At 49.0% G+C, this 72,089-nt stretch overlaps 1 protein-coding gene across 1 annotated transcript; it reads left to right on the top strand.

Annotated features, from left to right (window-relative positions):
* The first annotated feature begins 11,882 nt into the window (after positions 1-11,882).
* On the top strand, positions 11,883-70,011 carry LOC140122991 (vomeronasal type-2 receptor 26-like). Its single transcript, XM_072144241.1, has 8 exons — positions 11,883-11,892; positions 12,022-12,155; positions 19,230-19,465; positions 52,419-52,710; positions 55,759-56,559; positions 59,317-59,535; positions 68,035-68,158; positions 69,095-70,011. The coding sequence occupies exons 1-8, from the start codon at positions 11,883-11,885 to the stop codon at positions 70,009-70,011; spliced, it is 2,733 nt and encodes a 910-aa protein (XP_072000342.1).
* Positions 70,012-72,089: the final 2,078 nt, after the last annotated feature.

The raw sequence follows: 72,089 nt of genomic DNA, 5'->3' as shown, positions 1-72,089 counted from the left end.
ATTCTCTGTCTGGATGCCGCTAGGGAGAGAGCTGCTGCTGGTCAGGGACAGCGTTAGGGTGCTAGTAGATTACTGTTAGGCAGGAGTGATTCAACAAGAACCCAACAGCCCTTCTTAGGGCTACAATAACGTTATACTTTTTTTTTTTTGTTTGCTTGTGGCTGGGCTTGCTGGCACTAGTAGTGCAGCTAGTACCATATTGTGAGGAATTTGCAGGGGGGCTTGCTACCGTTGTGTTTAGCTCTTAGTGACACACATATCCACCCCAAAGGAGAATCCAAACGGCTTACTTACGCCTACAATAGCGTTATATATATTTTATTTCTGGTTGATCTGCTGGTGGCTGTCCTTGCTGCAGTGCATATACTAGCCAATTGTGAGGAATTTGGAGTGAGACTTGCGACCGCTGTGTTTAGCGCTTAGTGACGCACATATCCATCGCAAAGACCGAAGTGGGAAAATTTATTAGGGGTTGGATTTCAATTAGGCACAGTCTGCCATTTCCTTTTTATTTTCCTTTTATTTTTTCATAACTCAGCGTCATCTCATCAATGTGCTTTCATACTTGGCTAGAAAATAGCCAAAGGAGAATCCAAACGGCTTACTTACGCCTACAATAGCGTTATATATATTTTATTTCTGGTTGATCTGCTGGTGGCTGTCCTTGCGGCAGTGCATATACTAGCCAATTGTGAGGAATTTGGAGTGAGACTTGCGACCGCTGTGTTCTGCGCTTAGTGACGCACATATCCATCGCAAAGACCGAAGTGGGAAAATTTATTAGGGGTTGGATTTCAATTAGGCACAGTCTGCCATTTCCTTTTTATTTTCCTTTTATTTTTTCATAACTCAGCGTCATCTCATCAGTGTGCTTTCATACTTGGCTAGAAAATAGCCAAAGGAGAATCCAAACGGCTTACTTACGCCTACAATAGCGTTATATATATTTTATTTCTGGTTGATCTGCTGGTGGCTGTCCTTGCTGCAGTGCATATACTAGCCAATTGTGAGGAATTTGGAGTGAGACTTGCGACCGCTGTGTTTAGCGCTTAGTGACGCACATATCCATCACAAAGACCGAAGTGGGAAAATTTATTAAGGGTTGGATTTCAATTAGGCACAGTCTGCCATTTCCTTTTTATTTTCCTTTTATTTTTTCATAACTCAGCGTCATCTCATCAGTGTGCTTTCATACTTGGCTAGAAAATAGCCATAGCAATAGGATAGCATTGTTTGGTTTTAAAAACTAAAAAACACAAAAAAAAACTAAAAAACACAAAAAAACACAAAAAAAAGTATAAAAAAAAAATCAAAGTTATATAACTTTCATTTTCAAAATGTTTAACCCGAGGGCTAGGGGTAGAGGACGAGGACGAGGGCGGGGACGTGGGCGTCCATCTCCTGCAGGGGTCAGAGGCCGTGGTCCTGGGTGGGGTGAGACACCACCTGCTGATGAGGGAGCAGGGGAACGCCGCAGAGCTACACTCCCAAGGTTCATCATGTCTGAAGTTACTGGGACTCGTGGTAGAGCACTGTTGAGGCCAGAACAGTGCGAACAGGTGATGTCGTGGATTGCCGACAATGCTTCGAGCAATTTGTCCACCAGTCAGTCTTCCACGCAGTCCACCCATGTCACCGAAATCGGCACTCCTCCAGCTCCTGCACCTCAGCCTCCTCCCCCCCAGTCTGCCCCCTCCCAGGAAAATTTGGCATTTGAACCGCCATACTCTGAGGAACTGTTTTCTGGACCCTTCCCACAGTCACAAACCACTTGTCCGGTTGCTGCTGAGCAATTTTCCGATGCCCAGGTTTTCCACCAGTCGCAGTCTGTGGGTGATGATGACCTTCTTGACGTAGTGGAAGAAGTGTGTAAAGAGGTGTCGGACGATGAGGAGACACGGTTGTCAGACAGTGGTGAAGTTGTTGTCAGGGCAGGAAGTCTGAGGGGGGAGCAGACTGAGGGATCGGAGGATGATGAGGTGACAGACCCAAGCTGGGTTGAGAGGCCAGGTGAACACAGTGCTTCTGAGACGGAGGAGAGTCCTATAGTAGAACAGGTTGGAAGAGGCAGTGGTGGGGCCAGACGGAGAGGCAGGGCCAGAGCAGGTGCATCAGCGCCAAATGTGTCACGTAGTGAAGCTTCCGTGGCGAGGGCTCCCGCGGTGAGGGCTAGATTTTCAGAAGTCTGGAGGTTCTTTAAGGAAACACCGGATGACCGACGGACTGTGGTGTGCAACCTTTGCCAAACCAGGATCAGCATGGGTTCCACCACTACTAGCTTAACTACCACCAGTATGCGCAGGCATATGAATGCTAAACACCCGAATCAGTGGCACCAAGCCCGTTCACCTCCGGCCGTGCACACCACTGCTCCTTCCCCTGTGTCAGCTGATAGTCAGCCCCCTGTCCAGGACCCTGGCACAAAAACCCCATCGTCGCCTCCACGATCCTCCACAGCATCCACCAGCGTTCAGCTCTCCATACCCCAGATGCTGGAGCGGAAAAGAAAATATAGTGCAACCCACCCGCACGCCCAAGCCCTTAATGTCCACATCTCCAGATTGCTTAGCCTGGAGATGCTGCCCTATAGGCTAGTAGAGACCGAGGCCTTTCGCAACCTCATGGCGGCGGCCGCCCCTCGGTATTCGGTCCCCAGCCGCCACTACTTTTCCCGATGTGCCGCCCCAGTCCTGCACCAGCATGTGTCAGACAACATCATCCATGCCCTGACCAACGCCGTTTCTGACAAGGTCCACCTGACCACGGACACGTGGACGAGTGCTGCCGGGCAGGGCCACTATATATCGCTGACGGCACATTGGGTTAACTTGGTGGAGGCTGGGACCGAGTCTGACCCTGGGGCTGGTCATATACTGCCGACGCCGAGGATTGCGGGGCCTACCTCGGTCCAGGTCTCAAAGGCCTACTATGCCTCCTCCTCCTCCCACCCCTCCTCCACCTCCTCCTCCGAACTACCATCCGTGGGCATGGCGCCATCAGTCGCTAGCTCTAGGCACAGCAGCAGTGCCGTCGCTAAGCGACAGCAGTCGGTGCTCAAACTGCTGAGCCTAGGCGATAAAAGGCACACCGCCCAAGAACTATTACAGGGCATCACGGCGCAGACTGATCTGTGGCTGGCACCGCTGAACCTGAAGCCAGGCATGGTTGTGTGTGACAACGGCCGTAACCTGGTGGCGGCTCTGCAACTCGGCAGACTGACACATGTGCCATGCCTGGCCCATGTGTTAAATCTGATAGTTCAGCGTTTCCTCAAGACATACCCCAATCTGTCAGATTTGCTCACGAAGGTGCGCCGCATCTGTGCGCATTTCAGGAAGTCCAGCACAGATGCTGCCACTCTCAGGGCAGCGCAGCGCCGCCTCCAACTGCCCGCTCACCGACTGTTGTGCGACGTGCCCACGAGGTGGAATTCAACATTAACCATGTTATCCAGAGTTTACCAGCAGCGCAGAGCGATTGTAGACTGCCAGATGTCAACTTCCACCAGAACTGGTAGTCAGGTCAGTCAGCTTCCTCAAGTCTACAATGAGGAGTGGACGTGGATGTCTGATATCTGTCAGGTGCTGAGTAACTTTGAGGAGTCAACACAGATGGTCAGTGGCGATGCCGCCATCATCAGCCTCACCATCCCGCTGCTTGGCCTGTTGAAAAACTCTCTGATCAGCATGAAGTCGGAAGCTTTGCGCTCGTCACAAGAGACGGGGGAAGAAGATTCCCTTGTTGATAGCCAAAGCACCCTCAGGTCTGTTTCTCAGCGCATATCGGAGGAGGTGGAGGAGGATGAGGAGGAAGAGGAGGAGAATGTTGGCGAGACACAAGAGGGAAGCATTGCTCAGACCTTCACTGTTCAGCGTGTATGGGCAGAAGAAGAGGAGTTGGAGGAGTTGGAGGAGGAGGAAATGGGCAGTCAGGCCAGTGAGGGGAGTGAATTCTTGCGCGTTGGGACTCTGGCGCATATGGCAGATTTCATGCTAGGCTGCCTATCCCGTGACCCTCGCGTTCAAAGAATTTATTCCAGCTCCGATTACTGGGTATTCACTCTCCTGGACCCACGGTACAAGCAAAATCTTTCCACTCTCATCCCTGGAGAGGAAAGGAGTGTGAGAATGCATGAATACCAGCAGGCCCTGGTGCACAAGCTGAAACAGTATTTCCCTTCTGACAGCGCTAGCGGCAGAGTGCGTAGTTCTGCGGGACAAGTAGCGAGGGAGAGTAGGCGAGCAGGCAGCTTGTCCAGCACTGGCAAGGGTACGCTTTACAAGGCTTTTGCCAGCTTTATGTCACCCCAGCAAGACACTGTCACCTGTCCCCAGTCTCGGCAGAGTAGGGCTGATCTTTACAGAAAGATGGTGAGGGAGTACGTAGCTGACCATACCATCGTCTTAAATGATCACACAGCTCCCTACAACTACTGGGTTTCAAAGCTGGACATGTGGCACGAACTGGCGCTGTACGCCTTGGAGGTTCTTGCCTGCCCTGCCGCTAGCGTCTTGTCCGAGCGGGTTTTCAGTGCAGCTGGTGGCATCATCACCGATAAGCGTACACGCCTGTCGACTGACAGCACTGACAGGCTGACGCTTATTAAGATGAATAAAGCCTGGATTTCTCATAATTTCCAATCTCCACCAGGTGAAGGAAGCTCAACCTGAATAATTTATGCACTCCTCCTCCTCCTCATTTTCCTCCTTCTCCTCCTCTTTGTACACTAAAGCAGAGGAAACTGGCGATTTTTTGACAGGGCCCACTGGCTCTAGCTATAGTACTTTATGCATTTAATTTTTCTGGAGGGCCACCTACCTGCTCCTCTGTTTTAAACAATTTTTGGGAGTGCCACATACAGGCACTCAATCTATTCCATTTTTCTGGAGGGCCACCTACCTGCTCCTCTGGTTTGAAAACTTTTTTGGACTGCCACATACAGGCACTCAATCTATTCCATTTTTCTGGAGGGCCACCTACCTGCTCCTCTGGTTTGAAAACTTTTTTGGACTGCCACATACAGGCACTCAATCTATTCCATTTTTCTGGAGGGCCACCTACCTGCTCCTCTGGTTTGAAAACTTTTTTGGACTGCCACATACAGGCACTCAATCTATTCCATTTTTCTGGAGGGCCACCTACCTGCTCCTCTGGTTTGAAAACTTTTTTGGACTGCCACATACAGGCACTCAATCTATTCCATTTTTCTGGAGGGCCACCTACCTGCTCCTCTGGTTTGAAAACTTTTTTGGACTGCCACATACAGGCACTATCCAAATTAAATTGTCTCCATAGCAGACTCCACACGTTGTCTCCATTGCTACCTCCAAAACTCGTCCATATAGCTGCCTCCATACATCGTCCCCTTATCAAACGAGGTGTGTCAGGCAGAAATTTGGGTTGTTTTCATGGATTCCACATCAAAGTTGTTAACTTTGTCGCCACCCTGCTGTGTTATCCACAAAATATACTGGCAAACTTTTATGATTAACCGATATTATTTCAGCGCTTCTTGCGCATCTGTTTACATTCCCCTCACCCGCCATATCCTAAACTTATAAGAACGCTACTACACTTGATCTTATACAAAAGGTTCTTAGAAGTGCTGTTTGGGGAGTAGCCTAGAGACAGGGGCTTGGATTGGCGAAAGCTCGCCTGGCAGCGGAGCGCCAGCTCCATGCCAAGATCCAACTAACATAGTTTTAACTGCAGCACCTTTAATCTACTACTAGTTCACTGCCTCCATACATGGTCCCCTTATTAAACGAGCTGTGTCAGGCAGAATTTTGGGTTGTTTTCATGGCTTCCATGTTAACTTTGTCGCCACCCTGCTGTGTAATCCACAAAATATACTGGCAAACTTTTATCATGTACCGATATTATTTGAGCGCTTCTTGCTCACCTCCTTTGGTTCCTCTCTGCCACCCATTGGTTTGAAGCCTGAGTCCATTTAGGGTATGTCGCCATGCCACTCTCTAGCCTGCTGCCGCTGCCTCTGCATGCCGTCCCCTATAGTGTCAGGGTCAATTATTGGATGTTTTAGATGCTATCTAGCTTCATTCTGTCACTCTGTCATGGCCATGCTGTTGCCCATAATTTTGGCATAATGGTGCGATTATGCAGCCTCAGAGGCATCCATGCATGCTGCCCCTGCTGTTTCCTGTCCATTTCCGTGGTGTTTCCATCCTTTTCTGAGGTTCCCAGGTGTTTGGCCAAGCTTCCCTGTGCAGAGCCTTGGTCCCCTTGAAAAATGCTCGAGTCTCCCATTGACTTCAATGGGGCTCGTTATTCGAGACGAGCACTCGAGCATCGGGAAAAATTCGTCTCGAATAACGAGTACCCGAGCATTTTAGTGCTCGCTCATCTCTAGTTACTACACTTGATCTTATACAAAAGGTTCTTAGAAGTGCTGTTTGGGGAGTAGCCTAGAGACAGGGGCTTGGATTGGTAAAAGCTCGCCTGGCAGCGGAGCGCCAGCTCCATCCCAAGATCCAACTAACATAGTTTTAACTGCAGCACCTATAATCTACTAATAGTTCACTGCCTCCATACATGGTCCCCTTATCAAACGAGCTGTGTCAGGCAGAATTTTGGGTTGTTTTCATGGCTTCCACATCAAACTTGTTAACTTTGTCGCCACCCTGCTGTGTAATCCACAAAATATACTGGCAAACTTTTATCATTTACCGATATTATTTCAGCGCTTCTTGCGCATCTGTTTACATTCCCCTCACCCGCTATAACCCAAACTTATAAGAACGCTACTACACTTGATCTTATACAAAAGGTTCTTAGAAGTGCTGTTTGGGGAGTAGCCTAGAGACAGGGGCTTGGATTGGCGAAAGCTCGTCTGGCAGCGGAGCGCCAGCTCCATCCCAAGATCCAACTAACATAGTTTTAACTGCAGCACCTTTAATCTACAACTAGTTCACTGCCTCCATACATCGTCCCCTTATCAAACGAGCTGTGTCAGGCAGAATTTTCAGGTGTTTCACCAGATACATAGTGGAACTCGGCCCATCTGTCGCCGCCATGCTGGAGACCTGAAGTTGCAATCATAGCAGCGCAATATGGATGCCCCATACTGTCGCTCTTAATCATGGAACCATTTCCGAAAAACAATTAAAAATAGAACCACTATGCTATTCCATTATTCCTAGGTGAAATATTCAAACGACCCCGCCTGCTTTGAAAATTATAATTTTTTCAAAGTAAACGCTTCTGGCCCCCAGGCCCATTTTGCGTGGGGAGGAGCCGAGAGACAGGGGCTTGGACAGGCGAAAGCTCGCCTGGCAGCGGACCGCCAGCTCCATCCCAAGATTAGGCAGTCTCAGAGGCATCCATGCATGCTGCCCCTGCTGTTTCCTGTCCATTTCGCCTCCACGACCCTCCACAGCGTCCACCAATGTCTCCATGTGCGACTTTCAACTGTCTATACCCCAGACGCTGGAGCACGAGAGGATATGCAGCACATCATCCCCTTATCAAACGAGCTGTGGCAGGCAGAATTTTCAGGTGTTTCACCAGATACATAGTGGAAACCGGCCCATCTGTCGCCACCATGCTGGCGACCTGAAGTTGCAATCATAGCAGCGCAATATGGATGCCCCATACTGTAGCTCTTAATCATGGAAGTCGTCTCCATGGCTGCCCCACATGTCGTCCCCTTATCAAACGAGCTGTGTCAGGCGCATTTTTCGGGTGTTTCACCATATATGTTATGGAACTTGGTCACTATGTCGCCACCATGCTGTGTTATCGACTAAATATACCATCAACCTTTTGTTCACAGAGGAAATCATTTCAGCGCTTCTTGCTCACCTCCTTTGGTTCCTCTCTGCCACCCATTGGTTTGAAGCCTGAGTCCATTTGGGGTATGTCGCCATGCCACTCTCTAGCCTGCCGCTGCTGCCGCTGCCTCTGCATGCCGTCTTCTATAGTGTCAGGGTCAATTATTGGATGTTTTAGATGCTATCTAGCCTCATTCGGTCACTCTGTCATGGCCATGCTGTTGCCCATAATTTTGGCATAATGGTGCGATTAAGCAGCCTCAGAGGCATCCATGCATGCTGCCCCTGCTGTTTCCTGTTCATTTCCGTGGTGTTTCCATCATTTTCTGAGGTTTCCAGGTGTTTGGCCAAGCTTCCCTGTGCAGAGCCTTGGTCCCCTTGAAAAATGCTCGAGTCTCCCATTGACTTCAATGGGGCTCGTTATTCGAGACGAGCACTCGAGCATCGGGAAAAGTTCATCTCTAATAACGAGCACCCGAGCATTTTAGTGCTCGCTCATCTCTAGTCCTTAGGTGTCAATTCAGCTTCTCCATGCCTGACTGTTCTAGTGCGGTTCGGTACTGTTCGGTACTGGTCCTCCCATGCAAGTCTCAGCATTCCTGGACTGGACTTTGTGGATGCCGCTCTGATCTCCCGCCATCACATTCCGGTGGTTCCCCCCAAGTCACCCCTGGTCATTTCTTCCGTGAGCGGACAACTTCTTTCCGATCCGGTCCCATCCGCCTTCAAGTTGGAGTCCTACATCATGAAAGACTGGTCTTCTATTTCCTGCCTCACTCCACATCTCCTCTTCTGGCTCTTCTTTGGCTTCAACTCCATGCTCCACTCCTCAATTGGAAGACTGGTGAGAGCCTGCATTGGGTCCTCAAATGCCAATCTTGATGCATGGGGGCACCACTTCCGGTCCTGACCTCTTCTGTGTCTTCCAAGTCTCTGGAGGGTCTGCCAGCTTGTTACCTGGACTTTACGGATGTTTTCTCTAAGAAACAAGTGGAGACTTTGCCACCGCGTCGTCCCTATGATTAGCCTGTGGATCTCCTTCCGGGTGCCACTCTTCCCAGAGGTCGTGTCTATCCACTTTCTGTTCCCAAGACAGCTGCCATGTCCGAATACATCATGGAAAACTTACAGAGGGGTTTCATATGCAAGTCCTCCTCTCCAGCTGGCGCAGTTTTCTTCTTTGTCACCAAGAAGGACGGCTCCTTACGTCCCAGTATAGACTATCGTGGGCTGAACAAGATCACGGTTAAAAACCGCTACCCCCTGCCATTGATTATGGAACTCTTTGATCGCCTAAGTGGTTCCAGGGTGCTCTCCAAGCTGGATTTCCCTGGTGCTTACAATCTCATCTGGATCCACAAAGGTGACGAGTGGAGGAATATTTAGTAATGCCCTTTGGACTGCTTAATGCCCCTGCTGTCTTTCAGGAATTTGTTAATGACATTTACCGGGACCTTCTCTACTGTATACTTGTGTCATGGTCTACCTGGATGACATCTTGGTGTACTCTCCAGACCTTGAATCCCACCAGACACACGTAGGTCAAGTTCTTGGTCGACTTTGTTCCAATCGTCTCTACACCAAGCTGGAAAAATGCCAGTTTAACCAGCACAGCCTTCCATTCCTGGGTTATATAATTTCCGACAGAGGCCTCCAGATGGACCCCCCGAAACTGTCTGCATTTCTTCAGTGGCCACGCCAAGAAGGCCTCCGAGCCATACAGAGGTTCCTGGGTTTTGTCGGTAAACTATTACCGACAGTTTATTCTGCTTTTTTCCACTCTGGTGTCTCCCATCGTGGCACTCACCAAGAAGGGTGCCAATCCACGTGCTTGTTCTCCTACAGTTGAAGAGGCCTTCTCCAAGTTGAATTCCACTTTTGCCTCGGCTCTAATAGATAGATAGATAGATAGATAGAATACTTTATTATCCCCACAGGGGAGATTAATTGTGTTCCAACAACACAAGCATCCACATAACAATAAAATATACAAATTACACATATACAAACAATTCAGACAATGACATTCATAGTACTCACCAGGCCTGATACGAAGAAACCTTTTCATCTTGAGGTGGATGTGTCCTCCGTAGGAGCTGGAGTGGTGCTCACCCAGAAAGGGCCCAAGGGCCAAACTTCCACATGCAGCTTCTTTTCCAAGACCCTTTCTACAGCTGAAAGGAGATTGGAGACAGAGAGCTGTTGGCCATCAAACTTGCACTGGAAGAATGGCGGTATCTTCTGGAGGGAGCTCTCCATCCCGTTAGTGTGTACACTGACCACAAGAACTTACAGTTCCTCCAGACAGCTCAGCGCCTTAATCCAAGGGAAGCCTAGTGGTCATTGTTTTTCTTTCGCTTCGACCTGCTGATCCATTTTCGTCCGGCTGACCAACTTGTTGTTGCAGCTCCGGTGGTTATTCGGCAGCTTCCTCCCGGCAAAACATATGTTAGACATGCTCTCCGGAAGAGGATTTTGTCTTGAGGATATTCTTCTTGTGTGGCTGGGCATCCTGGGGTGCAATGCGCCGTGCCCCTCATCTCCCGCTACTACTGGTGGCCAGACCTGGTCAAAGATGTTCGGGAGTTTGTGGGATCCTGCTCCTCCTGCGCCCGCAACAAAGCCTCTCGTTTCAAACCGGCTGGACTGTTACTTCCATTGCCCATACCCAGTCGCCCGTGGTCCCACGTGGTAATGGATTTTGTAACCACCTGTCTCCTCGGGCAGTACTGTCATCTGGGTGGTGATGGACCAGTTTTCAAAGATGTCCCATTTTGTTCCCCTTCCAGGTCTTCCATCTTCCCCACAACTTGCCAGTTTGTTCTTGAAGCAGATCTTATGGCTCCATGGTCTTCCGCTACACATCGTGTCCGATCGAGGAGTCCAGTTTGTGTCCAAATTCTGGCGTTCCTTGTGTCACCAGCTGCATGTCAACCTAGACTTTTCTTCTGTCTACTACCCTCAGTCGAATGGTCAAATAGAGAGGGTGAACCAGACTCTGGGCTGCTACCTCTGCCACTTCGTCTCAGCCCGTCAAGACAACTGGGCTGACCTACTACCTTGGGCTGAGTTCTCCTACAATTCCCTGGACTCGGGGTCTACTGGCTCTGCACCATTCTTTGTGGTCTATGGTCGGATTCCTAGCCCTCCTCTTCCGCTGTCCACTTCCTTTGATGTCCCTGCGGTAGAGGTTCTGGTGCAGGACCTCAAGTCTATTTGGGACCAGACCCGCCAGTCCCTTCTGCAAGCTACAGAGCGTACCAAGACCCAGGCTGATAAGAAACGTCGAGCTCCTCCTGTCTTCTCTCCTGGTGCCAAAGTATGGTTATCCTTCCAGATACATCCAGCTTAAGATACCCAGCTACAAACTTTCCTTTATCTATGCGCATCCTGAACTCCTACCATTTCTCCCTCCTGAAGCCAGTCATCTTGAAACGCTTCTCCCAGCAATCCCACACTCCTACTCCGGAGGCAGATTCCCCAGATGTCTATGAGGTTAAGGAGGTTCTGGACATGAAGATCGTGAGGGGTAAGCAGTTCTTTCTTGAAGACTGGAAGGGGTTCGGGCCTGAGGAGAGATCCTGGGAGCCCGAAGAGAGCATTTTGGATCGGATTCTCCTCCAGAGGTTTCTTGGGACCAAGAAGAAGAGGGGAAGGCTGAAGGGAGGGTAGTGTCATGGGCATGGGAACCTGCTCCCTAGGGCGCACACACGGCGGTGCTTCAAGATTTAAAGGGAATGCATTTAATCTGGCGGCTCCCATCATTCCCCGATGGATCTTCAAGCCATTCCCTGAAGAGAAAGCCCTTCTGTGTATCCTGCGTTCCTGTGTATCCTGTATATCCTGCTGTCCCGTGTGCCAGTCCTGATCTGTGTGCCAGTCCTGATCCGTGTGCCAGTCCGTTGCTGTGTTCCTGATCCTGTGTTTCCTGATGTGAGTCCTACTGTGCCTTCCTGTGCTGTTCTCCCGCTGTCTCCTGCATTACTACCTTAGCTACCACCGCGGGCTAGTCGCACCTGTGGAATGACCTGGTGGCACCCCGCCGAACCAAGACCATCCCGCTTTGCGTGGGCTCTGGTGAAGACTTAGACTATGGTACCAGGTGAGCTTTGCCAATTATTTTAGGAAATTCATCACATTTTTGGAGGGTGCTAGACATCCAGGTCAGATCCTTACAGATCATAAAAACTTTTAAATGTTTTTAAATTCTTCGCCCGTTTCAATTTTTCAGTGACCTATGTTCCCGGCACCAGGGCTTTGTCTACAAGTGTAACTCCCAATCATGAATCAGATAAACCTGAATTTGTGCTGAAAAAGGGAGTTGTGCTGGCAGCCCTGGATACTCAGTGTGAGGAGAAAAGAAAGGTATCCCAGCTCACCTCCGAGGTCACGTTTTAGAGTCGGCACGGAACCCGCCTTGTTTGCATTTTTCGATACTCCGTGTGAGTCTGATTCTGAAGGCTCGGGATGGAGCCCTAGGGGAACACTGTGGGGTAAATTGATTGTTCCCGAAATCCCTGCGGGGTCAGCTGTTACAAGAATATCATGACTCCAGATTGGCAGCCATTGGCAGAGGCTAAGAGGTTGGTATGTACGTAGATAAATGTGTGCTCTGTGCCAGATCTAAGGCCTCTCACGCTCAGACGTCAGAGTTACTGCACCCATTGCCTAGTCTGGGTAGTCCTTGGACACATTTGTCCATGGACTTCATTAGGGATCTGCCACGCTTGGAAGGTGACACAGTCATTTGAACGATTGTGAATCGATTTAGCAAAATGTGTCACCTGATTCCTTTTCCTAAATTGCCCACGGCAAAAATCTTGGCTCAGGAATTTGTTAAAAATGAGGTTCATCTGCATGATGTTCCGGAGGACATTGTCTCCGACAGAGGTTCGCAGTGTGAAGAAGCCACCGATTGCTGTCTGTCTGTCTCAGATGTCACTTGAGAGGGTGCAGAAGACTGAACCAACCACTTCACAACTGTGGCATTGGTCTGACTTTGACTAAACTACATCTTATAGAGCAGTGGTGGCGAACCTATGGCACGCGTGCCAGAGAGGGCACCCTTAGCCCTCAGTGCTGGCACACGCAACTTTGCCCCATCTATTGCCAGGTGCGGACAGGCAACATATCAGTGTCGACTGATCCCGGGTCGCCAAGCCATATGTTCTGTCTGCCCTTATGGTACCTGCTCTCTACCGAATTTACTGCAGGCTGCCCGGCGCTGCTGTGGGCTCACAGCTTGACACAGAGGTACAAGAGTTTATGCAGCAGCTCAGAGACGGTCACAGGTCAGAGGTTGTTTGAGAGGAGTCACTGACGCTGGATACTCACCTAGCGCCTGCTCTGGCTGTGAGAAGGTGAGAGGTCGAGCTTTCACATCTGCTCAATCTCCTGCTTGGCCACCGGACCCAACAATCAGCCCTGGTCCCAAATACCAGTGCTAGGGTACGGGGGAAGGCTTTGGCCCGATTGTGTATGCGTTTCTATGGAAACGCATGCAATCAGTAGCCAGGACATGGTGTCTTGCATTAAAACAATGCATTACACCGGGTTCTGGTTGCCGATCACTTGCGGATCCATAGAAACACATACGCAACCGTACCCTAGCGCTGCGCTAGTAAATACTTGTGACCGCACCCTAAAGCTACGAGCACATGAACATATGAACATGTAGCAGGACCGCAGCCTCGTCCTCAATGTACAGGAGTCACACGTACAGTATGGAACAAGTATGGAAGTTCTGAAATGCAAACAAAATTCAACGGGAGGGAATCCACCGGGTCGGAACGTATCATCTTATTGTATCATCTTATTGTATCATTTTATTGTATCATCTTATTGATTCTAAACTAAACCGTAAGTTTTCTGGATAAATTGTCGCACTGACGCTTTGCGATAAGGAAGGAGGTTCTGGGCTGCAGTTTGGGCTCTCGGTCTCCATCAATGTTATAGAGGGAGCTGAAAGGACCAGTGACTATTGACACTGAGTAAGGATCAATCCCTACAGACGTTTGCCCAATTCTTCTATTCTCCAGCATCTGTCATTGGGGGTCTCTGGAGGTCGCATTATCCCTGGGACTTCTCAGCTTCATTCTCGTCTTCTACAAAGACTATTCATTTTCTTCCATTTTCTCTTTCCTCTCTCTGATGTAATCGGGTTATTTGCAGACTCCGAGCTGATGGTAACAATTACTGACAATATTGGGAAGAGAAGTCTCCTCAGTGATATTCCCCTGCCGATACCACAAGGGGCACAGAGGCCGGAGCCGCCTATATAAGGGGGTGCTGCTCCCCCCCCCAGGAGTCTCCGGGCTCTCGCTGGATCCGAGCACAGGTAAGTGACGCTGTATCCACATCACCTGCAGCACCTAATCACATTACTGATACATTGTCATTCATACACACAACATAATACATCTCCTGGTATAGGAAATATTCTACACATTTCCTGCAGTCCTATGTAACACCACAGATAACACAGTGATATCTCTGAGTACAGATCATGTAGTAGATGTATCCTGCAGTCCTATGTAACACCACAGATAACACAGTGATATCTCTGAGTACAGATCATGTAGTAGATGTGTCCTGCAGTCCCATGTAACACCACAGATAACACAGTGATATCTCTGAGTACAGATCATGTAGTAGATGTGTCCTGCAGTCCTATGTAACAGCACAGATAACACAGTGATATCTCTGAGTACAGATCATGTAGTAGATGAGTCCTGCAGTCCTATGTAACACCACAGATAACACAGTGATATCTCTGAGTACAGATCATGTAGTAGATGTGTCCTGCAGTCCTATGTAACAGCACAGATAACACAGTGATATCTCTGAGTACAGATCATGTAGTAGATGTGTCCTGCAGTCCTATGTAACACCACAGATAACACAGTGATATCTCTGAGTACAGATCATGTAGTAGATGTGTCCTGCAGTCCTATGTAACACCACAGATAACACAGTGATATCTCTGAGTACAGATCATGTAGTAGATGTGTCCTGCAGTCCTATGTAACACCACAGATAACACAGTGATATCTCTGAGTACAGATCATGTAGTAGATGTGCCCTGCAGTCCTATGTAACACCACAGATAACACAGTGATATCTCCGAGTACAGATCATGTAGTAGATGTGTCCTGCAGTCCTATGTAACACCATTGATAACACAGTGATATCTCTGAGTACAGATCATGTAGTAGATGTGTCCTGCAGTCCTATGTAACACTACAGATAACACAGTGATATCTCTGAGTACAGATCATGTAGTAGCTGTGTCCTGCAGTCCTATGTAACACCACAGATAACACAGTGATATCTCTGAGTACAGATCATGTAGTAGATGTGTCCTGCAGTCCTATGTAACAGCACAGATAACACAGTGATATCTCTGAGTACAGATCATGTAGTAGATGTGATCTGCAGTCCTATGTAACACCACAGATAACAGTGATATCTCTGAGTACAGATCATGTAGTAGATGTGTTCTGCAGTCCTATGTAACACCACAGATAACACAGTGATATCTCTGAGTACAGGTCATGTAGTAGATGTGTCCTGCAGTCCTATGTAACACCACAGATAACACAGTGATATCTCTGAGTACAGATCATGTAGTAGATGTATCCTGCAGTCCTATGTAACACCACAGATAACACAGTGATATCTCTGAGTACAGATCATGTAGTAGATGTGTCCTGCAGTCCTATGTAACAGCACAGATAACACAGTGATATCTCTGAGTACAGATCATGTAGTAGATGATAAAAAAATCTCCTCATTGGGATGTGAACCTAGAACCTGCAGTGTCCATGAACAATGATAACACAGCGCCCCAACCCCCTGAGCTATTAGCTCTGTGATTATCAAGGATTAGAATTTTGGTAACTAACTCCCGGGCTGAGTCCTCTTCATACAAGGGTGGGGGTTGTTGCATATTGCAGCAAACCCCCACCGCTAATAACCACGGTCGTTGCTTGCACCGATCACGGCTATTAACCGGTCCGTTGCCGCCGCCATCTTTATTCTGATCGCCGCGCCCCCGAACGTCATCGGGGGCGGCGATCGGTTGCCATGGTAGCCTCGGGTCTTCTTTTGACCCGCAGCTATCTGGCTTCTGCAGATTCGTTACAATGAGCCAGTGGCTCATTGTAATGAATGAGCTTCAAAAATGCCATATATTGCAATACAGAAGTATTATACAGAAGTATTGCAGTATATGGTAGGAGCGATCTGACCATCTAGGGTTAATGTACCCTAGATGGTCTAAAAAAATAGTGAAAAAAAAAAGAAAAAAAAGTTTAAAAAAGAAAAAAATTAATAAAATATTAAAAATTCAAATCACCCCCCTTTCCCTAGAACTGATATAAAACATAACAAACAGTAAAAATCACAGACATATTAGGTATCAAAAAATTAAAACGGTTACGGCCGGCGGTGACCTCCGAGGCGGGAAATGGCGCCCAAATGTCCGAAATGCGACTTTTACACCTTTTTACATCACATAAAAAATGGAATAAAAAATGATCAATATGTCGCACAGACCTCAAAATGGTAGCAATGAAAACGTCGCCTCATTTCGCCAAAAATAACACCTCATAAAGCTCCGTGTGCCAAAGTATGAAATAGTTATTAGCTTCAGAAAATGGAAATTTTTTTTTCTTTTTTGTACACATTTGTTACATTTTTTTTAAATGTATTAAACCCCAATAAAACCTATATAAATTTGGTATCACCGCGATTGCACCGAACCAAAGAATAAAGCTGAGGTGTTATTTTGAGTGCACAGTCAAAGTCTAAAAAACTGAGCCCACAAGAACGTGCACGTGCGTTTTTTTTTTCAATTTTTCTACATTTGGATTTTTTTTTCAGCTTCGCAGTACACGGCATGTTAAAATAAATAACATTACGGGAAAGTAAAATTTGTTACGCACAAAATAAGCCCTCACACAGGTCTGTACACGGAAAAATGAAAAAGTTATGGATTTTTGAAGGTGGAGAGCGAGAAATGAGCGAAAAAAGCCTGCGTCCTTAAGGGGTTAATGCCTTGGTATAAAGGGAGGGATCTTCTCAGAAATTATTGTAATTATTGCGACTATTATTGTTATTATTATTATTATGGAGATTATTATTATTATTGAGATGATTATTATTATTTTTTATATTATTAATAATCGTCTCCATAATAATAAAAATAATAAAATTTATAATAATAATAATAATAGTCTCAATAATTACAATAATAACCTCTGAGAAGATCCCTCTCTATATATCTGCAGTAAGTCTGTGTCACAGTGTAACAGTGGCAGATAACACTTCTTAGTTACCAAAAATCCTCAGCTCTGTATCACTGGGCTTATAGCTCAGTTAGTTAAGCTCCTGTCTATGGTGCAGCGGGTCCCAGGTTTGCATCTCAGCCTGGGCAAAACTTTATTTAATTTAATTACATGAAGAGCTTGTGTCTGGGGAAGCCCTGGAGACCATATATGGACAGATCTGACCTGACCTGATGACGTGGTCTCTGCTCTCTCCGCTAAGCCCGACATTTCTCTGAAAAGGATTCCCTCCCGATGTCTGCTCTGGGGAACCCTAGGAGATGCAGTGACCATATATGGACAGATGGTGATCTGAAGCTGATGACGTGGTCCCTGCTCTCCGCTAAGCCGACACTTCTCTGAAAAGGATTCCCTGCCCGATGTCTGCTCTGGGGAACCCTAGGAGATGCCGTGACCATATATGGACAGATGCTGATCTGACCTGATGACGTGGTCCCTGCTCTCCGCTAAGCCGACACTTCTCTGAAAAGGATTCCCTGCCCGATGTCTGCTCTGGGGAACCCTAGGAGATGCAGTGACCATAAATGGATAAAGATCTGAAGCTGATGACGTGATCCCTGCTCTCCGCTAAGCCGACACTTCTCTGAAAAGGATTCCCTGCCTGATGTCTGCTCTGGGGAACCCTAGGAGATGCAGTGACCATATATGGACAGATGCTGATCAGACCTGATGACGTGGTCCCTGCTCTCCGCTAAGCCCGACACTTCTCTGAAAAGGATTCCCTGCCCGATGTCTGCTCTGGGGAACCCTAGGAGATGCAGTGACCATAAATGGATAGAGATCTGAAGCTGATGACGTGATCCCTGCTCTCCGCTAAGCCCGACACTTCTCTGAAAAGGATTCCCTGCCCGATGTCTGCTCTGGGGAACCCTAGGAGATGCAGTGACCATATATGGACAGATGCTGATCAGACCTGATGACGTGGTCCCTGCTCTCCGCTAAGCCCGACACTTCTCTGAAAAGGATTCCCTGCCCGATGTCTGCTCTGGGGAACCCTAGGAGATGCAGTGACCATAAATGGATAGAGATCTGAAGCTGATGACGTGATCCCTGCTCTCCGCTAAGCCCGACACTTCTCTGAAAAGGATTCCCTGCCCGATGTCTGCTCTGGGGAACCCTAGGAGATGCAGTGACCATATATGGACAGATCTGATGTGACCTGATGACGTGGTCCCCGCTCTCTCCGCTAAGCCGACACTTCTCTGAAAAGGATTCCCTCCCGATGTCTGCTCTGGGGAACCTTAGGAGATGCAGTGACCATATATGGACAGATGCTGATCTGACCTGATGACGCGGTCCCTGCTCTCTCCGCTAAGCCGACACTTCTCTGAAAAGGATTCCCAGCCTGATGTCTGCTCTGGGGAAGCCTAGGAGATGCAGTGACCATACATGGACAGATACTGATCTGACCTGATGACGTGGTCCCTGCTCTCCGCTAAGCCGACACTTCTCTGAAAAGGATTCCCTCCCGATGTCTGCTCTGGGGAAGCCTAGGAGATGCAGTGACCATATATGGACAGATGCTGCTCTGACCTGATGACGTGGTCGCTGCTCTCCGCTAAGCCGACACTTCTCTGAAAAGGATTCCCTGCCCGATGTCTGCTCTGGGGAACCCTAGGAGATGCAGTGACCATATATGGACAGATAGAGATCTGAGCTGATGACGTGGTCCCTGCTCTCCGCTAAGCTGACATTTCTCTGAAAAGGATTCCCTCCCGATGTCTGCTCTGAGGAACCCTAGGAGATGCAGTGACCATATATGGACAGATGCTGATCTGACCTGATGACGTGGTCCCTGCTCTCCGCTAACCCGACACTTCTCTGAAAAGGATTCCCTCCCGATGTCTGTAGAAGACATTCTTTACTATCAGTTCTGGCTTTCAAAGTATTTACTATGCGGACACAGCGCCGGGACACAGCGGGACTTGGGGGGAAAATCCGTGACAATCTCATAGCTGCCCGTGACGCGGGGCAGAGGTACGAAAAAAGGGAAAGTCCCGTCAAAATCGGGACGGTTGGGAGCTATGCCACAGATAACACAGTGATATCTGGGATATGCTTTATACTTACATGGTCTCTGTCTCTCCTATAGGCTGAGATGCTGAAGCAACTTTTTAACCCTTTGGTGTTTGTTCCCATATTGCCGGTGGGTGAAGAACCTTATGTGGCGCGGCCGGCGTGTAGCCTGGAGCCTGTTCAGGACACACCTGAGAATTATGTGAAAGCCGGAGACCTCCTCATCGGTGCCATACTGAAGATCTCTCTTCTGGGCTCTAGCAGAATAAACGACCCGGGGAAGAGAAGACCTCTCAGCGAAGATTGCACATTGTGAGTAATACATGAATAGTGATGAAATTGGCAACACTGTCTCCTATCACACATAGCCCCACATTTACTAAGTGCAGGGGAGGGGGGTGTACTCTGTGCAGGGGAGGGGGGTGTACTCTGTGCAGGGGGGGGTGTACTCTGTGCGGGGGGGGGGGTGTACTCTGTGCAGGGGGGGTGTAGTCTGTGCAAGGGGGGGGTGTACTCTGTGCAAGGGGGGGGGGGTGTACTCTGTGCAAGGGGGGGGGGTGTACTCTGTGCAGGGGGTGTGTACTCTGTGCAGGGGGTGTGTACTCTGTGCAGGGGGGTGTGTACTCTGTGCAGGGGGGGTGTACTCTGTGCAGGGGGGGGTGTACTCTGTGCAGGGGGTGTGTACTCTGTGCAGGGGGGGTGTACTCTGTGCAGGGGGGGTGTACTCTGTGCAGGGGGGGTGTACTATGTGCAGGGGATGTACTCTGTGCAGGGGGGGATGTACTCTGTGCAGGGGGGGGTGTACTCTGTGCAGGGGGGGTGTACTCTGTGCAGGGGGGGGTGTACTCTGTGCAGGGGGGGGTGTACTCTGTGCAGGGGGGGTGTACTCTGTGCAGGGGGGGTGTACTCTGTGCAGGGGGGGGTACTCTGTGCAGGGGGGGATGTACTCTGTGCAGGGGGGGTGTACTCTGTGCAGGGGGGGTGTACTCTGTGCAGGGGGGGTGTACTCTGTGCAGGGGGGGTGTACTCTGTGCAGGGGGGGTGTACTCTGTGCAGGGGGGGTGTACTCTGTGCAGGGAGGGTGTACTCTGTGCAGGGGGGGGTGTACTCTGTGCAGGGGGGTGTACTCTGTGCAAGGGGGGGTGTACTCTGTGCAGGGGGGGATGTACTCTGTGCAGGGGGGGATGTACTCTGTGCAGGGGGGGATGTACTCTGTGCAGGGGGGGTGTACTCTGTGCAGGGGGGATGTACTCTGTGCAGGGGGGGTGTACTCTGTGCAAGGGGGGGGTGTACTCTGTGCAGGGGGGGGTGTACTCTGTGCAGGGGGGGTGTACTCTGTGCAGGGGGGGGGTGTACTCTGTGCAGGGGGGGTGTACTCTGTGCAGGGGGGGTGTACTCTGTGCAGGGAGGGTGTACTCTGTGCAGGGGGGGGTGTACTCTGTGCAGGGGGGTGTACTCTGTGCAAGGGGGGGTGTACTCTGTGCAGGGGGGGTGTACTCTGTGCAGGGGGGGATGTACTCTGTGCAGGGGGGGATGTACTCTGTGCAGGGGGGGATGTACTCTGTGCAGGGGGGGTGTACTCTGTGCAGGGGGGGATGTACTCTGTGCAGGGGGGGTGTACTCTGTGCAGGGGGGGTGTACTCTATGCAGGGGGGGGGTGTACTCTGTGCAGGGGGGGTGTACTCTGTGCAGGGGGGGTGTACTCTGTGCAGGGGGGGGGTGTACTCTGTGCGGGGGGGTGTACTCTGTGCAAGGGGGGGTGTACTCTGTGCAGGGGGGGGTGTACTCTGTGCAGGGGGGGGTGTACTCTGTGCAGGGGGGGGGTGTACTCTGTGCAGGGGGGGGTGTACTCTGTGCAGGGGGGGGTGTACTATGTGCAGGGGATGTACTATGTGCAGGGGGTGTACTCTGTGCAGGGGGTGTACTCTGTGCAGGGGGGTGTACTCTGTGCAGGGGGGTGTACTCTGCAGGGGGGTGTACTCTGTGCATGGGGGTGTGCTCTGCAGGGTGTGTACTCTGTGCAGGGGGTGTGTACTATGTGCAGGGTGTGTGCTATGTGCAGGGTGTGTACTATGTGCAGGGTGTGTACTATGTGCAGGGTGTGTACTATGTGCAGGGTTTGTACTATGTGCAGGGTGTACTATGTGCAGGGTGTACTATGTGCAGGGTGTACTATGTGCAGGGGGTGTACTATGTGCAGGGGGTGTACTATGTGCAGGGGGTGTACTATGTGCAGGGGGTGTACTATGTGCAGGGGGTGTACTATGTGCAGGGGGTGTACTATGTGCAGGGGGTGTACTATGTGCAGGGGGTGTACTCTGTGCAGGGGGTGTACTCTGTGCAGGGGGTGTACTATGTACAGGGGGTGTACTATAAATGTGGCCAATGAGTCCGCACCACCGGACAACAGAAGTGTCACATCCCCTATCCCTGAGTGTCCTGTACATGGTCACCGGTGTCACATACATTACAAGGAGAACGGTGCCGCAATGTATCACTGTCTGCCTATAGAGGGCGATACGCTGGCTGCTGCCTGATCCTCGCACTCTGAATGCAGGGGGAGGAGTCAACCTCAGCAGAAGATAGTGATTGGCTACTGTCAATGTATTTGGTGGTCAGGACCGAAATCTCTGGGGACTTCCCTCCTTCTGAGTGACATAATGATAATCGTTATTTCTATATCGCCATCATATTCCGTAGCTTTACACATCAGAGAGGGCAAATACAGATATAATAAAACATTACTGAGTAATAACAATCATAGGAGGGAGGGGCCTGATCACAAGAGTTTACAGTCTAAGGCTACATTCTGTACCGTAGTACGGCGGGCATACATGGGCGCTGCGGAGAGGAGCAGGGGATGAGCGTTACTCACCCCCGCCCCTCTCCATAGGAACATACAGCGCACGCCGCCGTGTCACGTAGAAAGATAGGACATGTCCTATCTTTCTACAGGCTACGGAGCAGTACGGTGCCGAATGTGTGCTGCACCGTACCGCTCCCATACAGGGCCTTGAGCCCATAGAAGTGTATGGGGGACGTATATCAGCCGTATATACGTCCCCCATACGTGTGTGTGTGAATGAAGCCTAAGATAGATAAATCACCGGGGCCAGATGGCATACACCCCCGGGTTCTGCATGAACTATGTACCGTGCTAGACAGACCGTTATTTTTAATATTTGAAGATTCACTGAGGACTGGTTATGTTCCACAGGACTGCCACATAGCAAATGTGGTACCAATATACAAAAAAGGCTCAAATAGCGATCCTGGAAACTACAGACCCGTGAGTCTAACTGCTGTGGTGGGGAAAATATTTGAGGGGTTTGCTAGAGATGCTATCCTGGAGTATCTTACTGTGCACAACCTTATAACCCAGCGTCAGCATGGGTTTATGAGAGATCGCTCCTGTCAGACTAATCTGATTGGTTTCTACGAGGAGGTAAGTTCCAGACTGGATCTGGGGGACGCTGTGGATGTTGTATATCTGGACTTTTTAAAGGCATTTGACACCGTGCCGCATAAAAGGTTGGTATATAAAATGAGACTGCTGGGAATAGGAGAAAATCTGTGTATTTGGGTAAGTTATTGGCTTAGTGATAGAAAACAGAGGGTGGTCATTAATGGCACATTCTCAGATTGGGTTGATGTTACCAGTGGAGTGCCACAGGGGTCAGTATTGGGGCCACTTCTTTTTAATATTTTTATTAATGACCTTGTAGTGGGTTTACACAGTCAAGTTTCAATATTTGCAGATGATACTAAGCTGTGTAAAGTAATAAATACTGAGCTCGATAGTTTAGCATTACAGAGGGATTTGTGGAAGCTTGAGGGATGGGCAGAGAAATGGTTGATGAGATTTAATGTAGATAAATGTAAAGTTATGCACTTGGGCCATGGAAACAAAAAGTATAATTATGTTCTAAACGGTCAATTACTTGGTAAAACTGGAGCTGAAAAGGACTTGGGGGTATTGGTGGATGGTAAACTTAATTTTAGTGACCAGAGCCAGGCGGCTGCTGCTAAAGCAAATAAAATTATGGGATGTATCAGGAGAAGAATAGATTCTCATGATAGAGACATTGGGGCATATTTATCAGGACCTCTGCCCACCGCCACTGGCGCAGAGGCCCTGTAATAATCGCAAATGCTAGCTTATTGCTAGCTTTTGCGATTATTTTCCCCAATCCGCCACCTTCACGCCAGGGGGCGCGAAGGGGGGGGGGTGGCCGGCCGAGCGGGGGGCGCGGCCGGACGGGAGTGGGCCGGCGCGGGGCGTTACCTGGTGCATGTGCCGGCGACTTTTCATACGTGAAAAGTCGCCGGCTGCGTTTCTTTCTACGCCAGGCCCTGCCTGCCGTAGGATAAATGCTGTGCTACTGGCAGCCCGATACATCAAGAGGCAGAAGCCATATCCCCCATTGGGGCAGATTTACTTACGATTCACTAACATGTTCCTGCATGTGTCGCTTCTGCCCGTCGGAGATCACCTGCTTCTTCCTGGTGCATGTGAGTGCTTGATCTTGCTACACAAATCCTTTTGTAGATTACGCGGTTTGTCCAAATTCGTCAGATTGTCCGACGGCCACGCCCCCGGATTTCTGCTGCGTGCAAGCCGGCGCCGATGCACCAAAATCTGATCGCTTGTACCAAAATCCTGGGGCAATTCGGCGCAAAATGGAAATATTCGGGAAACTCGTCGAAAGTGCTGCGTTCGGACCCTTAGTAAATGAGCCCCATAGTTTTGCCCTTATACAAATCCCTGGTCAGACCACACATGGAATATTGGGGCACATTTACTAAGGGTCCGAATGGCGCATTTGCGTCGTGTTTCCTGACCATTTCTGATTTGTGCCGCGTTTAAGTGGGGTTTTTGGTGCAATCCGATTGGATTTTGGCGCAATCGCTTCGACTAGCATGCAACACAAATCGGGGGGTGTGGCCGTCAGACAACCAAAAGAAGTCGGACAAACCGCGGAATTTAAAAATTAAATTGTGTCGCAAGCCATGCACTTACATACACCGGGAAGAAGAAGATGAACTCCGGCGAAACATGCAGGATATCGGGTGCACGATCTTGAAGAATCGCGCCGGACTTCATCATTGTCAGAGAACGCACCTCGGGGATCGCGCAGGACCAGGTTAGTAAATCTGCCCCATTGTGTACAGTTTTGGGCACCAGTGTATAAAAAGGACATAGTAGAGCTGGAACGGGTGCAGAGGAGAGCAACCAAAATTATAAGGAGAATGGGGGCACTAGAATACGAGGACAGATTACAGAATTTGGGATTATTCAGTTTAGGAAAAAGATGATTGAGGGGAGACCTCATTACAATGCACAAATACCTGAACGGACAGTACCAGGATCTCTCCAAAGATCTGCTTATACCTAGGCCTGTGACCAGGACAAGGGGGCATCCTCTACACCTAGAGGAGAGGAGATTCTACCATCACCATACACAGGGGACATCCACTACACCTAGAGGAGAGGGGGCTCTACCATCACCATAGACAGGGGACATCCACTACACCTAGAGGAGAGGAGGTTCTACCATCACCATAGACAGGAGGCATCCTCTACACCTAGAGGAGAGGAGGTTCTACCATCACCATAGACAGGGGACATCCTCTACACCTAGAGGAGAGGAGGTTCTACCACCACCATAGACAGGGGGCATCCTCTACACCTAGAGGAGAGGAGGCTCTACCATCACCATAGACAGGGGGTATCCTCTACACCTAGAGGAGAGGAGGTTCTACCATCACCATAGACAGGGGGCATCCTTTACACCTAGAGGAGAGGTGGTTCTACCATCACAATAGACAGGGGGCATCCTCTACACCTAGAGGAGAGGAGGCTCTACCATCACCATAGACAGGGGGCATCCTCTACACCTAGAGGAGAGGAGATTCTACCATCAACATAGACAGGGGACATCCACTACACCTAGAGGAGAGGAGGTTCTACCATCACCATAGACAGGGGGCATCCTCTACACCTAGAGGAGAGGAGGTTCTACCATCACCATAGACAGGAGGCATCCTCTACACCTAGAGGAGAGGAGGTTCTACCATCACCATAGACAGGGGACATCCTCTACACCTAGAGGAGAGGAGGTTCTACCACCACCATAGACAGGGGGCATCCTCTACACCTAGAGGAGAGGAGGCTCTACCATCACCATAGACAGGGGGTATCCTCTACACCTAGAGGAGAGGAGGTTCTACCATCACCATAGACAGGGGGCATCCTTTACACCTAGAGGAGAGGTGGTTCTACCATCACAATAGACAGGGGGCATCCTCTACACCTAGAGGAGAGGAGGCTCTACCATCACCATAGACAGGGACATCCTCTACACCTAGAGGAGAGGAGATTCTACCATCACCATAGACAGGGAACATTCTCTACACCTAGAGGAGAGGAGGTTCTACCATCACCATAGACAGGGGACTTCCTCTACACCTAGAGGAGAGGAGGTCCTACCATCACCATAGACAGGGGGCATCCTCTACACCTAGAGGAGAGGAGATTCTACCATCAACATAGACAGGGGACATCCACTACACCTAGAGGAGAGGAGGTTCTACCATCACCATAGACAGGGGGCATCCTCTACACCTAGAGGAGAGGAGGTTCTACCATCACCATAGACAGGGGGCATCCTCTACACCTAGAGGAGAGGAGGTTCTATCATCACCATAGACAGGGGGCATCCTCTACACCTAGAGGAGAGGAGGTTCTACCATCACCATAGACAGGGGGCATCCTCTACACCTAGAGGAGAGGAGATTCTACCATCACCATAGACAGGGGGCATCCTCTACACCTAGAGGAGAGGAGGATCTACCATCACTATAGACTGGAGGTATCCTCTACACCTAGAGGAGAGGAGGTTCTACGATCACCATAGACAGCGGGCATCCTCTACACCTAGAGGAGCGGAGGTTCTACCATCATCATAGACAGGGGGCATCCTCTACACCTAGAGGAGAGGAGATTCTACCATCACCATAGACAGGAGGCATCATCTACAACTAGAGGAGAGGGGGCTCTACCATCACCATAGACAGGGGGCATCCTCTACACCTAGAGGAGAGGAGGTTCTACCATCACCATTGACAGGGGGCATCCTCTACACCTAGAGGAGAGGAGATTCTACCATCACCATAGACAGGGGGCATCCTCTACACCTAGAGGAGAGGAGATTCTACCATCACCATAGACAGGGGGTATCCTCTACACCTAGAGGAGAGGAGGATCTACCATCACTATAGACTGGAGGTATCCTCTACACCTAGAGGAGAGGAGATTCTACCATCACCATAGATAGGGGACATCCTCTACACCTAGAGGAGAGGAGGATCTACCATCACTATAGACTGGAGGTATCCTCTACACCTAGAGGAGAGGAGGTTCTACCATCACCATAGACAGGGGGCATCCTCTACACCTAGAGGAGAGGAGGTTCTACCATCATCATAGACAGGGGGCATCCTCTACACCTACAGGAGAGGAGGTTCTACCATAACCATAGACAGCGGGCATCCTCTACACCTAGAGGAGAGGAGGTTCTACCATCACCATAGACAGGGGTCATCCTCCACACCTAGAGGAGAGGCAGGTCTACAATCACCATAGACAGGGGGCATCCTCTACACCCAGAGGAGAGGAGGTTCTACCATCACCATAGACAGAGGGCATACTCTACACCAAGAGGAAAGGAGGTTCTACCATCACCATAGACAGAGGGCATCCTCTACACCTAGAGGAGAGGAGGTTCTACCATCACCATTGACAGGGACATCCTCTACACCTAGAGGAGAGGTGGTTCTACCATCACCATAGACAGGGGGATCCTCTACACCTAGAGGAAAGGAGGTTCTACCATCACCATAGACAGAGGGCATCCTCTACACCTAGAGGAGAGGTGGTTCTACCATCACCATAGACAGGGGGATCCTCTACACCTAGAGGAGAGGAGGTTCTACCATCACCATAGACAGGGATCATACTCCACACTAAGAGGAGAGGCAATTCTACCATCACCATAGACAGAGGGCATACTCTACACATAGAGGAAAGGGGGTACTAGCATCACCATAGACAGGGAGCATCCTCTGCACCTAGAGGATAGGCGATTCTACCATCACAATAGACATGGGGCATCCTCTACACCTAGAGGAGAGGAGGTTCTACCATCACCATAGACAGGGGGCATCCTCTACACCTAGAGGAGAGGAGGTTCTACCATCACCATAGACAGGGGGCATCCTCTACACCTAGAGGAGAGGAGGTTCTATCATCACCATAGACAGGGGGCATCCTCTACACCTAGAGGAGAGGAGGTTCTACCATCACCATAGACAGGGGGCATCCTCTACACCTAGAGGAGAGGAGATTCTACCATCACCATAGACAGGGGGCATCCTCTACACCTAGAGGAGAGGAGGATCTACCATCACTATAGACTGGAGGTATCCTCTACACCTAGAGGAGAGGAGGTTCTACGATCACCATAGACAGCGGGCATCCTCTACACCTAGAGGAGCGGAGGTTCTACCATCATCATAGACAGGGGGCATCCTCTACACCTAGAGGAGAGGAGATTCTACCATCACCATAGACAGGAAGCATCATCTACAACTAGAGGAGAGGGGGCTCTACCATCACCATAGACAGGGGGCATCCTCTACACCTAGAGGAGAGGAGGTTCTACCATCACCATTGACAGGGGGCATCCTCTACACCTAGAGGAGAGGAGATTCTACCATCACCATAGACAGGGGGCATCCTCTACACCTAGAGGAGAGGAGATTCTACCATCACCATAGACAGGGGGTATCCTCTACACCTAGAGGAGAGGAGGATCTACCATCACTATAGACTGGAGGTATCCTCTACACCTAGAGGAGAGGAGATTCTACCATCACCATAGATAGGGGACATCCTCTACACCTAGAGGAGAGGAGGATCTACCATCACTATAGACTGGAGGTATCCTCTACACCTAGAGGAGAGGAGGTTCTACCATCACCATAGACAGGGGGCATCCTCTACACCTAGAGGAGAGGAGGTTCTACCATCATCATAGACAGGGGGCATCCTCTACACCTACAGGAGAGGAGGTTCTACCATAACCATAGACAGCGGGCATCCTCTACACCTAGAGGAGAGGAGGTTCTACCATCACCATAGACAGGGGTCATCCTCCACACCTAGAGGAGAGGCAGGTCTACAATCACCATAGACAGGGGGCATCCTCTACACCCAGAGGAGAGGAGGTTCTACCATCACCATAGACAGAGGGCATACTCTACACCAAGAGGAAAGGAGGTTCTACCATCACCATAGACAGAGGGCATCCTCTACACCTAGAGGAGAGGAGGTTCTACCATCACCATTGACAGGGACATCCTCTACACCTAGAGGAGAGGTGGTTCTACCATCACCATAGACAGGGGGATCCTCTACACCTAGAGGAAAGGAGGTTCTACCATCACCATAGACAGAGGGCATCCTCTACACCTAGAGGAGAGGTGGTTCTACCATCACCATAGACAGGGGGATCCTCTACACCTAGAGGAGAGGAGGTTCTACCATCACCATAGACAGGGATCATACTCCACACTAAGAGGAGAGGCAATTCTACCATCACCATAGACAGAGGGCATACTCTACACATAGAGGAAAGGGGGTACTAGCATCACCATAGACAGGGAGCATCCTCTGCACCTAGAGGATAGGCGATTCTACCATCACAATAGACATGGGGCATCCTCTACACCTAGAGGAGAGGAGGTTCTACCATCACCATAGACAGGGGGCATCCTCTACACCTAGAGGAGAGGAGGTTCTACCATCACCATAGACAGGGGGCATCCTCTGCACCTAGAGGAGAGGAAGTTCTACCATCACCATAGACAGGGGGCATCCTCTACACCGAGAGGAGAGGCGATTCTACCATCACCATAAACAGAGGGCATCCTCTAAACCTAGAGTAGAGGAGGTTCTACCATTACCATAGACAGGGTGCATCCTCTACACATAGAGGAGAGGCGATTCTACCATCACCATAGACAGGGGGCATCCTCTACACCTAGAGGAGAGGCGATTCTACCATCACCATAGACAGAGGGCATCCTCTATACCTAGACAAGAGGAGGTTCTACCATCACCATAGATAGGGGGAATCCTCTACACCTAGAGGAGAGGAGGTTCTACCATCACCATTGACAGGAGGCATCCTCTACACCTAGAGGAGAGGAGGCTCTACCATCACCATAGACAGGGGCCATCCTCTACACCTAGAGGAGAGGAGGTTCTATTATCACCATAGACAGGGGGCATCCTCTACACCTAGAGGAGAGGAGGTTCTATCATCACCATAGACAGGGGGCATCCTCTACACCTAGAGAAGAGGAGGTTCTATCATCACCATAGAAAGGAGGCATCCTCTACACCTCAAGGAGAGGAGGTTCTACCATCACCATAGACAGGGGGCATCCTCTACACCTAGAGGAGAGGAGGTTCTACCAGCACCATAGACAGGGGGCATCCTCTACACCTAGATGAGAGGAGGTTCTATCATCACCATAGACAGGGGGGAACCTCTACACCTCAAGGAGAGGAGGTTCTACCATCACCATAGACAGGGGGCATCCTCTATACCTAGAGGAGAGGAGGTTCTATCATCACCATAGACAGGGGGCATCCTCTACACCTCAAAGGGAGGAGCTTCTACCAGCACCATAGACAGGGGGCATCCTCTACACCTAGAGGAGAGAAGGTTCTGCCATCAGCATAGACAAGGGGCATCCTCTACACCTAGAGGAGAGGAGGTTCTACCATCACCATAGACAGGGGATATCCTCTACACCTAGAGAAGAGGAGGTTCTACCATCACCATAAACAGGGGGCATCCTCTACACCTAGAAGAGAGGCGATTCTATCAGCACCACAGACAGGGGAATCCTCTACACCTAGAGAAGAGGAGGTTCTACCATCGCCATAGACAGGGGGCATCCTCTACACCTAGAGGAGAGGAGGTTCTGCCATCAGCATAGACAAGGGGCATCCTCTACACCTAGAGGAGAGGAGGTTACACCTAGAGGAGAGGAGGTTCTACCATCACCATAGACAGGGTACATCCTCTACACCTAGAGAAGAGGAGGTTCTACCATCATCATAGACAGGGGGCATCCTCTACACCTAGAGAAGAGGGGGTTCTACCATCACCATAGACGGGGGGCATCCTCTACACCTAGAAGAGAAGAGATTCTATCAGCACCACAGAGAGGGGCGTCCTCTACACCTAGGTGAGAGGAGGTTCTACCATCGCCATAGACAGGGGGTATCCTCTACACTTAGAGGAGAGGAGGTTCTACCATCGCCATAGACAGGGGGGCACCCTCTACGCCTAGAGGAGAGGAGGGTCTATCATCACTTTAGACAAGAGACATCCTCTACACCTAGAGGAGAGGAGGTTCTACCATCACAATAGACAGGGGGCAACCTTTTACACCTAGGAGAGGCGGTTCTACCATCACAATAGTCAGGGGCACCCTCTACACCTAGTGGAGAGGAGGTTCTACCATCACCATAGACAGGTGGCATCCTCTACACCTAGAGGAGAGGATGTTCTACCATCACCATAGACAGGTGGCATCCTCTACACCTAGAGGAGAGGATGTTCTACCATCACTATAAACAGGGGGCATCCTCTACACCTAGAGGAGAGGAGGTTCTACCAGCAACATAGACAGGGGTCATCCTCTACTCCAAGAGGAGAGGGGGTTCTACCAGCACCATAGACAGGGGGCATCCTCTACACCAAGAGGAGAGGCGATTCTATCAGCACCACAGACAGGGGCATCTGCTACATCTAGAGGAGCGGAGGTTCCACCATCACCATAGACAGGGGGCATCCTCTACAGCTAGAGGGGAGGCGGTTCTATCAGCACCACAGACAGGGGCATCCTCTACATCTAGAGGAGAGGAGGTTCCACCATCACCATAGACAGGGGGCATCCTCTACAGCTAGAGGAGAGGAGGTTTCACCATCACCATAGACAGGGGGCATCCTCTACAGCTAGAGGAGAGGAGGTTCCACCATCACCATAGACAGGGGGCATCCTCTACAGCTAGAGGAGAGGAGGTTCCACCATCACCATAGACAGGGGGCATCCTCTACAGCTAGAGGAGAGGCGGTTCTATCAGCACCACAGACAGGGGGCATCCTCTACATCTAGAGAAGAGGAGGTTCTATCATCACCATAGACAGGGGGCATCCTCTACCCCTAGAAGAGAGGCAGCTCTACCATCACCATAGACAGGGGCATCCTCTACACCTAGAGGAGAGGAGGTTCTACCATCACCATAGACAGGGGCATCCTCTACACCTAGAGGAGAGGCAGCTCTACCATCACCATAGACAGGGGCATCCTCTACACCTAGAGGAGAGGAGGTTCTACCATCACCACAGACAGGGGGCATCCTCTACACCAGTGTTCCCCAACCACCGGTCCGTGGCCCAAAACCGGGCCGTGGAACGCCTGGTTCCGGACCGTGGCCAACCTCAGTAAAAGAAAAAAAAAAAATTTTTTTTAATGATATATATACAATCACCTTTGGCGTTCCCCTGCAGCAGTCTTCTCTTCCTATACTAAATTTCCATAACAATGCACTGCTCTATTGGCGACAAGCATCATGATGTCATCACATCATATCTGCCAACAATAGATCCATGCATCAATGCGGAAGAGAAGTGAAGGAAAAGAAGACTGCTGCAGGGTAATGAGGAAGGACTGGACGACTGGAAAGGGGGGTATTAGAATCAGAGGAAGGGGGCAGCTAAAGGAAAGGGGACATGGGAGGAAGGCATGGGAAAGAAAACTTTGGAGGGGGTACGCTACAGGAAATGGGACAATGAAAGCAGGGGGTTCTTCTTCAGGAAATGGGACAACTTAAGCTAGCCACACAGGGAGTTATGGTAGGGCATGCAAACATACACCAGACCGCATCCCCCTACCCACCGGTCCCTGGAGAAAATATATGTTTACAGCCGGTCCCTGGGCAAAAAAGGTTGGGGACCACTGCTCTACACCTAGAGGAGAGGAGGTTTTACCATCACCATAGACAAGGGGTATCCTCTACACCTAGAGGAGAGGTGGTTCTACCATCACCATAGACAGGGGGCATCCTCTACACCTAGAGGAGAGGAGATTCTACAATCACCATAGACAGGAGGCATCCTCTACACCTAGAGGAGAGGAGGTTCTACCTTCACCATAGACAGGGGGCATCCTCTACACCTAGAGGAGAGGGGGTTCTACCATCACCATAGACAGGGGGCATCCTCTACACCTAGAGGAAAGGAGGTACTACCATCACCATAGACAGGGGCATCCTCTACACCTAGAGGAGAGGAGGTTCTACCATCACCATAGATAGGGGACATCCTCTACACCTAGAGGAGAGGAGGTTCTACCATCACCATAGACAAGGGGTATCCTCTACACCTAGAGGAGAGGAGGTTCTATCATCACCATAGACAGGGAGCATCCTCTACACATAGAGGAGAGGTGGTTCTATCATCACCATAGACAGGGAGCATCCTCTACACCTACAGGAGAGGAGGTGCTACCATCACCATAGACAGGGAGCATCCTCTACACCTAGAGGAGAGGAGGTGCTACCATCACCATAGACAGGAAGCATCCTCTACACCTAGAGGAGAGGAGGTTCTACCAGCACCATAGACAGGGAGCATCCTCTACACCTAGAGGAGAGGATATTCTACAATCACCATAGACAAGAGGCATCCTCTACACCTAGAGGAGAGGAGGTTCTACCTTCACCATAGACAGGGGGCATCCTCTACACCTAGAGGAGAGGTGGTTCTACCATCACCATAGACAGGGGGCATCCTCTACACCTAGAGGAGAGGAGATTCTACAATCACCATAGACAGGAGGCATCCTCTACACCTAGAGGAGAGGTGGTTCTACCATCACCATAGACAGGGGGCATCCTCTACACCTAGAGGAGAGGAGATTCTACAATCACCATAGACAGGAGGCATCCTCTACACCTAGAGGAGAGGAGGTTCTACCTTCACCATAGACAGGGGGCATCCTCTACACCTAGAGGAGAGGGGGTTCTACCATCACCATAGACAGGGGGCATCCTCTACACCTAGAGGAGAGGAGGTTCTACCATCACCATAGACATGGACATCCTCTACACCTAGAGGAGAAGAGAATCTACCATCACCATAGACAGGGACATCCTCTACACCTAGAGGAGAGGAGGTTCTACCATCACAATAGACAGGGGGCATCCTCTATACCTAGAGGAGAGGAGGTTCTACCATCACCATAGACAGGAAGCATCCTCTACACCTAGAGGAGAGGAGGTTCTACCATCACCATAGACAGGGAGCATCCTCTACACCTAGAGGAGAGGAGATTCTACCATCACCATAGACAGGGGGCATCCTCTACACCTAGAGGAGAGGAGATTCTACAATCACCATAGACAGGAGGCATCCTCTACACCTGGAGGAGAGGAGGTTCTACCTTCACCATAGACAGGGGGCATCCTCTACACCTAGAGGAGAGGGGGTTCTACCATCACCATAGACAGGAGGCATCCTCTACACCTAGAGGAGAGGAGGTTCTACCTTCACCATAGACAGGGGGCATCCTCTACACCTAGAGGAGAGGAGGTTCTACCATCACCACAGACAGGGGGCATCCTCTACACCTAGAGGAGAGGAGGTTCTACCATCACCATAGATAGGGGGGCATCCTCTACACCTAGAGGAGAGGAGGTTCTACCATCACCATAGATAGGGGGGCATCCTCTACACCTAGAGGAGAGGAGGTTCTACCATCACCATAGATAGGGGGGCATCCTCTACACCTAGAGGAGAGGAGGTTCTACCATCACCATAGATAGGGGGGCATCCTCTACACCTAGAGGAGAGGAGGTTCTACCATCACCATAGACAGGGGGCATCCTCTACACCTAGAGGAGAAGAGGTTCTACCATCTCCATAGACAGGGGGCATCCTCTACACCTAGAGGAGAGGAGGTTCTACCATCACCATAGACAGGGGGCATCCTCTACACCTAGAGGAGAGGAGGTTCTACCATCACCATAGACAGGGGGGCATCCTTTACACCTAGAGGAGAGGAGGTTCAACCATCACCACATACAGGGGGCATCCTCTACACCTAGAGGAGAGGAGGTTCTACCATCACCATAGACAGGGGGCATCCTCTACACCTAGAGGAGAGGAGGTTCTACCATCACCATAGAAAGGGGGGCATCCTCTACACCTAGAGGAGAGGAGGTTCAACCATCACCACATACAGGGGGCATCCTCTATACCTAGAGGAGAGGAGGTTCTACCATCACCAAAGACAGGGGGCATCCTCTACACTTAGAGGAGAGGATGTTCTACCATCACCATAGACAGGGGGCATCCTCTACACCTAGAGAAGAGGAGGTTCTACCATCACCATAGACAGGGGCATCCTCTACACCTAGAGGAGAGGAGGTTCCACCATCACCATAGACTGGGGCATCCTCTACACCTAGAGGAGAGGAGGTTCTACCATCACCACATACAGGGGGCATCCTCTACACCTAGAGGAGAGGAGGTTCTACCATCACCACAGACAGGGGGCATCAACTACACCTAGAGGAGAGGAGGTTCTACCATCACCATAGACAGGGGCACCCTCTATTCCTAGAGGAGAGGAGATTCTACCATCACCATAGACAGGGGGCATCCTCTACACCTAGAGAAGAGGAGGTTCTACCATCACCATAGACAGGGGGCATCCTCTACACCTAGAGGAGAGGAGGTTCTACCATCACCATAGATAGGGGGGCATCCTCTACACCTAGAGGAGAGGAGGTTCAACCATCACCACATACAGGGGGCATCCTCTACACCTAGAGGAGAGGAGGTTCTACCATCACCATAGACAGGGGGCATCCTCTACACCTAGAGGAGAGGAGGTTCTACCATCACCATAGATAGGGGGGCATCCTCTACACCTAGAGGAGAGGAGGTTCAACCATCACCACATACAGGGGGCATCCTCTACACCTAGACGAGAGGAGGTTCTACCATCACCATAGACAGGGGGCATCCTCTACACTTAGAGGAGAGGATGTTCTACCATCACCATAGACAGGGGGCATCCTCTACACCTAGAGAAGAGGAGGTTCTACCATCACCATAGACAGGGGCATCCTCTACACCTAGAGGAGAGGAGGTTCCACCATCACCATAGACTGGGGCATCCTCTACACCTAGAGGAGAGGAGGTTCTACGATCACCACATACAGGGGGCATCCTCTACACCTAGAGGAGAGGATGTTCTACCATCACCACAGACAGGGGGCATCCTCTACACCTAGAGGAGAGGAGGTTCTACCATCACCATAGACAGGGGGCACCCTCTATTTCTAGAGGAGAGGAGATTCTACCATCACCATAGACAGGGGGCATCCTCTACACCTAGAGAAGAGGGGATTCTACCATCACCATAGACAGGGGGCATCCTCTACACCTAGAGGAGAGGAGGTTCTACCATCACCACATACAGGGGGCAGCTTCTACACCTAGAGAAGAGGAGGTTCTACCATCACCATAGACAGGGGGCATCCTCTACACCTAGAGGAGAGGAGGTTCTACCATCACCATAGACAGGGGCATCCTCTACACCTAGAGGAGAGGAGGTTCTACCATCACCATAGACAGGGGCATCCTCTACACCTAGAGGAGAGGAGGTTCTACCATCACCATAGACAGGGGACATCCACTACACCTAGAGGAGAGGAGGTTCTACCATCACCATAGACAGGGGGCATCCTCTACACCTAGAGGAGAGGAGGTTCTACCATCACCATAGACAGGGGGCATCCTCTACACCTAGAGGAGAGGAGGTTCTACCATCATCATAGACAGGGGGCATCCTCTACACCTAGAGGAGAGGAGGTTCTACCATCACTATAGACAGGGGGCATCCTCTACATCTAGAGGAGAGGAGGTTCTACCATCACCATAGACAGGGATTTCCTTACTGTAAGCGCAGTGACACTATGGAACTTTTTGACATCTGAGATCCACCAAGAGACCATCTCGTTTTTGGACCTGTGGATCAGCAAGTCTACATCTGTGAGACTGGTCCCGAAGATATACAGAAAAACCACAGCCAATAATTCCTTACTTGTTTGGAACAGCTGGCATCCCAAGCCATTGAAAAAAAGGAATACCTAAGGGGCAATTTCGCCATGCCAGAAGAAATTGCTCGGATATGGTGGAATATCTGTCGGCAGCCTCAGATTTAAAGGGGTATTCTCATCTGGGGCACTCACATTAAGTTTGATAAATCTGCCATATATAAACATTTCTTCAATTAGATGTTATTAAAAAAAATGTTCCTGTGTGAAGATAATTTCTCATAAATGTATTAATATGGTTCCTTAGAAACGAGATGGCTTCCTCGGATACGGCCACCTCTACTGGAGACATTGCACAAATAAACAAAAAGTTTTTGTAAATGAAATGTCCGGGAGTTACTGCATAACACCACAGCCGTCCTGTGGTAATGATGGCTGAATCCAGGAGGTCAGGCAGGACTCAATAGTGCATGTCTGGCCACGGCTACCAGAGTGGGACGTGGTCGTAACCGAGGAAGCCATCTCGTTTCTAAGGGACAACATGGCTGTTTATGAGAAATTATCTTCACACAGGAACATTTTTTTTAATAACATCCAATTGAAGAAGTTTTTGTGTATGGAAGATTAGTGAAACTGAATGTGAATGCCCAGACGAGAATACCCCTTTAAGATCTAGATTCCAGGCAAGAGGGTATCCAGACGCAGTACTTAAAGAGGCGCATCACTATGCAATAATGAGCAATAGGGATACCCTCTTGAGTCCAAAAAATAAACAGGAATCAGAGGCCAATGTACGGATCAAAGGGACCTATGATTCGCACCATCAACAAATAAGGGACATTTTGGCAACCCAATGGAAAATTTTGAAGTTAGATCCAGATGTGGGTGATCAGATTGGGGACTTTCCACAGATCCCATATAGTAGAGGTCAAAATATCCGGGACAAATTGGTTCATAGTCATCTTACGCCCATCAGACATGAAACATGGCTCCCTAAGCCCCCACTTGGCACGCATAAATGCGGTTCCTGCAAAGCATGTAGCTTTATAACAACAGGCAGATAGATCAGTGACCAGCTCCGTGACCACCTCCGTGATGCATAGTCTTTTCAAAAAGTGGCAGTTTATTAACTGCAGAAGCTCTGGCGTCATCTACCTGCTCGCTTGTCAATGCGGGATTCAATATGTGGGGAAAACATCCAGGGAATTTCGTGTGCATATCAGGGAACATGTCAGGGACATCAAAAATGGTAATGACACCACCATTGCCTGACATGTATGGGAGAACCATGATGGAGTTCCACGGGGTGGAATTAGTGACACCTCTGGCACGAGGGGGTGACCTGGATCGCCTTTTACTCCAGCGCGAGGCCAGATGGATATGTGTTCTAATGACTGAAAAACTGCAGGGTTTGAATGACCCAATTAGTTATGCCTGTTTTTTATAGGTAACGTTATGATTCTGCTGTCCATGTTTAAATCTACATGAATAAGAAATAAATGTACCCTTATGGATAGTATCCTGTTTACCCTGATACCTATGATCTACGTCTCTCACCTCATGTATTTCATCTATAGAACTTAGTTCTTCTGAGCTTCTATATATATAGCATATCCTTCCTGAGCTTTCATACATGCTCCTTTACTTATCAGTGTTCACTATTTGTGGGCATTGCCGCAACACGATCCCCCAAATACATAGTATGTGCGTCAACAGGAGTGGGACAGTATAGAATAAATAGGTCACTAATTAGGATGCCTAAGTGATATATCGGCATCGATGTGTGACACTGTTCCATTCTTTACCAGTTCTTCTTCACTCTGATTGGTTCAGGGTGAATGCCTAAGACAGCGTGATAGGCTGCTCAGGCACGAGCCCTCTCTTCTGGGAACGCCTCGGCCCTCCCATTGGTGATCGGCGATGAACCTCTGCCCTCACTTGCTTGGGGGGGGAGTGGCTTCCTTTTTATAGAGCGGGCGTGCACTTGTGCGCGCACGGCTCAGTATTGCCGAGACTATGCCGGCGGCTGCACCAATATAAATTGTGTGGTGTGCCGCCGCAATACTATGCGCACCTGAGATTAACCTTTTGCCTCTGATGACGGCACCCACTGACTGGGGCTGTAGAAACGCGTCAGGTAGAATAGGCATGGGATACATAGATAGATAAGGATAGCTGACCGCCATTATCCGCAGCATCCATGGAAATATCACTATTCGACAGAACTCTGTGACCCACAATTAGATAGGAGTAATATAGCTATGAGAATATAGCAACACCGTAGTTCAGCAGTGGAGGGGGAGATATTAATAGAGCGAGACTGTGGATACATCTGTACCCTGTCTCACTGACCCCACACTGCTGAAAGCCTGAATAAAACTGTTAGTTCATTGGGTGAAGAGTGGCCCAATTTTAAAGTTTTTCATTAAAGTGTATTTTTAAGTGTTCTCTTTTGCCGCAGGAGGTTGTTATGGTGGCTCCTACACGCTTGGAGATGTCTGTCTGCTTCTCGGTAGGGAGCGCTTTATAACAACTAAGCTGGTTTCTTACTCTGGATATTGACACTCTTAGTGGTTGCTACATATTAAAATGCTCCAACACTTATTATGTCGTCTTATGTGCCCCATTGACTAATAATGTCCCCCTTTTGAAAGCCCCTCACTAATAATGCAAAACTTTACCCTCATAATGTTTATAAGGAAAGTTGCCTTTGTTTTATAACCTCTGCTTATCACCTCCCACTGTCAAGTTGTCCCTACACTTAGATCTACATTTCCTGCTGTTGTACCTCCACCATGTTGTAGTAGTGATTTATTAGCTGCGCTTTACATTTTAGTGGCTTAGTCTATTTGGGTCTACCATAATTCGGTTCTCTCTACTACTGGATAATCGCCCTATTTGCTGATGTTTGGGAGAAATCTTTGTTATCCTTCCAGATTTATGATGGTCCTGGTCATTGTAAAAAGAAGGAATGGGCTTCTTGGACATGGATGAGGAATCATCTCAAAAGTAAAGGAGATGTACAAGGAGTTATTGGGGCATATTTACTTACCCGGTCCATTCGCGATCCAGCGGCGCGTTCTCTGCGGTGGATTCGGGTCCGGCCGGGATTCACTAAGGTAGTTCCTCCGCCGTCCACCAGGTGCTGCGCTGAAGTCCGCCGAGGCCCGCTGGAATGCCCTGAAATTCACCGGCCTATACCTGGTGAAGGTAAGTGCAAGTTTCGCAACACATTTTTTTTTAAATGCGGCGGTTTTTCAGAATCCGTCGGGTTTTCGTTTGCCCACGCCCCCCGATTTCTGTCACCTGCATGCTGGCGCCGATGCGCCACAATCCGATTGCGTGCGCCAAAATCCCGGGGCAATACAGGGAAAATCGGTGCAAATTGGAAATATTCGAGTAACACGTCGGGAAAACGCGAATCGGGCCCTTAGTAAATGACCCCCATTGTGTTATCAGTCACCATTGGCCAATTGTAGACATGACTAGTTGCTGGATTGGCTGTTTGGCATCCGGCTATATGTCCGGGCTGCTCGGTGTGCACCCGAACCCATATGGGAAGCTTCCTCTCATCTCTAATTGTGATCTTTTCTTGGTGGAGATTTTTTATTTTATTTTTATTTTTTTACATTTATTTCTATAAAAAAGTATTTTACAGTTTGTATTTGTGAGATCCGTAAGATTTTTTAAAATTTTTTAATTTTTAATTTATTATGGTTACAAATGTAGAACAAAAAGTCCACAGTTTAGTACAAGTCAATCCATACTATTAGGTTACATGTAGTCAAACAGGGAAACGAAGAAAAAAAAATAGTTCCTCCCAACATATTAATGGCCTCTTTTTATTTATTGCGTCTCCTTTGTGCATAAATCTCTCAATTTGATCAATCCCAAAATAACATTTGCAATCAGAGGTGTGGAATCACTTTTCCATTCCCCTTGGATCTACATTCGGGCTGTTGACCACAGCCTAAAATAAAATTCCTCTATGTTCCTTATCTATTAAAATATTTTTTTTTCCAGAATATTAATGAGAAACAGCTCGGAGGAAACCGGTAGCTTACCAAGTCCTTCCCACAGACTGGCTATCTGTCGTCAAAACTCACTAATGAGTGGACAACTCCACAATAGATGGAAGGAGTCTGCTGGTTCTCCACATCTTCTCCAGCATAAGTTTTTATAGGTATTGGCTAGCCTATTAGGGGACAGATACCACCTTGAGATGATCTTATAGAAGCATTTACTATGGTTAAGGCAGTTTAATCTCCTTTGTACCTCATTTCGTGAGGAGAGCCAAACTTTTAATGGAAAGGTCTTCCCTATGTCCCTTTCCCGTTTTCTCATATTTTCTCCCTTCAAAAATGTTATGAATTTCGGCGGGTGAGTATTGTCAGTAAATAGCTTTTACTGTACAATGTCTGATCTTAAGAATGATTCTATTTTCTTATAATTAAGGAACTCGCCCTTATGGATTTTATACTTATTACATAGCTCTTCAAAGGGCATTAATGTTTCCTCTCCAAAGATACATGTATCGTCTATTGTTTTTTATATTTATTTGGGTCCATTTTGTCAATTACAAGTCTGTGATGCACAGACTTAAGGCTTCTAAACCCACCTCTTGTCTTCCCAGGGACAAACATTTTCTGTGTAAGTAGTATGAGTGCCATGCCGTCAACATCGCCCTCTGCCAGGATTTTGGCGCACGTGATCGGATTTCGGGCATGGCCGTCGGACAACCCGACGGATTCGGACAAACCGCGGAATTAAAAAAAGGAATTGTGTCGCAGGATCAGCACTCGGATCAGCACCAGGAAGAAAAAGATGAACTCCAGTAGACCCCGGCGCAGAAGTGACACCTGCTCGATATCGGGCGCACGACCTTAGTGAATCGCGACTGGACCAGGTAAGTAAATGAGCCCCGAAGTGTCTGAATCGCGCATTTCCGTCGGGTTTGCCGTCGATTTCCGATTTGCACTGAATTCTGCCAGGATTTTGGTGCATGTGATCGGATTTCAGCGCAATTGCGCCGGATTTCACGCGACAGAAATCAGGGGGCGTGGCCGTTGGACAACCCGACGGATTTGGAAAAAAAGCGGAATTTAAAAAGCGATTTGTGTCGCAAGATCACGCACTTACATGCACCAGGAAGAAGCAGGTGAACTCCGGTGGACCTCGGCACAGCAGTGACACCTGGTGGATATCGGGCGCACGATGTTAATGAATGCCGGCAGACCCGAATCTGCGTCAGACAACGTGCCGTGGGATCGCGACTGGGCCGGGTAAGTAAATGAGCCCCATTATGTTGTTTACCTTTTTGTTTAATTCTGCTAGGTTTTTCTTAATAATACCTTCAATTGTGCTCGCCAACTGTATACCAAGGTATTGAAAACCCTCTGCGGACCATAAATATGCAAATTTCCCTCTAATTTCCTTTTCTAAAGCCGGGGACCCATTTATTAGCAATAACTTGCTTTTACTTTCGTTAATTTTGTAATATGATACCTGTGAGAATTTTTCAGCAAGCAACTTAAAGGTGGCAAGTGTACTAGCAGGATTTCCACACGAGATGATAACGTCATCTGCTTCAAGGGCGATTATATATTATGAATCCCTTCTACTAATTCCCTTTATCTCTTTATTTGATCTGATTGTCTGGGCGAAAGGTTCTATAAAAATATTAAACAAAAGATGGAGAGCGGGCAGACCTGATGGACACCATTAGTAATCAGAACTAGAGATGAGCGAGCACTAAAATGCTCGGGTACTCGTTATTCGAGACGAACTTTTCCCGATGCTCGAGTGCTCGTCTCGAATAACGAGCCCCATTGAAGTCAATGGGAGACTCGAGCATTTTTCAAGGGGACCAAGGCTCTGCATAGGGAAGCTTGGCCAAACACCTGGGAACCTCAGAAAAGGATGGAAACACCACGGAAATGGACAGGAAACAGCAGGGGCAGCATGCATGGATGCCTCTGAGGCTGCTTAATCGCACCATTATGCCAAAATTATGGGCAACAGCATGGCCATGACAGAGTGACAGAATGAAGCTAGATAGCATGTAAAACATGCAATAATTGACCCTGACACTATAGGGGACGGCATGCAGAGGCAGCAGCGGCAGGCTAGAGAGTGGCATGGCGACATACCCTAAATGGACTCAGGCTTCAAACCAATGGGTGGCAGAGAGGAACCAAAGGAGGTGAGCAAGAAGCGCTCAAATAATATCGGTACATGATAAAAGTTTGCCAGTATATTTTGTGGATTACACAGCAGGGTGGCGACAAAGTTAACATGGAAGCCATGAAAACAACCCAAAATTCTGCCTGACACAGCTCGTTTGATAAGGGGACCATGTATGGAGGCAGTGAACTAGTAGTAGATTAAAGGTGCTGCAGTTAAAACTATGTTAGTTGGATCTTGGCATGGAGCTGGCGCTCCGCTGCCAGGCGAGCTTTCGCCAATCTAAGCCCCTGTCTCTAGGCTACTCCCCAAACAGCACTTCTAAGAACCTTTTGTATAAGATCAAGTGTAGTAGCGTTCTTATAAGTTTAGGATATGGCGGGTGAGGGGAATGTAAACAGATGCGCAAGAAGCGCTGAAATAATATTGGTAAATGATAAAAGTTTGCCAGTATATTTTGTGGATAACACAGCAGGGTGGCGACAAAGTTAACAACCCAAATTTCTGCCTGACACACCTCGTTTGATAAGGGGACGATGTATGGAGGCAGCTATATGGACGACTTTTGGAGGTAGCAATGGAGACAACGTGTGGAGGCTGCTATGGAGACAATTTAATTTGGATAGTGCCTGTATGTGGCAGTCCAAAAAAGTTTTCAAACCAGAGGAGCAGGTAGGTGGCCCTCCAGAAAAATGAAATAGATTGAGTGCCTGTATGTGGCAGTCCAAAAAAGTTTTCAAACCAGAGGAGCAGGTAGGTGGCCCTCCAGAAAAATGAAATAGATTGAGTGCCTGTATGTGGCAGTCCAAAAAAGTTTTCAAACCAGAGGAGCGGGTAGGTGGCCCTCCAGTAAAATGGAATAGATTGAGTGCCTGTATGTGGCAGTCCAAAAAAGTTTTCAAACCAGAGGAGCGGGTAGGTGGCCCTCCAGAAAAATTGAATAGATTGAGTGCCTGTATGTGGCAGTCCAAAAAAGTTTTCAAACCAGAGGAGCGGGTAGGTGGCCCTCCAGAAAAATTGAATAGATTGAGTGCCTGTATGTGGCAGTCCAAAAAACTTTTCAAACCAGAGGAGCAGGTAGGTGGCCCTCCAGTAAAATGGAATAGATTGAGTGCCTGTATGTGGCAGTCCAAAAAACTTTTCAAACCAGAGGAGCAGGTAGGTGGCCCTCCAGTAAAATGGAATAGATTGAGTGCCTGTATGTGGCAGTCCAAAAAGGTTTTCAAACCAGAGGAGCGGGTAGGTGGCCCTCCAGAAAAATTGAATAGATTGAGTGCCTGTATGTGGCACTCCCAAAAATTGTTTAAAACAGAGGACCGGGTAGGTGGCCCTCCAGAAAAATTGAATAGATTGAGTGCCTGTATGTGGCACTCCCAAAAAATTTTTAAAACAGAGGACCGGGTAGGTGGCCCTCCAGAAAAATTAAATGCATAAAGTACTATAGCTAGAGCCAGTGGGCCCTGTCAAAAAATAGCCAGTTTCCTCTGCTTTACTGTACAAAGAGGAGGAGAAGGAGGAAAATGAGGAGGAGGAGGAGTGGATAAATTATTCAGGTTGAGCTTCCTTCACCTGGTGGAGATTGGAAATTATGAGAAATCCAGGCTTTATTCATCTTAATAAGCGTCAGCCTGTCAGCGCTGTCAGTCGAGAACTGTCAGGCAAGAACCTCCAAGGCGTACAGCGCCAGTTCGTGCCACATGTCCAGCTTTGAAACCCAGTAGTTGTAGGGAGCTGTGTGATCATTTAGGACGATGGTATGGTCAGCTACGTACTCCCTCACCATCTTTCTGTAAAGATCAGCCCTACTCTGCCGAGACTGGGGACAGGTGACAGTGTCTTGCTGGGGTGACATAAAGCTGGCAAAAGCCTTGTAAAGCGTACCCCTGCCAGTGCTGGACAAGCTGTCTGCTCGCCTACTCTCCCTCGCTACTTGTCCCGCAGAACTACGCACTCTGCCGCTAGCGCTGTCAGAAGGGAAATAGTGTTTCAGCTTGTGCACCAGGGCCTGCTGGTATTCATGCATTCTCACACTCCTTTCCTCTCCAGGGATGAGAGTGGAAAGATTTTGCTTGTACCGTGGGTCCAGGAGAGTGAACACCCAGTAATCGGTGCTGGAATAAATTCTTTGAACGCGAGGGTCACGGGATAGGCAGCCTAGCATGAAATCTGCCATATGCGCCAGAGTACCAACGCGCAAGAATTCACTCCCCTCACTGGCCTGACTGTCCATTTCCTCCTCCTCCAACTCCTCCAACTCCTCTTCTTCTGCCCATACACGCTGTACAGTGAAGGACTCAACAATGGTCCCCTCTTGTGTCTCGCCAACATTCTCCTCCTCTTCCTCCTCATCCTCCTCCACCTCCACCTCCTCCGATATGCGCTGAGAAACAGACCTAAGGGTGCTTTGGCTATCAACAAGGGAATCTTCTTCCCCCGTCTCTTGTGACGAGTGCAAAGCTTCCGACTTCATGCTGATCAGAGAGTTTTTCAACAGGCCAAGCAGCGGGATGGTGAGGCTGATGATGGCGGCATCGCCACTGACCATCTGTGTTGACTCCTCAAAGTTACTCAGCACCTGACAGATATCAGACATCCACGTCCACTCCTCATTGTAGACTTGAGGAAGCTGACTGACCTGACTACCAGTTCTGGTAAACTCTGGATAACATGGTCAGTGTTGAATTCCACCTCGTGGGCGCGTCGCACAACAGTCGGTGAGCGGGCAGTTGGAGGCGGCGCTGCGCTGCCCTGAGAGTGGCAGCATCTGTGCTGGACTTCCTGAAATGCGCACAGATGCGGCGCACCTTCGTAAGCAAATCAGACAGATTGGGGTATGTCTTGAGGAAACGCTGAACTATCAGATTTAACACATGGGCCAGGCATGGCACATGTGTCAGTCTGCCGAGTTGCAGAGCCGCCACCAGGTTACGGCCGTTGTCACACACAACCATGCCTGGCTTCAGGTTCAGCGGTGCCAGCCACAGATCAGTCTGCGCCGTGATGCCCTGTAATAGCTCTTGGGCGGTGTGCCTTTTATCGCCTAGGCTCAGCAGTTTGAGCACCGCCTGCTGTCGCTTAGCGACGGCACTGCTGCTGTGCCTAGAGCTACCGACTGATGGCGCCATGCCCACGGATGGTAATTCGGAGGAGGAGGAGGTGGAGGAGGGGTGGGAGGAGGAGGAGGCATAGTAGGCCTGAAACACCTGGACCGAGGTAGGCCCCGCAATCCTCGGCGTCGGCAGTATATGACCAGCCGCAGGGTCAGACTCGGTCCCAGCCTCCACCAAGTTAACCCAATGTGCCGTCAGCGATATATAGTGGCCCTGCCCGGCAGCACTCGTCCACGTGTCCGTGGTCAGGTGTACCTTGTCAGAAACGGCGTTGGTCAGGGCACGGATGATGTTGTCTGACACGTGCTGGTGCAGGGCTGGGACGGCACATCGGGAAAAGTAGTGGCGGCTGGGGACCGAATACCGAGGGGCGGCCGCCACCATGAGGTTGCGAAAGGCCTCGGTCTCTACTAGCCTATAGGGCAGCATCTCCAGGCTAAGCAATCTGGAGATGTGGACATTAAGGGCTTGGGCGTGCGGGTGGGTTGCACTATATTTGCGTTTCCGCTCCAGCGTCTGGGGTATGGAGAGCTGAACGCTGGTGGATGCTGTGGAGGATCGTGGAGGCGACGATGGGGTTTTTGTGGCAGGGTCCTGGGCAGGGGGCTGACTATCAGCTGACACAGGGGAAGGAGCAGTGGTGTGCACGGCCGGAGGTGAACGGGCTTGTTGCCACTGAGTGGGGTGTTTAGCATTCATATGCCTGCGCATACTGGTGGTAGTTAAGCTAGTAGTGGTGGAACCCCTGCTGAGCCTGGTTTGGCAAATGTTGCACACCACAGTCCGTCGGTCATCCGGTGTTTCCTTAAAGAACCTCCAGACTTCTGAAAATCTAGCCCTCGCCGCAAGAGCCCTCGCCACGGGAGCTTCACCAGTTGACACATTTGGCGCTGATGCACCAGCTCTGGCCCTGCCTCTCCGTCTGGCCCCACCACTGCCTCTTCCAACCTGTTCTGGTCGAGGACTCTCCTCTGTCTCAGAAGCACTGTGTTCACCCGGCCTATCAACCCAGCTTGGGTCTGTCACCTCATCATCCTCCGATCCCTCAGTCTGCTCCCCCCTCGGACTTCCTGCCCTGACAACAACTTCCCCACTGTCTGACAACCGTGTCTCCTCATCGTCGGACACCTCTTTAGACACTTCTTCCACTACGTCAAGAAGGTCATCATCACCCACAGACTGCGACTGGTGGAAAACCTGGGCATCGGAAAATTGCTCAGCAGCAACCGGACAAGTGGTTTGTGAGTGTGGGAAGGGTCCAGAAAACAGTTCCTCAGAGTATGCCGGTTCAAATGGCAAATTTTCCTGGGAGGGGGCAGACTGGGGGGGAGGAGGCTGAGGTGCAGGAGCTGGAGGAGTGCCGATTTCGGTGACATGGGTGGACTGCGTGGAAGACTGACTGGTGGACAAATTGCTCGAAGCATTGTCGGCAATCCACAACATCACCTGTTCGCACTGTTCTGGCCTCAACAGTGCTCTACCACGAGTCCCAGTAACTTCAGACATGAACCTAGGGAGTGTAGCTCTGTGGCGTTCCCCTGCTCCCTCATAAGCAGGTGGTGTCTCACCCCGGCCAGGACCACGGCCTCTGACCCCTGCAGTAGTTGGACGCCCACGTCCCCGCCCTCGTCCTCTACCCCTAGCCCTCGGGTTAAACATTTTTAAAATGAGAGTTATAACTTTAATTTTTTTTTAACTTTTTTTTGTGTTTTTTTTTTTTTTTGTGTTTTTTAGTTTTTAAAACCAAACGATGCTATCCTATTGCTATGGCTATTTTCTAGCCAAGTATGAAAGCACACTGCTATGCCAGATGAGATGACGCTGAGTTATTAAACAAAATAAACGTAAAATAAAAAAGGAAATGGCAGACTGTGCCTAATTGAAATCCAACCCCTAATAAATTTTCCCACTTCGGTCTTTGCTATGGATATGTGCGTCACTAAGCGCAAAACACAGCGGTCGCAAGTCTCACTACAAATTGCTCACAATTTGCTAGTAGATGCACTGCAGCAAGTACAGCCACCAGCAGATCAACCAGAAATCAAATATATATAACGCTACTGTAGGCGTAAGTAAGCCGTTTGGATTCTCCTATGGCTATTTTCTAGCCAAGTATGAAAGCACACTACTATGCCAGATGAGATGACACTGAGTTATTAAACAAAATAAACGTAAAATAAAAAAGGAAAAATGGCAGACTGTGCCTAATTGAAATCCAACCCCTAATAAATTTTCCCACTTTGGTGTTTGAGGTGGATATGTGTGTCACTAAGAGCTAAACACAACGGTAGCAAGTCCCCCTGCAAATTCCTCACAATATGGTACTAGCTGCAAATAAAAAAAAAAAAGTATAACGTTATTGTAGCCCTAAGAAGGGCTGTTGGGTTCTTGGAGAATCACTCCTGCCTAACACTATTCTAATAGAACACCCTAACGCTTTCCCTGACCAGCAGCAGCTCTCTCCCTAGCGGCATCCAGACACAGAATGATCCGAGCAGCGCGGCCAGCGGCTAGTCTATCCCAGGGTCACCTGATCTGGCCAGCCAACCACTGCTATCGACGTGTAAGGGTACCACGTCATGCTGGGTGGAGTGCAGAGTCTCCTGGCTTGTGATTGGCTCTGTTTCTGGCCGCCAAAAAGCAAAACGGCGGGAGCTGCCATTTTCTCGAGCGGGCGAAGTATTCGTCCGAGCAACGAGCAGTTTCGAGTACCCTAATGCTCGACCGAGCATCAAGCTCGGACGAGCATGTTCGCTCATCTCTAATCATAACCTTTTCAGAGGAGAACCCCAAGCTACATATGAAAGCCGAGGGTCGTCCGTAGAGGCTTAACACCATATTAATGAAACCTAAAGTGAAGCCAAACTTCATCATTACGGCTTTCAGGAAGCCCCAGTGCACCCTGTCGAAAGCTTTTTCTGCATCAGTCGACAGGAATGCACTTGGGGTCCGCTGGTCTTGGCCACCTGAATCAGGACGATTGTTCTGCGGTTGGCATCTCTGGTTTGGCTTCTTGGCATAAACTTATAATAATAATTTTAAACGAAATTATGAACGGGATAACTTTAGCCAACCTCGCAGATATAATTGCAGAGAAAATTTTAATATCTCCATTTAGAAGAGAAATTGGTCTATAGTTTTCCACCCGCAAAGCTTCTTTCCCGGCTTTCGGAATAGATATTGGGGCAGATTTACTTACCCGGTCCATTCGCGATCCAGCGGCGCGTTCTCTGCGCTGGATTCGGGTCCGGCCGGGATTCACTAAGGTAGTTACTCCGCCGTCCACCAGGTGGCGCTGCTGCGCTGAAGAGCATCGGAACGCGCTGGAGTTCACCGAGCCGGGCTGAGTGAAGGTAAGTGCAAGCTCTGCGACAGATTTTTTGTTTTAAATGCGGCGGTTTTTCCGAATCCGTCGGGTGTTCGTTCGGCCACACCCCTGATTTCCGTCGCATGCATGCCAGCGCCGATGCGCCACAATCCGTTCGCGTGCGCCAAAATCCCGGGGCAAATCAGGGAAAATCGGCGCAAATCGGAAATATTCGGGTAACACGTCGGGAAAACGTGAATCAGGCCCTTAGTAAATGACCCCCATTATCTTTGCCATTCACATTTCCACTGGTATATATCTTTTTTGTTCAATATCATTAAACATGTCACCTAAATATGGAGATAATGGGGCACATTTACTTACCCATCCCATCGCATCCGCCGATCCGTTATGTCCAGCGAGGATTCGGAGCTGCCGTGATTCACTTACAGCGTGTGCGCCCTATTTCTTGAATGTGCGCCCTATTTATTGTTGTCTGGACCTCATTTAAAGTGAATTCCGCTTCCTTTTCTTCTGCTTGTTGTACTTTAATATTGGGTAATGACAAAGGGTCTAGGAAAGGTATCTACGATTTTCTGCTGGTTGCGGACTATGAGATAGCAATTTATTCCTATTACTGTTCAGTCCGAATTTCTGCCATTTCTGACTACGCAATGACTCTCTATATTCTTTAAGGCACAAAAGCTGTATTTTTTGCCTCAAATTTCTAATTATATCGGCAGTGTCTTTGTTTGGGTTGAGTTTATGACATTTTTCTAGTAGATTAATACGTTGAGTCAAAGTCTCGCGTTCTTCGTTTTCTTCCTCCCTTAAATGTGAATTTAACATCTTAAGGTGCCCCCTAAAAAAAGCCTTATGGGCACACCATAGAAGAGCCGGAGAGTCACAGCCAGCTCCGTTCTTTTCAACGAAAGTTTTTAAATTGTCCACTAATCTTTTCCTAAAGTTCTTAAGAACCATGTAGTTTACTCTCCATGTCTTCCCCAGCACTATCGTCCCTTCTACTGATATTTAGGTTTTTACGGGTGAGTGATCTGAGAATGTCATTGGAAAGATATCGACCTTAGCTGTCTTATTAATTAAGGATCTACTCACCAGAAAATAGTCTATCCTAGAGTCTCTCTTTTTTCTCCACACGTCATGTAGGTCCTACTTCCTTTATGATTCCTCCAAGGAAGGGTTTTCTTTTTGCGTCGGAACTAGTACAAGTAGTATCTAAACGCACGTTGATAATTGCGTTAAAATCGCCCCCCACAATGATATTACCTCTATAAAGCCGTTTTACTAAGAATGTTTTTAATAAAACTTTTCGTTCCTTGATTTGGAACCTAAATATTTACAATGGCCTATAATTGGTTATAAATAAGGCAATGGATTATGGAGCTCCCATTACTACCTTGTTCACACCTCGCCTCTGCGATTGGAAGCGACTTTTTTGTTGCAATCATCACACCAGCCTTTTTTAAAAAACTTTTTCTGAGGCAAAATATGTATAAGAGTAATAATAATAATTCTTTATTTATATGGCGCCTACAGATTACGCAGCGGTGCACACAGCTTGCCAAATGGGTGCCTGTCCCCATGGGGCTCACAATCTAAACAAGAAATACAAATTATCTCTAAATTTGTTCTGGTCTTTTTCTAGAAGATGTGTTTCTTGCAGAAGAATAATGTCAGGGGTGTGCAGCTTTAAGCTTTTCCATACCGCGAATCTCTTAGCTGGTGAATTAAGCCCTCGGACATTAACATACCTACCTATAAAGGTAGATCGGGTGGTAGGTGGATGAATGGGACGTGAGGATAGCACTTTTTTGGGCTAATCCTCACATCCCGGCTATCCTTTAGTAAACTTTAATAAGTCTATATGTAAATATTTTTAAGCAGCCAAAGGAGCGTGGAGTAGCCGGACATGAGGCTATACTTTGTGGCTACTCCCCGCCCCATTAGCCTCTTTTCTCCACCTTCCATGTAATCTTCGGCGAGCAGCTCCTCGTAGCTGCGCACCCTAGTCCGAGTACCTGGCGTTCTGCGCAAGCGCAGTAGTGCCGGCCTAGGAGCTATGGCCGCACAACCATAGGCCTGCGTTCTGCGCATGCGCAGAACACCGGGTACACGGACGAGGGTGCGCAGTTACGAGGAGCTGAAAATTACATGTTAGGAGGAGAAAATAGGCTACTGGGGCGTGGAGTAGCCGCGAGGTGTAGCCTGATTTTCAGCTACTCCACGCCCCGGTAGCCACTTAAAAAAATTTACATACAGACTTTTTTAGTTTACTAAAGGATAGCCGGAACGTGAGGATTAGCCCAAAGAAAGGCTATCCTCACGTCCCATTCATCCACCTACCACCCATTCTACCTTTATAGGTAGAATCGTGGTGGTAGGTTCCCTTTAATTCTAGATATACCATTATTATCTGTAAGCCCAGGTATTAGCTGCCGCTCTCATTTCCTCCCTGTGAGACCATACAAACAATTTAACCAGCAAAATGAAACATAGAAAAAATAGACATGTTAGAGGGACACAAAAATATACTTTTCCTAAAAAAATTAACCGTGATGACAAAATTAAATAATACTCCTGACCGAAAAGAAAAGGTGGTTAACCAGGCGGAAAAGCCTATTAGGAGGACCTCGGCATCGGCGTCTGTGCACTGCCCGGAACGTCTGTCTCTCCACATCAGTCTCCATTTCACTCAGCTCCGTTACATTCTCTTTGCCCCACAACAACCGCCCGCCTCGAACTTGCGTGCTCAGATTGTGTCAGCATGTCACCCCGCTGCCTCAGCACGTCACCCCGCTACCTCACCTCGTCACCCCGCTGCCTTACCTTGTCACCCCGCTGCCTCAGCACGTCACCCCGCTACCTCACCTCGTCACCCCGCTGCCTTACCTTGTCACCCCGCTGCCTCAGCACGTCACCCCGCTGGCATGTCACCCCGCTGCCTCAGCACGTCACCCTGCTGCCTCACCTTGTCACCCCGCTACCTCACCTTGTCACCCCGCTGCCTCACCTTGTTACCCCGCTGCCTCAGCACGACACCCTGCTGCCTCACCTTGTCACCCCGCTACCTCACCTTGTCACCCCGCTGCCTCACCTTGTTACCCCGCTACCTCACCTCGTCACCCCGCTGCCTTACCTTGTCACCCCGCTGCCTCAGCACGTCACCCCGCTGGCATGTCACCCCGCTGCCTCAGCACGTCACCCTGCTGCCTCACCTTGTCACCCCGCTACCTCACCTTGTCACCCCGCTGCCTCACCTTGTCACCCCGCTGCCTCAGCACGTCACCCCGCTGGCATGTCACCCCGCCGCCTCAGCACGTCACCCTGCTGCCTCAGCACATCATCCCGCTGCTTCAGCACGTCACCCCGCTGCCTCAGCACATCATCCCACTGCCTCAGCACGTTACCCTTCTGATTTTTATTTCCTTGTTTCCACAGGATAACCCTCAGTTACATCCGGCACATGTTGACCTTCATGTTCGTCATAGAAGAGATAAATAACAGGACGGATCTGTTACCTAATCTCACCCTTGGATATCATATCTACGACACGTGTGACAGAGAATATAAGACTCTGCAGGGGGTGATAAACTTATTATCCAACACAGAGGAACCCATCCCAAATTACAGCTGCCATAACCGGAGTACAGTGGTCGGATTCGTAGGTCACTTGGAGGCATCATCTTCCCTGACATCAGCTTCACTAACTGGGGTCTACCACCTTCCTCAGGTCAGGACATCAATTTTGTCATTTGGTCCTTCCACCTGTGGAGTGTAACCTCTTATGGGCAGGGTCCTCTTCTCTGTACAGTGTCAGTTTTTATGGGTAGGATTCTCTCCAGTGTTGAGTAAAAGCATGGCAGGGTTGTCTTCTATTGAATGTAAGCTCCTATGGGCAGGGTTGTCTTTTATTGAGTGTAAGCTCCTTGTCACAATCACGGGGGATAAACAATGGACTCCCTGGACTACCGTGGGAGATAACAACCTTAGCCGCACCTGGGAGCAGAGTCTAAGTGATCTCCTGGTCTTCGCCAGAGCCCGCCGCAAAGCGGGATGGTGTTGCTGCGGCGGGAGTCACCAGGTTGCTCCGTGGGTGCGACTAGGCCCGCGGTGGCAGCCAAGGTAGGGGCACGGGGACCACAGATGGCAGGCAGGACCACGGATGGCAGGCAGGACTACGGATGGCAGCTGGATTACCGGAGCGCCACAGGATACCAGGACCGCCACTGGATAACAGGACCGCCACCGGATAACAGGACCGCCACCGGATAACAGGAACACAGGAACAGCACGAAACACCACAGAACACGGAAATCACAGAATCCATAGAGGCGTCTGGAAACACTCGGGAACACGGAGGGCTTTCTCTTCAGTAACAGGACATGAAGATCCGGCAGTTGATGCTGGGAGTAGCCAGGCTATATAGCGGAGCCAGGTATGCCAGCACCAATAAGGAGGATGCTGGCCCTTTAGATTCTTAGAGAGTAGGCGCGCGCGCCCTAGCAGCGGGAGCGCGTGGCCTACACAGGAGACAGACTTGCAGCCTGGGCGGGACCGCGATGGAGCCAACAGGAGCCGGGACAGGTAAGTACTGACCCGAGGGGAACGGGGCAGCGGCAGCAGAGCACGGGTGCCCCCGCGATCCGAGACATGGATCGCGGAGACACCCGTGACAGTACCCCCCCCCCTTAGGGCCCCTCTTCTCTTCTTCTTCATCCCCCTGTTCTTCCTTCTTCACCTCCTCCAATTCTTCTTGATGATAAGACACCTTAGGGGGAGAGCAGGCACCGTGAAGACTTGGGAAGCCGCAGGCTGGGTTGGCTCTAGGCACACCGATGAGGCCTCAGGGGAGGCCGCTGGAGCAGCTCTGGGAAGCTGCGGAGGCTTGGGAGCCGCTAGAGCAGCTCTGGGAAGCTGCGGAGGCTTGGGCGGCGCTGGAGCAGCTCTGGGAAGCTGCGGAGGCTTGGGCGGCGCTGGAGCAGCTCTGGGAAGCTGCGGAGGCTTGAGCGCCACTGGAGCAGCTCTGGGAAGCTGCGGAAGCTTGGGCGCGGCTGGAGCAGCTCTGGGAGCCAGTGGAGACACTGGGGACACCGGGACCAAGCTGGACAGACGAGATAGCTGAACTTGGTATGGGAGACCATGTCCAGGTCACCACTATCCAATAGGTGGGTAGCCCAGGCCAGGGCCTCTCCAGAGAGCAGACAGCAGATGAACGCCACCATAGAGCGTGCAGTGGGGTACTGGGAGGATAACAGTTCAAGGTGCTGCGAGCACTGGGAAATAAATCTCCGGCACAATTTGGGGTCGCCATCAAATTTGTCCGGCAAAAAATTTTCGAACTCTACTGCCAAAAAACATTGCGGGGTGACTGAAGCAACTGGAGGAGTCGTGGGAGCCTGCTGCTGGGAGGCAATCATCCGAAGAGTGGCAGCAAGTTTGTCTAAGAGTACCTTTTGGACAGCAATCTCTTGGGACTGCCGGGCAATGATACTAGGGAGGTCACCCAGTAGCAGGTACGGATCCCCGACACAGTTCATGGCTTTTGCAGGATACAAGACCTTGGCGGAGTCCATGGCCGGATACAAGACCTTGGCGGAGTCCATGGCCAGATCTTATCTTGGGGGATAAACAGTGGACTCCCTTTACTACCGCGGGAGATAACAACCTTAGCCGCACCGGGGAGCAGAGTCTAAGTGATCTCCTGGTCTCGAGCCCGCCGCAAAGCGGGATGGTGTTGCTGCAGCGGGAGTCACCAGGTCGCTCTGCGGGTGCGACTAGGCCCGCGGTGGCAGCCAAGGCAGGGACACAGGGACCACGGATGGCAGGCAGGACCACGGATGGCAGGCAGGACCACGGATGGCAGGCAGGACCACAGATGGCAGGCAGGACCTCAGATGGCTGGCAGGACCTCGGATGGCTGGCAGGACCTCGGATGGCTGCTGGATTACCGGAGCGCCACAGGATACCGTGACCGCCCCGGATAACAGGACCGCCACCGGATAACAGGATTACCACAGGATAACAGGACCGCCACAGGATAACAGGACCGTCACAGGATAACAGGAACAACACGAAACACCACGGAACAAGGGAACACCACGGAACATGGGAACACCACGGAACACGGAAATCACAGAATCCACAGAGGCGTCTGGAAACGCTCGGGAACACGGAGGGCTTTCTCTTCAGTAATAGGACATGAAGATCCGGCAGGGGATGCTGGGAGTAGCCAGGCTATATAGCAGAGCCATGTATGCCAACACCAATAAGGAGGACGCTGGCCCTTTAAATTCTTAGAGAGTAGGCGCTCGCGCCCTAGCAGCGGGAGCGCGCGGTCTACACAGGAGACAGACTTGCAGCCTGGACGGGACCGCGATGGAGCCAACAGGAGCCGGGACAGGTAAGTGCTGACCCGAGGGGAACGGGGCAGCGGCAGCAGAGCATGGGTGCACCCGTGATTCACAACATGGATCGCGGGGACACCCGTAACGAAACCGTACCGGGGGCGGAACGGCAGACCGGGACACGGGCGCCCCCGCGATCTGTGACACTCCTATGGGTAGGGTTGTCTTTGCTGTAGTGTTACAACTGTTATGGGCAGGGACATCTTTTACTGGCAGGAACCTTTGTTCTGTAAATATAAGCACTTATAACCAGAGACCTTAATGGCAATAAAAATGATTTAGTCTATTTATTTTTTTGGTTTTAACGTATTATTGTTCTTGTCTAGAAAGATGTCACTTGAATCTCCTCATGGTTTCCATATGTTTAATTACAGATCAGTTATGGAGCGATGGAATCAATATTCAGCAATAAATTGATGTTCCCCTCCTTCTATCGCACTGTCCCCGTTGAGACTGCCCAATTCCAAGCTTTGGTTCTTTTATTGAAGCATTTTGGCTGGAGCTGGGTGGGAATCGTAGCCTCAGATAATGAGAGCAGCCAACGAGCCAGCATTGATCTGCAACGTTTGCTGGTCCAGAATGGGATCTGCATTGAGTTTGCTGTCTCTATAGTAGAAGATTATGGAAATTTGAATGTTCGTAATCGAAATGCCTTGAGAATTCTCGCCCGATCCACCTGCAATGTCGTTATACTTTATAATGATTCATCAAATAAAATTATGATGCTGGATATCGGTAGAGTTCATGGACTGAGGAAACTTTTCATATTGTTTGCTAAATTTACCATAAACACAGATATTGATTACTTACCTATTCTAAACGGGTCTCTGCTGCTTCACTTGCACAGTGGGAACATCCCTCACCTAAAAGATTATCTGCTGAATATCCACCCTCTAAAATATCCAGAAAACTTCTTTTTACGTGAATTTTGGAAACTTGCCTTCTCGTGTCTACCAGAAGATCTTCTGAATGTCTCCAAGTTCGGTGCATATCCCTGTACAGAGGCAGAGGATCTCCGTACTCTCCATCCAGATGAGTATAACGTGGAGGATTTCCGCTTCACGTTTGGCATATATGCTGCAGTTCAGGTCCTGGCCCAGGCCGTACATGATATCATCTCACACAGACCACAGATATTTACTGGAGGAAGAGCACAAAACGTGAAGCCTTGGCAGGTAAGAGGAGCAGGTAAAACTCTGATCTGCATCATCTCCAATATAATAGAAGAGCTCAGTCTCACCATTTCCTCAAACCTCCACCAGTTGTGAGAGTGAAGGTCCAGTGCTTTCTTACCGAACTTGCATTCAATGGGGCACATTTACTTACCCGGTCCTGACACGATCCCCAAAAGTGCATTGTCCGTCCGGGATGAACTCCTGCATGTGTCGCTTCCCCGCTCAGGTCCCTGGAGTTCACCTTCTTCTTCCTGGTGCATGTAAGTGCATTGTCCATGTATAATGCGCTGTGCAGGGAGTCACTAAGATCGTGCGCCCGATATCCTGCATGTGTCGCTTCCCCGCTCAGGTCCCTGGAGTTCACCTTCTTCTTCCTGGTGCATGTAAGTGCATTGTCCGTGTATAATGCGCTATGCAGGGAGTCGCTAAGATCGTGCGCCCAATATCCTGCATGTGTCGCTTCCCCGCTCAGGTCCCTGGGGTTCACCTTCTTCTTCCTGGTGCATGTAAGTGCATTGTCCGTGTATAATCCGCTGTGCGGGGAGTCACTAAGATCCTGCCCCCGATATCCTGCATGTGTCACTTCCCCGCTCAGGTCCCCGGAGTTCACCTTCTTCTTCCTGGTGCATGTAAGTGCATTGTCCATGTATAATGCGCTGTGCGGTGAGTCACTAAGATCGTGCGCCCGATATCCTGCATGTGTCACTTCCCCGCTCAGGTCCCCAGAGTTCACCTTCTTCTTCCTGGTGCATGTAAGTGAATTGTCCGTGTATAATGCGCTGTGCGGGGAGTCACTAAGATCGTGCGCCCGATATCCTGCATGTGTCGCTTCCCCGCTCAGGTCCCCGGAGTTCCCCTTCTTCTTCCCGGTGCATGTAAGTGCATTGTCCGTGTATAATGCGCTGTGCGGGGAGTCACTAAGATCCTGCGCCTGATATCCTGCATGTGTCACTTCCCTGCTCAGGTCCCCGGAGTTCACCTTCTTCTTCCTGGTGCATGTAAGTGCATTGTCCGTGTATAATGCGCTGTGCGGGGAGTCGCTAAGATCCTGCGGGGCCGATATCCTGCATGTGTCACTTCCCCGCTCAGGTCCCTGGAGTTCACCTTCTTCTTCCTGGTGCATGTAAGTGCATTGTCCGTGTATAATGCGCTGTGCGAGGAGTCACTAAGATCCTGCGCCCGATATCCTGCATGTGTCGCTTCCCCGCTCAGGTCCCCGGAGTTCACCTTCTTCTTCCTGGTGCATGTAAGTGCATTGTCCGTGTATAATGCGCTGTGCGAGGAGTCACTAAGATCCTGCGCCCGATATCCTGCATGTGTCGCTTCCCCGCTCAGGTCCCCGGAGTTCACCTTCTTCTTCCTGGTGCATGTAAGTGCATTGTCCGTGTATAATGTGCTGTGCGGGGAGTCACTAAGATCCTGCACCCGATATCCTGCATGTGTCACTTCCCCGCTCAGGTCCCCGGAGTTCACCTACTTCTTCCTGGTGCATGTAAGTGCATTGTCCGTGTATAATGCGCTGTGCGAGGAGTCACTAAGATCGTGCGCCCGATATCCTGCATGTGTCGCTTCCCCGCTCAGGTCCCCGGAGTTCACCTTCTTCTTCCTGGTGCATGTAAGTGCATTGTCCGTGTATAATGCGCTGTGCGGGGAGTCACTAAGATCCTGCGCCCGATATCCTGCATGTGTCGCTTCCCCGCTCAGGTCCCCGGAGTTCACCTTCTTCTTCCTGGTGTATGTAAGTGCATTGTCTTGCAACACAATTTGAAAGTTAAATCCCACGCTCAGTCCAAATCAGTTGGATCGTCCGACGACCTGCCCCCCAACGACGTGATTCATGGGGAAAAAAAGTTTTGGGTGTTTAACCCATTGAGGAAGTTTTGGCCATCACAAAGTGTTTCCTGAGTCCTAAAAGCTGTGCATTTTTTATGTTGCTGGTTGGGGGATTTTTTTGTGAAAAAGCTTTTTGGTGGTGTCCATTCGAGGCGCCTGTGATTGAAATCTATGCATTCTTTCTAGAGAGGATGAAAATAGCGCACTCATTTTTGCATTTGATCAAAATCGCTATAAGGCTACATTCACACGATGTATGCCCGCCGTACCGTACCATTTCCTATCTTTTCCCGGGCTACGGAACGGGTGCTGCACCGTGCCACTCCCATACAGGGCCGTGAGTCCATGGAAGTGTATAGGGGATGTATATCAGCCGTGTATACGTCGGCCATATATACGTCCCCCATACACGTGTGTGAATGTAGCCTAACAGTGTTTGCACAATGGGGCAGATTTACTTACCCGGTCCATTCGCGATCCAGCAGCACGTTCTCTGCAGAGGATTTGGGTTCTGCCGGGACTCACTAATGTAGTTCCTCCGACGTCCAACAGGTGTCACTGCTGCGCTGAATTCCGTCGGAGTGCACTGAAGTTCACCGTCCTACGCTGGGTGCAGGTAAGCGCTTGTCAAGCGTCACTTTTTTAAAAAAATGCGGCGGTTTTTCCGAATCCGTTGGGTTTTCATACTGCCACACCCCCCGATTTCCGTCGTGTGCATGCCAGCGCTGATTCACCACAATCCGATTGCGTGCGCCAAAATCCCGGGACAATTCAAGGAAAATCGGCGCAAACCGGAAATTTTCAGATAACCCGTCGGAAAAACGCGATTCGGGCCCTTAGTAAATGACCCCCATAGTATTTTAGGAATTTTATGAAAACTTGCCAAAGAAATATGAAGCAGTTTACTTGTCTATCGCTTTCCAGATTAACAATTACCTGAGAAGAGTGAGATTTACTACCCCGGGCGGAGAAGAAATACAATTGGATGAAAATTCAGCCATGTTTGACATATTGAATGTAGTCGTTATGCAGGACGGAAGCCTAGAGACCAGGAAAGTCGGGTCTTATTACCAACGTCATTCATCTGATCATCAGTTTGAGATTAACGCGAGCGCCATCCGATGGATTCCAGCATTTACAAAGGTATCACGAGCATTCCCATATGAAGGGGTTACAGGTCTCACATACAGAAGACATATCCTTCATCTGGACCTTGCACCGACCACTGGGGAACACAATCTATGAAATAGTTGTAGTGAGAAGCAGTAGGCTCATTCCACGGTATGGTATAGTGGCGGCCCGGGGGTACTGCAGCTCTGCTGGCCACCACTATGTAGTAGGTCAGTCTGCTGCGTCAGGTTCTGTCTTCTGTATAGTTTCTGAAACTTAGAAAAGCTAATGGGCGCAGGGTCCATGTGTTGGCTTCCCATCAATCACTTACTAATTCATTATCCTAAGGATATTAATAAGACAAAGGCTCAAAAGACCAGAAAACCACTAGAAAATTGCTGATGGACCTTTTCTCTGCACGTCTTGGCAGCACCGGGCCGGGACCAGGCACTTTGGTGCAGTAGGAAGACAAGCAAAATTAAACCCCTGTGAAATGGTAGCAAAAACGAGGCAGTATCAGGGATGATCCCGAGGGGAAATGAAATGGCAGCTTCCGCCCAGCACATTCCTAGGTAGCCCAGCACATGCCCCCAGTATATGGGTAGCCAAAGCACCTGCCCCAGAATATATATATGCAGCAAATGCCCCCAGTATATATGTAACACAGCACATTCCCCCAGTATATATGTATGCAGCACATGCCCCCAGTATATAGGTAACACAGCACATTCCCCCAGTATATATGTATGCAGCACATTCCCCCAGTATATATGTATGCAGCACATTCCCCCAGTATATATGAAGTGCAGCACATTCCCCCAGTATATATGTATGCAGCACATGCCCCCAGTATATATGTATGCAGCACATGCGCCCAGTATATATGTATGCAGCACATGCGCCCAGCATATATGAAGTGCAGCACATTCCCCCAGTATATATGTATGCAGCACATGCCCCCAGTATATATGTATGCAGCACATGCCCCCAGTATAAATGTATGCAGCACATGCCCACAGTATAAATGAAGTGCAGCACATGCCCCCAGTATATATGTATGCAGCACATGCCCCCAGTATATATGTATGCAGCACATTCCCCCATTATATATGTAGCCCAGCACATGTCCCCATTGTACATCTATGCAGCACATGCCCCCATTATAGATGTATGCAGCACATGCCCCCAGTATATATGTATCCCAGAACAAGCACCCAGAATATATGTAGCCCAGAGCAAGCACCCAGCATATATGTATGCAGCACATACCCCAATATATATGTAGTACAGCACAAGCCCCCAGTATAAATGTATGCAGAACATGCCCCCAGTATATATGTAGTGCAGCACATGCCCCCAGTATATAGGTAACACAGAACATTCCCCCAGTATATATGTATGCAGCACATGCCCCTAGTATATGGGTAGTCAAAGCACCTGCCCCAGAATATATGTATGCAGCAAATGCCCCCAGTATATAGGTAACACAGCACATTCCCCCAGTATATATGTAGCCCAGAACAAGCACCCAGTATATATGTATGCAGCACATGCCCCCAATATATATGTAGTACAGCACAAGCCCCCAGTATACACTCATCGGCCACTTTATTAGGTACACCTGTCCAACTGCTCGTTAACACTTAATTTCTAATCAGCCAATCACATGACGGCAACTCAGTGCATTTAGGCATGTAGACATGGTCAAGACAATCTCCTGCAGTTCAAACCGAGCATCAGTATGGGGAAGAAAGGTGATTTGTGGCCTGTGAACGTGGCCTGGTTGTTGGTGCCAGAAGGGCTGGTCTGAGTATTTCAGAAACTGCTGATCTACTGGGATTTTCACGCACAACCATCTCTAGGGTTTACAGAGAATGGTCCGAAAAAGAAAAAACATCCAGTGAGCGGCAGTTCTGTGGGCGGAAATGCCTTGTTGATGACAGAGGTCAGAGGAGAATGGGCAGACTGGTTCGAGCTGATAGAAAAGCAACAGTGACTCAAATCGCCACCCGTTACAACCAAGGTAGGCAGAAGAGCATCTCTGAACGCACAGTACGTCCAACTTTGAGGCAGATGGGCTACAGCAGCAGAAGACCACACCGGGTGCCACTCCTTTCAGCTAAGAACAGGAAACTGAGGCTACAATTTGCACAAGCTCATCGAAATTGGACAGTAGAAGATTGGAAAAACGTTGCCTGGTCTGATGAGTCTCGATTTCTGCTGCGACATTCGGATGGTAGGGTCAGAATTTGGCGTCAACAACATGAAAACATGGATCCATCCTGCCTTGTATCAGCGGGTCAGGCTGGTGGTGGTGGTGTCATGGATCCATCCTGCCTTGTATCAACGGTTCAGGCTGGTGGTGGTGGTGTCATGGATCCATCCTGCCTTGTATCAGCGGCTCAGGCTGGTGGTGGTGGTGTCATGGATCCATCCTGCCTTGTATCAGCGGCTCAGGCTGGTGGTGGTGGTGTCATGGATCCATCCTGCCTTGTATCAGCGGCTCAGGCTGGTGGTGGTGGTGTCATGGATCCATCCTGCCTTGTATCAGCGGCTCAGGCTGGTGGTGCTGGTGTCATGGATCCATCCTGCCTTGTATCAGCGGGTCAGGCTGGTGGTGGTGGTGTCATGGAACCATCCTGCCTTGTATCAGCGGCTCAGGCTGGTGGTGGTGGTGTCATGGTGTGGGGAATATTTTCTTGGCACTCTTTGGGCCCCTTGGTACAACGCCACAGCCTACCTGAGTATTGTTGCTGCCCATGTCCATCCCTTTATGAGCACAATGTACCCTGTAACATCTGATGGCTACTTTCAGCAGGATAATGCGCCATGTCATAAAGCTGGAATCATCTCAGACTGGTTTCTTGAACATGACAATGAGGTCACTGGACACAAATGGCCTCCACAGTCACCAGATCTCAATCCAATAGAGCATCTTTGGGATGTGGTGGAACGGGAGATTCGCATCATGGATGTGCAGCCGACAAATCTGCGGCAACTGTGTGATGCCATCATGTCACTATGGAGCAAAATCTCTGAGGAGCTTCCAGCACCTTGTTGTATCTATGCCACGAAGAATTGAGGCAGTTCTGAAGGCAAAACGGGGTCCAACCCGTTACTAGCATGGTGTACCTAATAAAGTGGCCGGTGAGTGTATATGAAGTGCAGCACATGCCCCCAGTATATATGTATGCAGTACATGCCCCCAGTATATAGGTAACACAGCACATGCCCCCAGTATATATGAAGTGCAGCACATGTCCCCAGTATATATGTAGGCCAGAACAAGCACCCAGTATATATGTATGCAGCACATGCCCCCAATATATATGTAGTGCAGCACATGCCCCCAGTATATATGTAGCCCAGAACAAGCACCCAGAATATATGTAGCCCAGAGCAAGCACCCAGCATATATGTATGCAGCACATGCCCCCAATATATATGTGGTACAGCACAAGCCCCCAGTATAAATGTATGCAGCACATGCCCCCAGTATATATGAAGTGCAGCACATGCCCCAAGTATATATGTATGCAGCACATGCCCCCAGTATATATGAAGTGCAGCACATGCCCCCAGTATATATGTATGCAGCACATGCCCCCAGTATGGGTAGTCAAAGCACCTGCCCCAGAATATATGTATGCAGCAAATGCCCCCAGTATATAGGTAACACAGCACATTCCCCCAGTATATATGCAGCCCAGAACAAGCACCCAGTATATATGTATGCAGCACATGCCCCCGGTATATAGGTAATACAGCACATTCCCCCAGTATATATGTTGCCCAGAACAAGCACCCAGTATATATGAAGTGCAGCACATGCCCCCAGTATAAATGTATGCAGCACATGCCCCCAGTATATATGTAGTGCAGCACATGCCCCCAGTATATAGGTAACACAGAACATTCCCCCAGTATATATGAAGTGCAGCACATGCCCCCAGTATATATGAAGTGCAGCACATGTCCCCAGTATATATGTAGGCCAGAACAAGCACCCAGTATATATGTATGCAGCACATGCCCCCAATATATATGTAGTGCAGCACATGCCCCCAGTATATATGTATGCAGTACATGCCCCCAGTATATAGGTAACACAGCACATGCCCCCAGTATATATGAAGTGCAGCACATGCCCCCAGTATATATGTAGGCCAGAACAAGCACCCAGTATATATGTATGCAGCACATGCCCCCAATATATATGTAGTGCAGCACATGCCCCCAGTATATATGTAGCCCAACACATGTCCCCATTATATATGTATTCAGCACATGTCCTCAGTATATAGGTAATACAACACATTCCCCCAGTATTTGTGTAGCCCAGCACATGGCCCCAGTATATATGTAGCCCAGAACAAGCATCCAGTATATATGTATGCAGCACATGCCCCCAGTATATATGTATGCAGCACATGCCCCCAGTATATATGTATGCAGCACATGCCCCCAGTATATATGAAGTGCAGCACATGCCCCCAGTATATATGAAGTGCAGCACATGCCCCCAGTATATATGTAGCCCAGCACATTCAGCCATTATATATGTAGCCCAGCACATGTCCCCATTATATATGCATGCAGCACATGCCCCCAGTATATATGTATCCCAGCACATGCCCCCAGTATATATGTATGCAGCACATGACCCCATTATATATGTAGCCCAGCACATGCCCCCAGTATATATGTATCCCAGCACATGCCCCCAGTATATATGTATGCAGCACATGCCCCCAGTATATAGGTAACACAGCACATGCCCCCAGTATATATGAAGTGCAGCACATGCCCCCAGTATATATGTAGCCCAGCACATGCCCCCAGTATATATGAAGTGCAGCACATGACCCCATTATATATGTAGCCCAGCACATGCCCCCAGTATATAGGTAACACAGCACATGCACATTATATATGTATCCCAGCACATGTCCACAGTATATATGTATGCAGCCCATGCCCCCATTTTATATGAAGCCCAGGACATGCCCCAGTGTATATGTCACAATACTCTAATTGCCCATTCTTCTCATAAGGACATAGATAGGAGAGCTTTGAGAGCTTGTAGTAACGCTCCTTTTACAAGTGGTGTGTGTAATAGGCGTTATAACTAATTCATTTGTTCACCCTCTATACACTTACTCTAGCAAGTAATCCTAAGAAACTAACTCTAAGCTACTGATTCAAGCCACTTACCCTAAGCCACCAGCCCAAAGCTAATAACTTTGCAAGAGTAAGTACAAGAGCCAAATTTGTTACCGCTATTATCCTGGCACTGATAAAGTTACTTGGGAACCAGGCAGAAAGGATGGTTATGTGACCCTGGCAGCAGGACTCTCTGTGATCTACATATCTGGCTTCTGCGTGTCCTCCCTCGCTAATATAAGTGGTTGGGGGAGTGGCACTTCCCTCTGACCTCTGACATGGGAATCGTTCTCAGTACAGGAGAACATATGTAGTAATGGCTACACGGCCCCTCTTATCTGACGGAAGCAAGCAGAAGCAAGGTCTTTACGTGAGAAACTCTTCCATGATAAGTACAATATTGGTGACCCTTTCAGCCATATCACAAAATATAACGTATCCCTTTCGTGTAGAAGTCTATAAGAGTGGCCATGCACCATGTTGTCAGGATCTGAGGCAGTGGATCCTCTGTACCACCGTGAGTGATGGCGTAAGCCGACACCTGGGAGTCTAAGTAGCACTTGGTTTTCACCAGAGCCCGCTGCAAAGCAGGATGCACTTGCTTCGGAAAGGTACCCCCAGGTCACTCCACAGGCACGACTTGCCCGCGATGGTATCCAAGGCGTGGTACAAAGTCGTGAGGCAGAATTGTGGTAGGGGACAGGCAGGAGGTCGAAATAGGCAGCACAGGATTAATGTCAGGAACAAAGCAGGAGGTCAGGACAGGCAGCACGGAGTCAAAGTCAAGAACAGGCACAAGGCAACAAAACAAGCTTTCCCTGAGGCATGTAGCACAAAGATCCGGCAGGGACTGCTAGTAGAGGCTGGATTTGATCCATGTCCAGGAATGGCACTAATCAGTGGTGCGCTGGCCCTTTAAATCTTTGATTCCTGGTGCGCGCCCTTTGATCTTGTTTTCCTGGGTCTTGGAGTGGCCAGATGTTTGAAGTAGTTTCCACCAAATGCATGTCCTCTCCTAGACATATTCAAAAATTAACTCTATAACATCTTAATCCCTAAGGCTTTACCAAACAAACAAAGCACTAGATGGCTGCAGAGTACCACAATTATACCATTTTATTATAAAAACAAAGATACAATATCACAAAATTTGATTTTAAATACCAAAATGTATATGATTATCAATAATCATTAGAGGCCTTGGAGAGAGAGGGTTTGCTGCTGCAGTGGAGCGTGGTAAGCCGTGTACTCCGCACCAACACTTCAGCCTCACTTTAGATTACCACTGCTTTTCAATCAGCTATATTCCTCCTCCAACTAGATCACAAATATTTAATAACCTGACGAAGGGAGCGGTCCGCCCCCGAAACGCGTTGTTCATTAATTGACACTTTGTGAATGAAATGATTTTGTGATCAAACATTGGTTGAGCCTGAAATCGGCAGCGCACTGAGGAATCTCCACTTCTTTCCCTTTAATCCACTGCCATTTGCAACACGGTCCTTCCAGGAGGAACCGGTAGGAGCACTGCAGCGCTACATCATCTCTTGACACACTCTGAGTAGTTATACACTGAGCATAACTACTCCAGGTGAGAGGATAACTAACCTGACCTTAGTCACCAGAACGGGTGTTTGCCCTATGAGCGCCTTTGTGTCCTTTTATTTTTCGTTTTAGTCTAATAATCATTAGAGGCAATGGAGGGAGGTACAATGAGAAGAAAATTAAAAAGAAAGCATTTTTGGTAAAATATGCAGGCGAGCACCAGGTATCCATCTCTATTAATTAAGACAGCTGAGTATTGCACTATATGAGGTCAAAATGTAAATGACTGCTAAAATGCACACTGCTTGTAAATGAAAAGATAGTTCAGATTGTCCTATTGTATTATCACTTTCAATAAAGCCTGTTCACTAGGGTAAATGAGCGTTTTTTTACCTAGTTTTTCACGGAATGTCCTCAGAACAGGAGAAGTGTGCTGACCTCTAGAGAAGACCTGATGCCCGGGATCACCTCGACGTGTGTTTCGCTACAGGCTTCGTCAGGAGGAGTGTTTGAAGAAGTGACTGATGTGTCTGTTCCCAGATTGACTTGAGGTCCTGCAGCAATTCTTCCACCGAGGGAACATCTGAAGAAATGGACAGATGGAGCGGTGGATGGGGAATTTGTCCATAGACAATAAAGAAAGGGGCAGCGCCCACAGACTCCAAGTCCACACTCTGCCCACAGTAACAGAGTAGACCAGTCGTCCTGACGGCAGACACAAAATGACGAAGGTAACAGCCCAGAGTTTGGTTGAATCTCTCTGATATGCGGAGGAGAAGTCCAGCTTGACGCCAAAATCTCGAAACAACGGTCCGAGACAATGTGCAGAAAATATACTGGCCAGACGAGGAGCAGGCGGCAGAACTGGGAGCGGAAGAAATGGGACATCTTAAAGAACCGGTCAGTTACCACCCAGATGATGGAATTCCCAGAGGAAGATGGTAGATCCGTAATAAAGTCACAGGAGTCCACGGGCAGCTGTGTAACGACAACTGCAGTAGGAGACCAGCAGGTTTTAGGCGAGATGGCTTGTTACGAGGACAGAAGGTACAGGAACCCACTAAATCCCACATATCTTTGACCAGGTCTGGCCACCAATAGTAACAAGAAATGAGGGCTACTGAGTGCTGCACCCCAGGATGCCCAGCCACTCGAGAGTTATGTCCCCAAGTCAATATCTTTTTCCATAGAGCAAGTCAGAAGAGAACACCAAGATATCGTCCAGGTAAACTACGATACAGGTGTAGAGCAAGTCCCTGAAGATATTGTTGACAAATTCCTGAAACACTGCATCACGGATGCTGATGAGCTGCTGTAAAACAGCGGTGGCTGTCGGAGCTGCTGACCTTGTACGGCAATCCGCCGGGCCATGATGATGGTAAGATCACCGAGTTCAGGTAGCGGAACCTTGGCGGAATCCACTGTCAGGATCAGTGGTAGTGGATTCTCTGTCCCACCACAAGCGATGGCATAAGCCGACACCTGGGAGCGTTTTCACCAGAGCCCGCTGCAAAGCGGGATGGACTTGCTGCTGCGTGGTACCACCAGGTCACTCCGCAGTTGTGACTTTGCCTGTGCGGTACACTGGCCCTTTAAATCTTCGAGCGCGGCACGCGCGCCCAAGAACATGGGGACGCACTCACCGGGCTGCCAAACGCAGACTAGGAACGAGGATAGGTGAGACAGAGTGGAGAAGGGCCGGGGACTGGAGAAGGACACAGGTGCGCCCGCGACCTGGGATACATGTCGTATTTTGTTACTGCGGTCAATAAGACTTTTGGATCAAACCCCAAGTAACTTCATGAATTTGATCTGTTTCTTAAGACTCCACGCTCAGTGTGCTCCGCGTCCTGCCGACCAGGATACCAAAGACTCCATCAGCGAGGAAGACAGAAGTGCTGCCACATCTGCTTTCCATGTCCAAAGGGCGACATTACTAATTCCACGGGTAAGTCTGGGAGTCGTCAATCAAATTTCTGATTTAACGAAGAGATAATCTGGCACAACTGAAGTATCTATAATAAGGCCATACATGGTATGAATAGTAAAAAGAATTATGGAAGGAATTTTTGAGTTTTAAAGTCCTTTTCAGATTACAGTTTAATGGTTGTTGCAGAAGTGGACAACATATTCCGAAGCAATGGCTGATTTTGGAGTATAAAACAGAAAGATATGTAGTCATATCGCATGCATATTATGTCAAATATGGACACGTTGAGCATATGTATGTGAGAGACATCATTTGTTGGTATCTCTCCCCTGTGGCTTCCAGAGAGTCTCAAGTATTTGACTCCCATCAATGATATACTAGTAGTACACATGGAGATATGTAGTACTGGACTGAATATTATAATATTATAAATGTTACTGTTTCAAGGCCAACTTCTAATGCATCTTCTGCAGACCATTGAAACCCATTATTATGTTTGAGAGCCTAGGTCCTCAGAAAGATCTCCTGGTGCTCTGATGGACCATTGCTTACCATGCAATATAACCTCATAAAGTGATTGATTAGACCATTTTATAGTTAAGTTGATCTATTGCCATTTTAAACAACTTAACTATATTTCCAGGCCTTCTGAAAACTCCTTAGTTTACAAGATTGAGGGGTAAAAAACACACTCACACTTTGCCTCTCCCCATTTGCCATTGTTATTTTACTTGTCATGGAAGGTTGCATTGGCTCACGCACATCCAGGATTCACAGACGTATCAAAGTGTGATATTTACTTTTGAGGAACATAATAGGATTACAAGCAAAGAAGTTCTTGCATTATACACACAATCAAATCAACTAAATTGCTTGGCACCCCTATAACGATAGATCTGTGCTAGAGGAACTTAGGTCACCCGAGTCTTCTAATAACAGAAATGTTTCTTGTAGATATGGAAAAGTGTGTGAAGTGTCCAATCGAGCAATGGTCCAATGAAAGAAGAGACTCCTGTATCTGGAGAATACCGGAGTACCTGTCTTATGGAGAAGCACTGGGGACATCCCTGCTCATCATTTCCATGCTTTTCTGCTTCTTTACAGTCATAATAACAGGAATATTTATCAAGTACAAGAACACGACCATCGTGAAAGCCAATAACCAGAACCTCAGCTTCATACTTCTCCTCTCTCTCGTCTTGTCCTTCCTCTGTCCTTTGTTGTTCATTGGGCACCCAACCAGGTTGTCCTGCCTCCTCCGACAGGTGGCTTTCGGGAACATCTTTACGGTTTCTATATCCTCAGTCTTAGCTAAAACCATAACTGTGATCTTGGCTTTCAATGTTATAAGGCCAGGCAATGCGGGGATGAAGTGGTGGAGCAATCATTCCTCTATATTTGTGCTTCTTAGTTGCTCTTTTCTTGAAATAATGATCTGTGTCTTCTGGTTGTACTTTTTTCCACCATTTCAAGACTATGACACCAGCAAAGAGGATGAAACAGTCACATTATTATGTAATGAGGGATCTGCCATTGCTTTCTACTTGGCCATTGGCTACATTGGATTCCTGGCGGTGTTGAGCTTTATTGTAGCATTTTTTGCCAGGAAACTTCCAGACACTTTCAACGAGGCTCAGTACATCACCTTCAGCATGCTGGTCTTCTGCAGTGTGTGGATCTCCTTCATCCCGGCCTATCTCAGCACCAAGGGGAAGTACATGGTGGTTGTGGAGGTCTTTGCTATTTTGGCTTCCGGTTCTGGACTTCTCGGATGTATTTTTTTCCCCAAATGTTATAATATTCTACTGAGACCAGAACTAAACACAAAGTCCAATTTAATCAGAATAAGATTTAAGTCTAACAAGATATGATGTTGTCTGATAAATGTAATTGAAACTTACAAATTAGATTTGAGAATTTAACCGGAGCTTAACGTGGAGCTTCCAATTTAGGTCTAGGAGCAGCCTACAATCAGTAGTAGAAAGACAAGTTAAGGCAGAATTTGACATTTAACATCATCATTAATGGCATTAATCCTCTACATACAACATCGAGGATAAGTATCTCGGTAGTTAGAGCCTCTCAATTATCTGAATAGTGGACTACAAATCCCTGAATATATATGTATATGACAATTAAACTTCAAAATCTGGCTCTAAAAATGATTCCAGTAAGTTCATTGACGTGTGAGAGTACAGAATCCATTTAGGGTATGACTTCTCCATCTTGTACAACATAGAGAAATCTCAGCACACGTATATTTAAGCTTTAAGGGGTAACTTTATGGTCAATAACACAGACATTTGTCCACTTAATTAGAGGCTGTAAAGTTCTTGTGGAAATATTGCACATGTCTTCAAGTACTGGAAATAGAACTTTCTTTGTTTGGTGGTGGCATAACCCCCATCCCCACAGCCTGAATAAAATCTTCATCATCTAGAGAGACCAGAGAGTGTGTTTCGTGTATTGGTTCTTTGACTTGCTGGGCACACACACACAATTTGCAGCCAAAATCAAACCTGCGATAGAGCTCATTGTACTTGTAAAACACATGGTACCCGACCAGGAACTGGGCCTGGCTGGAAGCCTACTGGAAACCTTGCGGGCCATTATCTCAGGATGGATAGACCATGAAGCTGCATAAACAAAAGATGGCAAGTTTATACTTACATTTTGCTCTTCTTGGGTTGGGTCATTCTACATCTGGTAATTTTGACACAGTTTCCAAATTTGTTGTGGTGACTGTCAGGTTTGGACCGGCGTCCTGAGGCCTTTCTAGTCGGTAAAAACCCTCTGATTCAATAGATATCAAATCAAAGGCAAATGGTAGGAGTTTCTCACAGTAATCTTTTTCATTTCATTGAAATCCAAACACGGACGTGGTCTCCTGTCCTTTTTCTTTACTAAGGAGATTTTGAGATGGAGGGGGCCAAGTGGTTGATTTGAGAGGGGCCTACAAACTTCTGCGGATTAGGGCAGAAGATTAATAGAAAACTGCATTCAATATCACTGAGGAGCATTTTGAGAATATTGTCATGCCGCACCCAGGATCCTTGGTACAGATCGCAGGTGCACCTGTGCTTGCTGCCGCTGTCCTTGCTCCCCCAGGTACATACTCACCTCTCCTGGCTCCGGATTCCGCGACGGTCCATCCTGGTCCCATGCCGGCTTCCTCTGTAGGCCGCGCTCTCCCGATGCTAGGGCGTGCGCACCTGACTCTCCAGGAATTTAAAGGGCCAGCGTCCTCCTGTGGTGTTCCCTTGTTCCTGTGGTATTCCCGTGTGGCGGTCCTGTAATCCTGTGGCGGTCCTGTAATCCTGTGGTGGTCCTGTTATCCTGTGGCGGTCCTGTTATCCTGTGGCGGTCCGGTATCCCAGTGGTCTTCCTGAGGTACTGCCAGCCGTCCTTCCGAGGTCCTGCCAGCCGTTCTTCAGTAGTCCTGCCTTCCCGTGGTCCTGCCTTCCCACGGTCCTGCCTTCCCATGGTCCTGCCTTCCCATGGTCCTGCCTACCCTGTATCCCTACCTTGGCTGCCACCGTAGGCCTAGTCGCACCCGTGGAGCGACCTGGTGCCTCCCCTCCGTAGCAAGACCATCCCGCTTTGCGGCGGGCTCTTGCAAAGACCAGGAGTCCACTTAGACTACGCTCCTGGGTTGTGGCTAGTATCGCTATCCCCCACGGTGGTCCAGGGAGTCCACAGACTCTGCCCATAGACTCTCTGATGGTTCATCCCTACGAATCGTGACAATAATGTTTTAGGTTTGATTCTAGGTAAAGGTGTTCTAGTTTGATGACATTTGTATTTACTCCGAGGACATTTCATTTCATTTGGCAAAGGTAAGAGATGTCTTATTGATCCTCAGAGAGAACGTCTTGTATTCTAAGCCAGAGAAATGTTTATTTGTAGTTCAAGAATTGTCATTTTTGGGATATAGTTTGTCATCTGAAGG

Source organism: Engystomops pustulosus, chromosome 3, assembly GCF_040894005.1.
Source record: "Engystomops pustulosus chromosome 3, aEngPut4.maternal, whole genome shotgun sequence".
NCBI classification, from domain to species: Eukaryota; Metazoa; Chordata; class Amphibia; order Anura; family Leptodactylidae; genus Engystomops; species Engystomops pustulosus.
This window is presented reverse-complemented; position numbering and strand designations above follow the sequence as displayed.

Excerpts from the sequence above, each read along its gene's own strand:
- LOC140122991 (XM_072144241.1), top strand. Across the intron at positions 52,711-55,758 it reads GGGTCTACCACCTTCCTCAG|ATCAGTTATGGAGCGATGGA; the intron begins GTCAGGACATCA and ends GTTTAATTACAG. Across the intron at positions 56,560-59,316 it reads AAAACGTGAAGCCTTGGCAG|ATTAACAATTACCTGAGAAG; the intron begins GTAAGAGGAGCA and ends ATCGCTTTCCAG.